Raw genomic sequence first — 64,967 nt, forward strand, 5'->3', positions numbered from 1 at the left:
AATTTCATTTCAAATTTTTTAGTTTATTAGCTTTGTATTCTTTTCAGCATGTTGAGTTATTGTTAAATTTGGAAAACTTTGACATAATAGAAACATAAAGTTTGCCAAGCAGTTCGTGCAAATTTTATGATGTTTGTTTGATTTGGTTTTTTGAGACAGGGTCTTGCTATATAACCCAGGCTAGTCAGCCTTGAACTCATGGCAGTCCATCTGCCTCAGCCTCGGAGTGTGGGATTGTAGGGGTACACCACCTGTAGAACCCAGCTAGTTCATCGGATTTCGTTGTTGGTTCCATGTTTCATTTTTGTATTTTATAGGTTTAGGGATCAAACAAGGGCCTTGCACATGCTAATTAGTACTCTCCTGGCATACTGGTTTTAAAAATACTTAATCTTGTGTACTAAGCATTGCCTTTGTGGATGCAGCACACAGAACTTAGCAGTACTTAGACAAGTCCACCTCCAGCTGAGATGGGATTCCTTACCATCCCTACCTCTAGAGCACTAGGAAACACTGGTACACGCCCTCTGTTTGTTTGTTTTTAAAAAGGGCTGGGGATAGAGCTCAGTGGCACAGCACCTGCCAGGAAAGCACAAGGTCCTGAGTTCGATTCCTGGTACCAAGAATAATTTTTTTTTTTTTGTACTGAGGATTGAACGCACAACCTCATGCTTGCCAGGCATTTACGCCACTGAGCTAAATTCTCAGCTCCAAGAAAAAAATTTATAAATTTTGTTAGTACCAGGAATTCAACTCAGGACCCCATGCTTGCCAGACAGCTTGCAGGTGCTGTGCTGCTGTGATTGGTCTCATTTAATGCTCTAATTTAAACTTCTACAGAATAGGGATAGCAGTCAGGCACAGTAGCCTACACCTGTAATCCTAGCACTCTGGGAGGCTGAGGCAGGAGGATCATAAATTCAAGCTCAGCCTGGGCAATTTAGTGACTTACCAAGATCCTGCCTCAAAACATTTTTTAAAATGGGCTGGGGTTGGAGCTCAGTGTAAAGACCTTGTGTTTAATTCCCAGTACAAATGAGAGAAAGCGAGAGAATCTTAACATTTGCAGGAGTCTCAAAGCTTGTCACAGTTCTGTGTGTGACAAAGATCTCTTTGGTTATGGTCCAAGCAGAACTGGACAGCACAGGGTAATTCAGAGGTGGCTGACACAGCGCTAACTATGCAGCGGATGGGGTGCAGGGTGCGGGGTGCGGGGAGGGTAGAGTGGAGTGCTGCCACCCTGTGTGCCTCTGAGTGCAGAAGACGACAGCTAGGCAGCCCGGCTTCCTCTGTCCGGACTGAGCTTCGCAGGTGCGGGGGTGAGGATGGCAGGGCCATCTCGATGTCACCCCACTGACCACCAGGGTGGATGTGACAACCTGGCTGGCTGAGCACCCCCTCCCCACAGAGGAGGGTACTCCGCTGAAGACACAGGAGCAGCTTGCTCCCCACTAGCCCTCCAAACACAGGCAGGGTCCAGAAGTGGGGTGCAGAGTGACTGGGAGGTACACAGAACACAAAGCCGAGTGGGAGGGGCGGCAGGGAAAGGAATGGGAGCTCTGGCTGACAGGCTCTCACTCCATGGCCCACAGCAGCAGCCCTTCCCTACCTTGACTATCTCCTGGGGTTCTTGTCTGTAAGCTGCTTACAGGAAGCGGGCTTCTCATCTAAGGCCCCTGTGTCCACAGTGACTGCAGCTAGGTTTTGAACTATGAGACCTTTAATTCTGATGGTGGATTCTGCTAGTCAGGCATGGTGGCACATGCTTGTAATTGTAATCTCAGCACTTGAGATGCTAACGTAGGCTCCCCGTTCACTGTGAGTTCAAGACCAGTCTGGGATACATAAGCTCTAGGCCAGCCTGCACTACACTACATAGGCAGGCCCTGTCATTAAAAAACAAAAAACAGGCATAGGGCTGCACACCTATAATCCCAGCACTGGGAGGCTGAGGCAGAAGGGTCACAGCCGGCTGCAGGCCAGCTTGAACTTCATAGTGAAACCCTGACCCAAAAGGACAAAACACCTAACAATTGCCAGGCACACACACACCTATAGTCCTTGCTCTCGGGAGGCCGAGACAGGTCTGCTTTGGGCTCAAGGCCAGCCTGGGCACGTAGGTACAATCTGTTTCCCTCTGTGTGTCTGTCTGTCTCTCTCGAGACGACTTCGTGGCTGAGTCCGTCCGCGCTGGGTTCTCGGCCTGGCCCACACAATCCCTCGGGCGTCTGCAGCATGCGCAGGCTGTTTCCCAGCCAGGGCCGCTAAATCCTGTCACTCTGCGGACTCCGCTTTCTGGGAAGCCGCCGGCGGCTTCAGCCTGCGGGGACGCCGACGGCACTGCGCGCCCCGTCCGCTGGGGTTCCACGTTCTCTGAGCGGTGCGGAGCCTGCGGGGTGGGAACCGCCGGAGGCCGAGCCGGGACGCCGCGGCCCGCGGGCCGGAAGCCGGACTGTGGGGCCTAACGCGGCCCGCCCGCTGGGCCAGACTCCGCCTCCGAGGCTAGACCCCGCCCCCAGAACAGCCCGGCCAGCCGAACTGACTCCGCCCCGAGGGCGGGGCCTGCAGTAGCGGGAAGTCTGGCCCCGCCCTCGCCATGGCCCCCGCGCTGCTGCTGGTGACCGCTGCCCTGGCCGCCTTCGTGCTGGCCTTTGGCACCGGAGTAGAGTTCGTGCGCTTCGCCTCCCTGCGGCCGCTCCTCGGAGGGGTCCCGCCGGCCGGCGGCCCTGGTGAGCTCCGGGCCGGAGGCACAGCCGGAGGGCGGCGCGGCGGGCGAGTGACGGGGCTCAATGCGCGGAGCTGGGCGGGAGGACGGGCGGCCGGAGGACCGAGGAAGCGCGGCCTCGGGAGCGGCCACCACCGCCTTTCCGGACGGCCCAGCACGACTTTCTGCAGTCCTCCTCCCCGGGCCTGAAGGCGGTCGGGACCGGAGGGACGAGGGATGCAGCCGTGGGAGCTGCACCGCGGGGGCGTCGAGGCTCTAAAAGCGTTAAGCGCCCGGGGGCCGGCCGGCCGGAGGGCGACAAGGCCAGCCGTCGCCTGACCAGTGCCCCCCCCTGCGCTGCCCAGATCCCCGTCAGGGGTGGCTTGATGCCCTGCAGGACCGCGCCGTCCTGGCTGCCCTGGCTTGGGACCTGGGGCTCCTCCTGCTGTTCGTGGGGCAGCACAGCCTCATGGCCACCGAAGCAGCGAAGGCGTGGACGTCCAGGCACTTTGGGGTCCTCCAGAGGTCTGTGTACGTGGCGTGCACCGCCCTGGCCCTGCAGGTATGAGAGGTCCGGACAGCCTAGGCACTGAGGCTCCGGGTTGGAGGGGCAGAACACAGAATGGAGATCGAGTGAGTTGAGCCAGTTTCCACTCTGCCACAGCACATGCCCTACTTATCAAGGGCTTTGGACTTTGTAGGCACCATCCCATGCACCTGTGTTCCCAGGACTCGGAAGGCTGAGGCAGGGGGAGTGAGAGTTCAGGGCCAGCCTGGCCTGGCTATATAGCAAGTACAAGGCCAACTGAGACTGTGTTGCAAGCCTGTGTCTCAGGAAAAAAGAAAAAAATGTGTGCTTGCCATTCCCCAAGTACCCAACTGGCACCTTTGCAACGTTGGGTTGCCCCCGAGGCCTGCCTAACTCCTTTTCAGTTCTACCCTGTGTTACAGACCACCTTCCTAGGTGTAGACAGGTTTTCATCTGCCAGTTAATCTGTCCTGCCATTGGGTGCCACTGGCCGTGCCCTCTGAGCAGCACCGCCCAGTGGGGAGATCCTTGGACAGCTCCTTGTCACTCCCCGCAGCTGTCCTTCACAGTAAAGCTGGCCAGGGTCACTGAGCAGGGCAGGCCACACCAGGCCAGGCCCCTCCAGTGGGCCTCTGCAGCCCCTTCTCTCCCCCAGCTGGTGATGCGGAACTGGGAGGCCATACCCAGAGGCCCTGCCCTGTGGGAGGCTCGGGCGGAGCCATGGGCCACCTGGGTGCCTCTGCTCTGCTTTGTTCTGCACGTCATTTCCTGGCTGCTCATCTTCAGCATCCTTCTCGTCTTTGACTATGCCGAGCTTATGGGCCTCAAACAGGTGAGGCTTCAGGTACCATCCGAGACTTCCATCCAGATTCCTTCCTCCTTCCGGGCCTTTCTGTTCCCTCGTGGCCGTTCTGTTGAGGGGGTCTCCTTGCAGCTGCCCTCAGAGGCCAGGGCCCAGGGAAGGTTTCTGGGTCCTATTTGAGAGGGCAGTGCCTGGGAAAGGAGCAGGATGGCTCAGCCAGGTGCTTGGTCCTCACCATCCTCCCTCCCTAGGTGTACTACCACGTGCTGGGCCTTGGCGAACCACTAGCCCTGAAGTCTCCTCGGGCTCTGCGGCTTTTTTCCCACCTGCGCCACCCAGTGTGTGTGGAGCTGCTAACGGTGCTATGGGCGGTGCCCACCCTGGGCACTGACCGCCTGCTCCTCGCTCTCCTCCTTACCCTGTACCTGGGCCTGGCTCACGGACTGGACCAGCAAGACCTCTGCTACCTTCGGGCTCAGCTACAAAGAAAACTCCACCTCCTGTCCCGGCCCCAGGATGGGGCAGCTGAGTGAGGTCCTAAGACTGTTTCCTCTCCTTCCCCGACTTCCAAGCCCACTGGACACCTGTAATCCCAGCTCTCTCGACAAGGAGGCTGAGACACCAGAATTGCCCTGAGCTCGGGGCCAATCTGGGCTGCAAAGCAAGACCCTGACTTTTAAAATTAAAAAAAAAAAAAAAAGAAAGAAAGAAAGAAAAAATACACTTCCCTTAAGATTTAGGCACCGGCTGTTTCTGCCCGCTGCCCAAATCCATGGGCCTGGGACTGCTCGAGATTTACTGCAGGACCCCGGACCCTTATCTCCACTCAGCCTCTCAGGCACTGACCGTCGTTCCCCCCCTGCTCTCGCGCGTGCAGTTTAGGGCGTGGACCCCTTTCCTCCCTCAAGCCTCAGGGTCCTGCTCCGAGATCCCTTTGCAGCCAGGTTAGGCCACCCGCCGTCCCCCAACCCGGTCCGGGCTCCGTCGTGGCCAAGCGGGGGTCTCCGTGAGACGTCCCTGCAGGGAAACAGAGCCTGGCTTGGCTTTCCCACGTGTGACTCGCAGGGCAGCACGGTCTGCGCGTCCCCAACCGCCCAGTCGCCCCACGCACCCCGGGAGCCAGGACGCCAACCCGGGTCGCGCTCTGCCGGCGCCCCAGCCCGGCAACAAAGGCGGGCCGGGCGGGCGGGGAGGAGGGCGACGGGGAGGGCGGGCCCGGCCCGCGACAGCTGCCGCCCGCGCCCGCGTCCCCCGAGGCCCTGAGTCACGGCCGCGCCTGGGCTGGAGGGGGGGTCCGGACGCCGGGTCGGGGCGCCGAGTCCACGCGCGTGGACGCCGAGGCCCCGCCCCCCCGCCCCATTGTCCTCCACAAAGCGGTCGCCGCCCCGGGCCCGCTCCTGTGCCTCCTGCTGCCGCCACCCGGCCGGAGCCCGGGCCGCTCCTCCTCTTCCTCCCGCTCCGGACGCTGGCCTGGCCCTGCGGGGCCCCGGAGTAAGTGGCGGGGCGCGCGGGGCGGGCGGCCCGAGCTCCTTTGTGCGGAACTGCGGGCGGGGCGGGCGGGTGGCGGCGGTGCTCGGGGCCAGAGGGGCTTCCCGTGGCCCGGCCCTGGTCTCGGTTCTGGTCCCGGTTCCTCTTCGGACCCCGGCCGTGCCCTCCCGCGAGCCGGCCCCACCCGGCGCCCAGCGCCCGCACCCCGCGCCGCCCTATCTGCTGCGCCTCCGCCCCGAATCTCCGCGCTTCCTCCCGTCAGGCCCCACCCCGCGGCGCCCGCGCTCCTCTGCACCCTCGGGTCTCCTGCCTGGTCCCGTCGCGGCCCGCGCCCTCACCCCGGCTCTCCTTCCTGTCCCTGCCCAGCTCGGGCCACCATGGCCACCGTCCCGGACTGGAAGCTGCAGCTGCTAGCCCGGCGCCGGCAGGAGGAGGCGGCCGTCCGGGGTCGGGGGAAGGCGGAGCAGGAGCGCCTGTCCCAGATGCCAGCCTGGAAGCGGGGACTCCTGGAGCGGCGCCGCGCCAAGCTCGGTCTCCCCCCAGGGGACCTGGGCCCTGGGCCTGAAAACTCGGAGCCTGGCCCTCCGGAGCCGGACGAGTCTGCCGTCCTGCTGGAGGCCATCGGGCCGGTGCACCAGAACCGATTCATCCGGCAGGAGCGGCAGCAGCAGCAGCAGCGGCATGAGGAGCTCTTGGCAGAGAGGAAGCCCTGGCCACTGGAGCCCAGAGAGTGGAGACCCAGCGCTGGGGAATCACAAGACCAGAGCCCCAAGGGAAAAGAGGCCAGAGAAGAGAGGCTGAGTCCCAGAGAGGCCAGGGACAGGAGACCAGGGACCGGGGCAGCCCGGGAGTGCAGCCCCAAACCTGTAGAATCCCAAGACTGGAGGCAGAGCCCGGGAGAGGGTGGAGACCAGAACTCCAGGATGCCTGAGGCGCAGAGGTGGAGGCTGAGCCCGGCTGATGCCCTGGAGCCCAGAGTGCAGAGTCCCAGGAGCTTCGAGGTGGCAGAGAGTAAACCGGGCCCCGGGGAGTCTGACAGCCGGAACCCGGGCCTGGCAGAGGCCTGTATGGGGCAGCCTGGCCCCGGAGCAGCCCAGGAGCAGAGCTCAGTGCAGCTGGAGGCAGTGGACTGGAGGCTGCACCCAGGAGGAGAGAGCATAGACCTCGCGGAGGAATGTAGGGGGCAAGGAGAGAGCCCCGCTCCATGGGTGCCTCCGGAGGAGATCTCGGGGTCCCCAGGAACTCCCCTGAGCAAAGACTTTCAGGACAGCGTCTGCAGAAGCCTGGGGGCGGCAAAGCAGAGGCCCGGCCCTGCGGAGGATGGAGACAGCAGCCCGAGGCCGAGCGAAGGGTGGAAGTGGACGCTGAGCTCTGGGAAGGCTCGGGAGTGGACTGCCAGGGACACAGAGGCTCCAAGTCCTAAACCAGAACTGCAGCCTCGGGTTGTGGAAGCTGGGGACAGGGAGGCAGAGGAGGAGCTGGAGGGGTTGGCCAAGGAGGAGGGGGCTCTGAGCAGGCCTCAGAGAGCCCCGCAGGGCTGCAGCTCTGTGCCCTCCCCCCTGCCACCAGAGGACGCTGGGAGCCCAGCAGGCTCCTCGGGGCAGCAGCAGGAAGAGGAAGCAGCACAGCTGCAGCCCCCACCCCCAGCCCCAGCTGCCCCCCAGCCCTCCGGGGATCCCCTGATGAGCCGCCTGTTCTATGGGGTAAAGGCAGGGCCGGGGGTGGGGGCCCCGCGCCGCAGTGGGCACACCTTCACGGTCAACCCCCGCCGGTCGATGCCCCCTGCTACCCCAGCCACCCCGGCCCCCAGTGACGCTGACGCTGCGGTCCCTGCAGCTGGAAAGAAGCGGTACCCAACTGCGGAGGAGATCTTGGTTCTGGGCGGCTACCTCCGTCTAAGCCGCAGCTGCCTCGCCAAGGGGTCCCCTGAGAGACACCACAAACAGGTAGGGCCCAGCCCGGCCAGGCTTCTCAGAGCCCGGCTCACCCGCTGTCTCTGGGCTCTGGACCTTCCTGCTTTTTATACCTCTGTCCTTGTCTTCCTCTGTCCTCTCCCCTGCCACCACCTCCCTTCCTCCTTACCACCCACACCTTCCTTCAGGGGCTGCTTGTCTGGGAGCCCCAGGACCCTGCCGCATGCACGGGGAGGGCTGTGCCCAGGCTCCCCCTTTGCTTTCCTTGGCTCCATGATCCCAAGCCCAGCTGTCCGGCAATACATGGTGACAGCCTGGTGCAAGGCAGCTTTGGAGGCGCAGGGCATGAGGCCTCCGCTTTGGGGGCGGCAGCTGTGCCTGGGGTCTCCCATCCTGAGGGAGATGGGACATCCCAGGACCAGGCCAACCAGAGGGCAGAGAAGGCTTTCTAGCCCCAAGTGGCCAGCAGAACCCTTCGACATGGCTGACCCTGGGGTCGCTGACCAGGCTGGCTGTGGTGCACCTTCTCTCGGGGGCCAAGGAGCCTCTCCTCTCCCAGCACCCACTCTCCGCCCGTTGTCCTTCCTCCTTGGACTTCCCCTCTGGGCCCAGAGCTGGTTTTCCCCTTGCTACCCACCACCCTGCCTGTACCCGCTCTTGGGGTGGGAAACAGAAGGCACAGCTGGGGTGAGGCCAAGGGTCAGAGGTGAGGGTCAGGGGTGAGACCGGGGACGTGGGGACAGTGCCTTCCCACCCTGCACCGCGCTCCTCCTCTCAAGTGTTCATGCCCTCATCTTTGGCTTTCGTGTCTTCAGCGTGGGTGGACGTGGGGACCGAGGCCCCAGAGCAGAGTCCCCTTCGCCCTTGGAAGTTTAAGCTCCTGCCTGGGACCCAAGGCCCAGGCAGGTGGGCGAGCTGGAAACATAGGGTGAGGCACTGAGGCTTGCTTCCTGTGCACTCCTGGGGCAGAGAGTGAGGGAGGCTCGAAAATGCCTAGCAGCTGGACCGTGCTGGTGACCATACCTGGGTCAGGGAGCAGGCCGGAAGCACAGTGCCCAAACAGGAAGCCGGGTGGGGGCCGGAAGGCTGGCGGCTGTGGGGGCCTGGCAGAGCCCAGCTCAGGATGTGGTGAACATTCGAGGAAGCGGCCTGACCTGGGGAGGCGGGGGCATGCTCCCTGCCGGCTCACTGAGGAAGGGTCACCTTGTCCTGTCCTTGCCCTGACCCTCGGGACCACCGAAAACAGCACTGTCCTGTGCCTCGATCCCTAGTATTCCTGCCTGCCCACGGGCCGCATCCCTGCATCAGGAGTCCAGGAGCCGCCCAGCTCAGTGCTGCCTGGGGCAGCTGTGGTTGGGCCCCGCCCCTCTCGTCCTGTGACCTTATATAGCTGGTGGCAGGAGCAAGTGAGTCACCCGCTAGTCCCCACCCCAGCCCCTGCAGGCTGTGCATTCCTGAGCAGCTGGATCAGGAGATGGGGCGATGGGGCGAGAGTCGGAGGAGAGGCTGGGGGGCCACAGAGATGCTGGGGGGGGGGACAGGGCACAGAAATGGGCTCCAGATGCATACCCGTCACGGAGCCAGAACAGTGGGTGCTGCCACTGGGCCCCAAAACCTGGTTCTCTGGAGCCTCACTGTGGTGTGGCCAGGCCTCCCCTCATGCACTGCAACAGCTGCCCAGCCCTGGTCAGCAGCACGCATGAGAACAAGGACTCCGGCACTCAGTCTGAGGGTCCCATATCCCTGGTCAGCCAACGGTGGATTAGAAATACTCCAGGAGAAAAACTACACAACCCGAGACAAGCAAATTGCAAGTTTGAGGCCAGTCTGAGCTACTGGCAAGTTCCAGACTAGCCTGGATTACAATAGTAAAGCTGTTTTTTTTCTCTTAAAAAAAACTGTGACTGCATTGAGCGTGTACAGACTTCTTGGCATTCTGCCCTAAACAACACAGCGTCACAGCCATTTGCATAGCATTTACACTGTGTCCAGTATCATAAGGAATTTAGAGTTGACTTAAAAAGTATAGGAGAGGAGGTGTGGTGGCCACAAGTGTAATCCTAATACGTGGGAGGCTGAGGCAGGAGGATCACAGCAGGTTCAAGGCCAGCCTGGACTACATAAGCAAGTTCAAGGTCAGCCTCAACTGCATGGAGAGACCCTGACTCAAAGGAAAAATAAATTTAAAAAAAGTATACAAGGGGGCTGCATAGGGTCCATGCAACATTCCACCTTTGTGTGTGGTGCTGGGGGTTAAACCTGGCCTCAGCGCTGTTTTAAACATGCTTGATAAATTGTCCAGGCTGGGCTTAACCTTGCAGTCCTCGGGTCTCGGCCTCCTGGGAGCAGCATTAGTGTAATTGGGAGGGCAGGAGGCCAAAGTCAGAGCACATGCAGGGCCTGAGCAAGGTGCTCGGCAGGGCCTTGTGGGTCCCTGCAGGAAGAGTGACCCAGGTTGGGCACAGTGGGACGGAGGCGGGAGGTCCGGGTGGGCTTTGGGACACCAGGCTGGCGGCTCTCGGCCCAGCTTGGTCCATACCAGGCCTCGGGGCCCAGCTCAGGGCTCCAGCTCCAGTAGATGACAGGGAAGTGGGCAGCCAGGCATGGCTGCTTCTCCCTAATCCCCAGAGCTGAGAGTTAATCCCGCCCCGCCCCTGCCCAGCTCCTCAGAGGGCTGAGAGGGCACCAGGGCCTGTGCGGGTCTCCTGCTTCTCCTCAGCCTCTCCCCCCTGCCCCTTCCTGCTGTGCCCGCTGCCCTACTGCACCCCTAGGGGACCTGGGCTCCTCCTTGTTCCTGTGCACTGGGGCAGAATCTTGGTCACCCAGGCCTCGAGCCCTCAGCTGGAGTGCAAGGGGACTGGGACAACGGTGTCCTAGGGAAGGAGGACTGTGCTCCCAGACAGCTCATTTCTGTTCACCTCTAGAAAACCACATGGTGCCCAAAAGTTGCTTTTTTGTTTAGCTTTGGTTTTCTGAGACAGGATCTCATTATGTAATCCAAGCTGGCCTCCAACTCTTGCCCATCCTCCTGCCTCAACCTCCCAAGTGCTAAGGATTACAGGCCTGTGCCACCACGTGGGTCCTGTGTAATTTTTTGTTTTTTGAGACAGGGTCTTACTATGCAATTCAGACTGGCCTTGAACTCACTTTGTAGCTCAGGCTGGTCTCGAACTTGCAAGGAGCCTCCTGTCTCAGCCTCCCAAGTGCTGGGATTACAGGCATGAGCTACCACACCTGTCTTGAATGATTTTAAGAGAGGAAGTGGCCTGGGAAGCAAGGCTGGATCCCAGAGCAGACTGGGAGGGGAAGGAGGCCGCGGCTGCCAAAACCCGGGGCCAGACCTCCATCCACCTGCGGCTCACTGGGCTGCTGGGTGCTGAGCTCGGTGCTGAGCGCACCTCGCTCTCGCCCTCTCTTGCAGCTCAAGATCTCCTTCAGCGAGACGGCCCTGGAGACCACGTACCAGTATCCCTCTGAGAGCTCGGTGCTGGAGGAGCTGGGCCCGGAACCCGAAGTGCCCAGCGCCTCCGCGGCCCTGCCCGACGACGAGGAGGACGAGGACGAGCCGCCGCTGCTGCCGCCCGGGCTTCGGGGCGGGCTGCGCACCAAGGCGCTGCTCGTAGGTGAGTGCGGGCCCGAGGCGCCCCCTGGTGTTGCCGCGCGCAGAGACGCGGGTCAGACCTGCAGGCGAGGAAAGTGAGGTCCCGACAGCAAAACCCCAAGGCCCCTGAGCGCGCCGGGCAGAGCCAACTGGGGGCGGCCTGCGGCTCCTCGGGCAGAGGAACCCCAGCGGCACCTGCCGCCGGCCCGGGCTCCTGGGAAGCGGAATTGGCCACGCCTGAGGCGGGGTCTGGTTTGGGATCCGCGCGCCGCGGCAGGCCCAGGACCACAAATATGTAGGAGCGCTGTGCAGCAGGCTGCCCGCCCGCCTTGGTCCTCTGCCCTCAGCCTCCCGACTGCTGGGGTTACAAGTAGTCACCGTGTCCAGCAAAAGGGAATGATTTTTGTAGAAAATCTAGTATCAAGCTGGGTGCAATGGCACATGCTTGTAATATCAGCACTCTGGAGGCTGAGGCAGGAGGATCACTAAATTGAAGGCCAGCCTGGGCTATGCCAGGAGACTCTGCTCAATAAATAAATAAGTGAAGCTGGGTGTGGTGGCGCACACCTGTAATCCTTGCACTCGGGAGGCTGAAGCAGAAGGATCGTTGCAAGTTCGAGACCAGCCTGGGCTACAAGTAAATCCGGCCTGAACTGCATAGCGAGACCTTATCTCAAAATATAAATAAAACAAATGATATAAAGTGCCTAGAGCAGAGCACGAGACAGCGGCATAGCTGTCACTGGAAGCCTGAGCTACCCAGGAGGTGGGGAGGGCGGCGGGGTCTCCTCACTGTCCCTCTCGCTCCCGCAGATGAGTCCTGCCGGCGGTGACGTCTTTGTGCGCGGGCGCTGTGCACTCCGACCTTCCTGGACGAACATGACCCTAGCCACCTACCCCGGGGCGCCCTGAGCCTGTGTGCAAGGGCTGCCCCCACCTCAAGTTTACACGGCGCCTCTGCCCTGCGAGCGCCCCACCCCACCCCACCCCCCGCTTTCCCAGTATTACTGTGCCTCAGTTTCTCCGGGCGGGAAGGCTGTGCCTCGCCGGCGCCCACGAGTGCGTTGTGATCCCCCTAGCGGCCCGTGCCTGAACTGCAGCAGCGCGGAGCCTTCCCGCCGCTCTGGACCCGGCCCGGGCTGCCTGGATTTTTTACCTTTCTGTAATAAAATGGAGCACGCTCCGGCCTTCTGCGGTTTCTCTAACAAAAAGTGTGGATGCGAGGGGCAGCTGGTGGCTGAGGGAAGGGCCAGGAACTCCCCACTGATTTAGGAGAAGTCTGGGTCCCTGAGCTCCCTGGCATCCCGGCACTCGGGAGGCCACCGCAGGAGGGTCGTTACGAGTTCAAGGCCAGCCTGAGCTGCACGGCGAGCCCTTGTCTCAAAAAAAAGGAAAAGAAAAAGGCATCTGAGGGGGTCGGGAATTTAGCTCAACGGCATAAGCACCTGCCTTGCAAGCAGTCAGTCATGAGTTCGATCCCCGGTACTGGTAAAAAGAAAAAAAAGTGTAAAAAAAAAAAAAAAAAAGAAAGAAAAAGGCGTCTGGGAGCTGCGTGTGGCTCTCATGAAGAAAGAGTGGGTACCACGTGCTGCGGAAGGGACTAAGTGTGAGGTGGGCGAGCCTGTGCCTACCCTGTGTCCTCCCGTGTCCCACCCCTGTGCCCCACAGACGAAACTGCTTCTAGAACGAAAAAGTCCACAAATGAATGGGTGAAAAAAGGCAAGGATTGGAGGCAGAGGACGCCCTGCTGCAACGGGTCTGGCAGTGTGACAAGATGGGGGGGGGGCTGAAGACCTGGGGACTCTGAGCAGCGAATTTGAAATTGGTGTACAATGCAGCACAGAAATTCGGTCTCCTGCAGAGGTTGTCCTCTGATGATAGGCAGCGCATTCTGTATTTCGTTTTTGTTTTTTGAGACAGGGTCTCACTATGCAGTTCAGGCTGGCCTTGAGCTCACTTTGTAGCCCAGACTGGTCTCAAACTTGCAACAATCCTCTGGCCTCAGCCTCCCGAGTGCAGGGATGACAGAAATGCACCACCTGCGGCTGGGGGTTTAGCTCAGCGGCATAAGCGCCTGCCTTGAAAGCAGGCAGTCGTGAGTTCAATCCCCGGTACCGATAAAAAGGAAAAAGACAAAAAAAAAAAAAAAAGAAAAAAAAGAAATGCACCACCACAGGGGCTTTGGACTTCGTATTTTTTTTTAATTTTTTTTTTTGGTCTTTTTCCTTTTTATCAGTACCGGGGATTGAACTCGCGACTGCCTGCTTGCAAGGCAGGGGCTTATAAGCCACTGAACTAAATCCCCAGCCCTGGACTTTGTATTTTTAAAGGTTAAGAACCATGGTGGGGGGGGGGACTTTAGCTCAGTGGCATAAGAACCTACCTGGCAGGCACAGGTCATGAGTTCAATCCCTGGTCCCAAAAAATAAAAACCAAACCATCCAGAAAACAAATCTTCACTCCTCAAGCATAGTCAACAGGATTTTCCTGTTGCACAGGATCTCAGTCTAGGGATGGGGGACACTGATGCTTTACTCATCAGAGCTTTTTTCATCTTTCTGTTTTTGAGATGAGTTCTCATGCTGGTGCTGGCCTTGAACTCCTGGGCTCAAGCAGTCCTCCCACCTCACCTTGTCCTCAGAGTTGCCAGGGCCACAGGCAGGGGCTGAGTTCCTGGCCAATCTCCAGACCTGTCAGGGGGATGAGCAGATGAAGACCCCTGCCTTCCTGGTTGCTTACATGAGGAAGAAGCCTTGTCTTTACCAAAACACAAACACACCAAACATTCCTCTTTGGTGGGGTCAGAAGTCCCCAGTTTACTGGCAGGGAAACTGGCAATGTCAGAGGGCTAAATGATGAGGTGTGGGTGTGAGGGAACCCGGCAGCCTCATCACTCAAGGTCCTAATCAGTCTGAGTGGAGGTACCTGGGCAGCAAGTGGGCAACATCAGGGGTCTGCAGGGGATCTGAGAAACAGAAACTGTCCACCTGCAAAGTCAGCGCTGGAACCCACCTGTGCTGTTGACCATAGTGACACTTTCATTTCCTGGTATGGCCAGTGAATCATAACGGTGCAAAGCAGGGCCACAGGTGTCAGCAAAGTAAGTACAGAGTTTATGTTGATTTACTCAGTGTTTTGAGACAGTGTCTTGCTGTATAGTTGGGCTGGCCTGAACTATGTGGCACCAGCCTGTCTCGAACTCATGGCCATTAAATTGTAGGCAGACTCTTATAGCAGAAAAAGAGTTGTGAAGATGTGTCAGCAAGAGGCATTAAGGGGTTTACTGGGCTTAAATTTAAAAGCACACACTGAAAGAAACAGGCCCTTGAGAGAGAGGCAGGTCGTGATGTGGAGCTGGGTGTACAGGTATTTGCGCCACCGCCTGTTTTTCTTTTCTTTTTTTTTACCCTAATGCGTTAAATTGCCCAGTGTGAGATCAAGCTTGTGAGCCTACTGCCTCAGCCTCCTGAGCGCGGGAATCACAGGCATGTGGCACCGCACCAGGGTGGCTTCCTTATTTATCGTGTATTCTGTCCACCGCCCCCCACCCTGGCCATATGCTTGTCTGATTTGTTCTGTGCAATAATCCTAGAGATCAGGCCAGCCCAGCGCACGCCGGAAGCTCCCTCACTTTGTGGCTCACCCTAATGAGGGCGGCAGCGAGTACCAGGGTCCCGACCCGGGGGAGGCGGCGACGGAAATGGAAAGTAGTCGTCGAGAGCGCAGAACCACTCCTGTTTGATTTGAGCCTGCTCGGCCACCGTAGCACCTAGGCCGGAAGTGAGGCAGCCCCTTCCGTGCTTCGCGCCGGTACCGGGCGGCGCTGGGCTATTGGAGACGGAGGCAGAGGTCCTGCGCCGGCTCCCTGGGGAGCTGAGGCTCCGCCCGGGCTGCAGGCCTTGGGCTGGCCCGGCGCTCGCGCGGGCGGAGCGGTCGCCGTGGCCATGGCGACGCCGGCTGCGCTGGAGCGCTGGGTGCTGGAGGAGCTGCACACCGTGCTGGGACTCAGCAAGCGGCACGTGGCCCAGTTTCTCATCGGAACCGCGCAGCGCTGCGCCTCAGCCGAGGAGTTCGTGCAGCGCCTGCGCGACACCGACACGCTGGACCTGGACGGGCCGGCGCGGGACTTCGCGCTGCGTCTGTGGAGCAAGGTGCGGGCGCGGGCAGTCCGCGACCCCGGCCCCAGCTAAGTGTTGGTTCCGAGTGGGCTGCAACGCCCACTTGCACGTTGAGCGACAGCCTCAGCCCTTTCTTTACTTTTTATGGCGAGGCCAGGTCTGTCCTAAATTGCCCAAGCTGGGTTTGAATTTACGATTCTGCCTCAACCTCCCAGACTGCTGAGATTACAGGCATCACATCTAGCATTTTTAATTTTCGTCTTCTCTTCCATCCCAGTGTTTTGTTTTTTTTTTTTTTTTTTTTTTTTTTTTTGTCTTTTTCCTTTTTTATCGGTACCGGGGATCGAACTCACCACTGCCTGCTTGCAGGGCAGGCACTTATGCCGCTGAGCTAAATCTCCAGCCCCTACAATCCTGCTGCCTCAGCTTTCCAAATGCTGGGATTACTAGCATGTGCCTCCACCCCCGGCATTGGATTTCTAAAAAGTGATATTGATGGTCCACACAGGGAGTAAGCTCTGAACAGCAAGGGTGTGAGGTATGTGAAGCTCTGTGCAGAGCAAAAGAGCTGGGAGTAGTGTGATCAGGCCGAGCAAGTGCAGTCTCTGGATTTCAGGTGGAGAATGGGGAGGGAATAAAAGTACAAAAGGTGAGCTCCTGACGGACAGGCCTGGCCACCTGTGTCCTGCCTCACGGTAAGTATGCCGAGTGCAGGGCAGCATTCAGGGGCACACACAGCCCAGCAAGGCTGCCCTGAAGTGCTGTGAGGGCCTGGGCTGTGAGGAAACCCAGTGGTAGAGCACTTGTCTGGGTTCAAAACATCCCACAAGTGCCACTGGGGTGGGGATGTTGACCTTGGATTCTGGTGTCATGTGACAGGCATGGTCGTATTGCAGAATCACCCTAGGTGCATGTCTGTAATCCCTGCGTGTCAGGAAGCTGAGGCAGAAGAGGCACTAATTTGAGACCAACATGGTCCACTTAGCAAGATTGTGTCTGAAAATAAAGTAGAAGGGCCTGCAGGTGCGTCTGGATGGTAGAGCAGGGCCTTGGCTTTTCCAAGGCCCAGAGTCCGGTCCTCAGTGTTGCCAAAAATCTTTTGCTGCTAGACAGTCCTTGCAGCACATCGTTCTTTGAGTAGCAATGGCTCAGCCCTTGGGAAGAACAGAGCTGTGAGGAAGGCTGGACTGCTGACAGCTGGATTTACTGGTGTGAGCTCTGCCAGGGCCGGCATTCTTCTTACTTGGGTTTTTGTTACTGGAGATTTCCCGGGTGTTCCACTGTTGAGCTAAATCCCTCACCAAGTTGTTGCCGGGATGGGCTCTGACTCGCCCTGACCTCCCAGCAGTCCTCTTTCCAGATGTACACTGCCCCCCTGGCCAAAGGCGGGACTTTGTGTGTCTTTTATGCTCCTTGGATCTATGGTACCTGGCAACTGTTTGTTAAATGAATGACTGAGTGCTTTAGCAACTGCCTGGCCTGCTTCAGGCTGCATGAGGGCAGGATGAGAGTGAGGATGGGGCTGGTTGCCGGTCTCACATCTCATGGTCCTGGTCCAAGGAGGAGCTCACCCTGGCTACACTTGTCCAGGGCCCTGAATTGAACCCTCAGTGTCACAAGAGCAACAGTGAACAATAGGTCCTTTGTGTGGGTGGGGCTGAGGGGCTGAGGTCACAGCCTCTGTCCTGCTGCTCAGGTTCCTCGGAAGGCAGCTGTAGAAAAGCCAGCCCGGGCAGCAGAGCGAGAGGCCCGGGCCCTGCTGGAGAAGAACCGGTCGTACCGGCTGCTGGAAGACAGTGAGGACAGCAGCGGGGAGATCGCTGGGAGGGCTGGGAGCAGCCCACAGAAGAAGCGCAGGAAGCGAAAGCATCTCCGGAAGAAACGCCAGGAGGAGGAGGAGGAAGAGGAGGTGGCTTCCGAGGGCGGGAGCAAGGCAGCGTGAGTCCCGGGACCTGGACCAGGTTGGGCTGAGCCTGGGTGATACCCACCCCCATCCCCGTCACTGTCCCTGTCCCTGTCTCTGCGGGGCTGCAGAGGGAGCAGGCAGCAGACCGAGAAGGCGCCCGAGTCAGAGGATGAGTGGGAGCGGACAGAGCGGGAGCGGCTGCAGGACCTGGAGGAGCGGGACGCCTTCGCTGAGCGGGTCCGGCAGCGGGACAAGGAGCGCACGCGAAATGTCCTGGAGCGGTCAGATAAGAAGGTTCGGGGCTTTGCTTCCCCAACCTCTCCTGTGCTGCTCGGGGGACCTCCTTCTCCTGTGCAGGGGACCCCAGGCATCAGGGCTGAAGGCAGCACTCCACTCTTGCCAAGAGGGAACACTGGGGGCACCCTTGGGACACAGGTTTTACCCCTCGGTCTCCTCCTCAGGCTTATGAGGAGGCTCAGAAGCGGCTCAAGATGGCAGAGGAGGACCAGAAAGCCATGGTGAGTGTTAGGCTGGGGAGTGTGACTGACAGCCCTGCTGCAGCCTCCCAGAGTTCTGCAAGTCCAGCCCCGCGCTGCCACACCTGGCTATTGGCCATGTCCTTTATAAAAGTCATTGGCTGGGCACAGCGGCACACACCTGTAATGTCAGCACTGCGGAGGCTCGGGTGGGAGGATCAAAAGTTCAGGGCTGACCCAGGCCACTAAGTGACTTAGTGTGGCTTAGTGCAAACTTAGTGAGTTCAATCCCAGGTACTGCCAGAAACATAGAGCCAGCCTTTCTGTTTTCCCCCTTCCTTCCAATTTGAGAAATGTAGGAAGAGCAAAGTGGTCAAATAATCGCCCTACTGGATGAGTCCTGAGGAGTGTCCAGCTGGGCCCTGTGGGAGAGGGTGCACTGGGCCACGGGACACCCTGGGGTGCTCATCCCCTACCCCACACCATCGGGGTGCCCACACTGGGAGCATTCAAGGTGCTGCCTCTCTGAGGGGCCCGGGATCTGAGCACTTCCCAACCCAGGTCCCTGAGCTGCGAAAGAAGTCTCGCCGTGAGTACCTGGCAAAGCGGGAGCGTGAGAAGCTGGAGGACCTGGAGGCTGAGCTGGCCGACGAGGAGTACCTCTTTGGTGACGTGGAGTTGAGCCGCCATGAGCGCCGGGAGCTCAGGTACAAGCGGCGGGTACGGGACCTGGCCCGGGAGTACCGGGCAGCCGGGGAACAGGAGAAGCTGGAGGCCACCAACCGCTACCACATGCCCAAGGAGACACGTGGCCAGGTGAGGGCATGGCTCCAGGGGGTGTCCTGGGTGGCAGGCGGGAGTGGCAGTGACCATGGCCAGGGTGCCCTCCCCGCAGCCATCGCGTGCCGTGGACCTGGTGGAGGAGGAGTCCGGTGCCCCCGGGGAGGAGCAGCGGCGCTGGGAGGAGGCCCGCCTGGGCGCAGCGGCTCTGAAGTTTGGGGCCCGAGATGCTGCCGCGCAGGAGCCACAGTATCAGCTGGTGCTGGAGGAGGAGGAGGCCATCGAGTTTGTGTGTGCCACACAGCTGCAGGGCGACGAGGTGCTGGGCGCCCACCCTTTGGATGGAGGGTACAGGCCGACCAGGCCCTGCCTCACAACCCCGTCCTCCTACAGGAGCCCGTGGCCCCGGCTGCTGCGGTGCAGGCGCAGCAGAAGGAGTCCATCCAGGCCGTGCGCCGCAGCCTGCCCGTGTTCCCCTTCCGGGAGGAGCTGCTGGCCGCAGTCGCACACCACCAGGTGCTCATCATCGAGGGCGAGACGGGCTCGGGGAAGACCACACAGATCCCGCAGTACCTCTTCGAGGAGGTATGGTGCTCACAGCCCCGGCTACAAGCTCAGGCTGTTATAGCTGTCACCTGCTTATGTCCTTCAGGGTGCAAGGTCCCCCAAGGAAAAGTTCCCTTCCAGGTCTGCCCTCCCTCCCTGCACAATGAAGGCCAGACAGATGCATACACAGATGGGGCACGTGTGCCCTGCGTGCCACCTCTGCCGCTTGGCTCTGCTCTCGTCTCTGTCCAGCGTGGCCTGCAGGCCAGGATGCTGCTCCATGTTTCTGGGCCTGGGCAATCTGTTCCCACTGCACCCCCCCAGCTTCTCCAGCTTCTTCCCCTGGTCAAGGTGGGGCACCAGGCGCAGTTGATGAGGACCTTTACTTCATCCTTGCACTCAGGGCTATACTGCCAAGGGCATGAAGATCGCCTGCACACAGCCACGAAGAGTGGCCGCCATGAGCGTGGCTGCCCGAGTGGCCCGGGAGATGGGTGTGAAACTGGGGAACGAGGTGCGTGGGGGGACATGGGGAGGGACCTAGCCCACCACCCGGGGCCCGTCCCACTGTATGGGCATCTTCTGACAGCGCCTGCAATCATCCACCTGTGGCTCTGAGAGCAGGTCGGCTACAGCATCCGCTTCGAGGACTGCACGTCAGAGCGCACGGTGCTGCGCTACATGACAGACGGGATGCTGCTGCGTGAGTTCCTGTCCGAGCCAGACCTGGCCAGCTACAGGTGTGTGGCCCCGGCCCCTGCTGTCCAACCATGGCTTCAGTCTCTCAGTCTGTGTCACTCAGAAGCAGCCTCTGGTCCCTGAGGGGAAAAGGGAGCCTTCTATCCTCGGCTCCCCACCTGTCTTCCAGAATTCAGAAAGCCAGGGTGGCAGCCGGCCAGGCCCTATGTGCCTTGAGCCAGCACAGGAGAGTCTCAGGCACAGCTGCTTCCCACAGGGCACAGGGGCAGTGCGCTCTGCTCTGCATGGTCCCAGAGAGCACCTTCACGGCCATGGGGATGACAGGCTCGTGGCCAGGACCTGCATGCTCCTCAGGGTGCGGGGGTCTGGAGGCGGCAGTGTTCTCTGCCGAGCCTTGGGTTCTGCCTATGATTGGCTGGCTCTCGGCATGGCCAAGCAGGGTCTGCTGAGCCAAGGCAGAACGGGGTCCCTGGGTGGGCTGTAGGGGTGGCTGGGGTTTCCCTTTTTTCTCCCAGTACTATGAAGTGAAGCCAGGCCTTCAAACAGAGCTTCATCCCTAGACACTTGTTTAATATTTGAGACAAGAGCTTATTAAATTGCCCAGACTGGCTTGGATTTGGCGATCTTCTCACCTCACCCTCCCAGGTGCTGCGAGTATAGGCTTGTGCCAGTGTGTCCAGCTAGTAGGACGCCCTGTCTCAGCTCTTGAGAAGCTGTGAACCAGAAGCTTCTGGTCCTAGAAGGCCACAGTGGACTCCCGTGGCAGATGTGATTATGTCTTGCTCGAGTCTCTGAGACCTAGCACAGCACACAGCAGTGGGTCTGCGGGGTGGGTTCCCCTGCTCTTTGTGCACCTGAGGACCTGTCTGCAGCACTGCATGCATGGGGCTGGGGTGGGATGAACTCCTGTGGGTTTGGTCACTGCCCAGAAAACCAGAGTGGAGCCAGGAAAGGCAGGGGCCTGGCACTGATCCGAGCGGGTACCAGGGAGCCTGCAGCACCTGGTACTGGCTCCAGCTTCAGGCAGGATCTGGACTGTGATCCAAGAGGTGAACCCGACCCTGCCCTGGCGTCTGGCCCGTGTCCTGCCCCTCCGCCGGGGCTAGGTAGGCACAGAGGGCCTCTGCTTGGGTCCCGGCCTTGGGAATGCCAGGCTTCTCCTCAGAGCCGCTCCCTGCCTGCTCTCCACTGGGTCTGGCGTCCAGCCTGTGGCACTGCACCTTCCTCACTGCCATTGCTGCTCCCGCCTCTGCAGCGTAGTGATGGTGGATGAGGCCCACGAGCGGACACTGCACACAGACATCCTCTTTGGGCTGATAAAGGACGTCGCTCGTTTCCGGCCTGAGCTCAAGGTGCTGGTGGCATCAGCCACGCTGGACACTGCTCGCTTCTCCACCTTCTTTGACGACGCTCCGGTCTTCCGAATTCCCGGCCGCCGGTTCCCTGTGGACATCTTCTACACCAAGGTGCCCTTCAGAGCGCAGGGCTCGTCTGCCCCCAGGAAGTGGGGCCTTTGGAGCATACCCTGAAGAGCAGACTGGAAGGGGGCCTGGGGGCAGTGGTGGAGAAATGTCCAGACAGATGGCCCTTGTCACCTATCTCTTACTGCCCCAGGCCCCTGAAGCTGACTACCTGGAGGCCTGCGTGGTGTCGGTGCTGCAGATCCATGTGACTCAGCCCCCCGGGGACATCCTAGTGTTCCTCACTGGGCAGGTGTGTGGTGTGTGGGCAACGGGTGGAGAGAGTCCTAGGGACACGGTGCCCGCCTGCAACCTCTGTGACCTGGGCCTCTGCCGTCTCCGGCCCCAACCCAGGAGGAGATCGAGGCTGCCTGTGAGATGCTCCAGGACCGCTGCCGTCGCCTGGGCTCCAAGATCCGTGAGCTCCTGGTGCTGCCCATCTATGCCAACCTGCCCTCGGACATGCAGGCCCGCATCTTCCAGCCCACGCCACCTGGGGCCCGAAAGGTGAGTTGGAGGCTGTGCCGCTTGCCCCAGGGTTTCTGTGGGTAGGTGCCTGCCGAAGCCGTGTGCGCGCATGCACACACACACACACACACACACACACACACACACACACACACACACACGGGGCAGCCAGGCCACCACCTGCCAAGCACCGAGTGGTGACTGGGAAGAAGCTCTGTGTGAGCCAGGAGGTCAGCACTGTGCAGTTCAGAGGGGGCCAGGGATGCAGAGTCGGGGCGAGTGCCAGGTGGAGGCGTGCAAGGCGCACTGCTGGCTCAAGGCCCTGACATCACAGAAGGGTCAGACCTGTGTTGGGTGTGCATGCTGGGTCCTGCATTCGCCTGCAGAGAATAGGGTGTCCTTCCGGTGCCTAGGACTGGGCGTCCCTGTGTGGGCTATGACCAGCTGGGGACAGGTGGGAGAGGCAGGGGCAGGACGCTGTTCTCAGGGTATCAGAGGAGGCCAGGCCTTTGGGGAAGGAGAGCAAGCGGCTGGGCAGGAGCTTAGCAGGAAGCCCAGGCCACCCTGCAGGGCGAGGACTCCCAAGGAGCTATGGGGAGCCCCGAGGTAGGGGGATGTGACAGCTCTACTTTGCAGGGCCCATGTGATGAGGGCCAGGAGCAGAATGGGGGACGCTGGTCAGGAGGCTGTGACAGAAGGGAGGCCTGGAGATGTATAGGAAAGTGTGGTGATGGGGAGGGGAGCAGGAACATGGACACTCTGCTGCCGTCCCTCTGGGCACCCTAGCACACTGTCACCCCCATGTCTCACCAGCCCCCTCTCCTAACCTCGTCAGCTCTAGCCAGAGCCGCCTGCCTTCCAGGTTGTTTGGCGGAGGGGGGGGGGGGGTGTCTGGGTGACCCTGAAGCCTCTCCCTCAGGTGGTTGTGGCAACAAACATCGCAGAGACATCACTCACCATCGAGGGCATCATTTACGTGCTGGACCCGGGGTTCTGCAAGCAGAAGAGCTACAACCCACGCACAGGCATGGAGTCACTCACGGTCACGCCCTGCAGCAAGGCGAGCCTGGGACCATGGGTGGGCGGGGGCCCACAGGGTCCCCACGCAGAGGCTACTTGTCCCTCGTCCCCATGCTGACCCGGCCTCAGCCAGCTACATCTTTCTCTCCAGGCCTCTGCCAACCAGCGGGCTGGCCGGGCGGGCCGCGTGGCCGCAGGGAAGTGCTTCCGCCTGTACACGGCCTGGGCCTACCAGCACGAGCTGGAGGAGACCACAGTGCCGGAGATCCAGAGGACCAGCCTGGGCAACGTCGTGCTGCTGCTCAAAAGCTTAGGTGAGTGGGGCTGGGCCTCTGGCGGCTGGCCTCACTGGCCTACTGGTCCTTCGAAGGCTCACCTGTCGCTCCCGCCCCCCAGGGATCCATGATCTAATGCACTTTGACTTCCTGGACCCCCCGCCCTACGAGACCCTGCTGCTGGCTCTGGAGCAGCTGTATGCCCTGGGAGCCCTCAACCACCTTGGGGAGCTGACCACGGTGGGCACTGGGCTGGAACCCAGGGTGGGGGCGGGGGTGGGGAGAACTGGCCTCACCAATCTCCTCTCCTCAGTCCGGGCGGAAGATGGCAGAGTTGCCAGTGGACCCCATGCTGTCTAAAATGATCCTGGCCTCAGAAAAGTAAGCCCTGCCTCCCCTTGGGCCTTGTATGTGAACTGGGCAGGCTTCCTGATGTCCTTAAGTCAGTAATGTGTACCCACCTGCATGGGCCACTTTCATTCTTTTTGCTAATAGCATACATAAAAAAGCACCCAGTAAGACAGTCATGTGTACCGCTGGTGGGTCAAGCTGCCCAGCAGTGAGACCAATGAATTAATAAAAACAGAACAAAGGAGGTTGGGGATGCAACTGGTACAAAGGCCCTGGGCTCCATCCCAGATCTACAAAAGAACTGTTGTCAGGTATGCACCTGAAACTCAGCTGCTTGGTAGGCTGATACAAGAAGATTGCAAATTCAAGGCCAGCCTGGGCAACATTTACTGTCTCAAAAAAAAAAAATAAATAATGGCTATAGGTGCAGCCCAAGGGTAAGGGGCCGGGCCCAAACCACAGTCCTCCAAAAGAAGACAAGCTGAGCATCGCCTCTTGTGGGGGCCCGATGGCACACCCAACCTGCCTGGCCAGGGAGGACTGTGTGGTGTAGGGTGTGGTAGGGGGCTATGCTGGAACTCACTTCAGGGGTTTTGGAGGACAACCTGCGCAGGAGCTAGGGCTGCCGCTCCTGGGCACAGCGGTTCTTGGGCACAGGCATTGACCCTGCCCCGGCCTCCTGTGTGATGGGCAGTCTGGACCCCACTGTCCCCACACCATCTGCTCGGGCCCACGTCACGCACTCCCCCAGGTACAGCTGTTCGGAGGAGATCCTGACCGTGGCTGCCATGCTGTCCGTCAACAACTCCATCTTCTACCGGCCCAAGGACAAAGTCGTCCACGCTGACAACGCCCGGGTCAACTTCTTCCTGCCTGGCGGAGACCACTTGGTCCTACTGAATGTATACACGCAGGTCAGTGGGTGTGACAGGTGGGGATGTGGCCCTTGGGGGACCGAGGGTCCCCGTGTCCCATGCATGCTCAGGCTCACACTGCCTCCCGTAGTGGGCCGAGAGCGGCTACTCCTCACAGTGGTGCTACGAGAACTTCGTGCAGTTCCGCTCCATGCGCCGGGCCCGGGACGTGCGTGAGCAGCTGGAGGGGCTCCTGGAGCGTGTGGAAGTGGGGCTCAGCTCCTGCCAGGGGGACTATGTGCGTGTGCGCAAGGTGAGCCCTGAGTTGGCCTACTGGGCCTCCCCAAAGCTCTCAGGCGCTGCCCCACCCCGCAAGGGCTCAGGCCCTGGGGCCGCTTCCCCAGCTTCTCCTGCCTGTCCCCAGGCCATCACTGCTGGCTACTTCTACCACACGGCTCGGCTCACACGCAGTGGCTACCGTACGGTCAAGCAGCAGCAGACAGTGTTCATCCACCCCAACTCTTCCCTCTTTGAGCAGCAGCCGCGCTGGCTGCTCTACCACGAATTAGTGCTGACCACAAAGGAGTTCATGCGCCAGGTAAGGGACAGCAGCCAGCCTGATCAAGGTCAGCTCAGAGGGCAACACTGCACATGTGCCCACCTTGCCTCCCAGGGAGGCCGGGCCTCATCCTCTGCGGGCTCACAGCCAGGGGTTGCCGCACTACGTCTCTGTGTTTAAAGCATAGGAGTTGCTGGTGGGGGGACGTCTGCTTCAGCCACCCCAACTCAGCCCAAGTCATGAAAGCCCCTGCTCCATCCCACCTTAGTCCTTGCTGCGGTGGCAGGCTGGGAACCTTGCTAACCCCTCTCGTAGGTGCTGGAGATTGAGAGCAGCTGGCTTCTGGAAGTGGCTCCCCACTATTACAAGGCCAAGGAGCTAGAAGACCCCAATGCTAAGAAAATGCCCAAAAAAATAGGCAAGACACGGGAAGAGCTGGGGTAAAGAATGGAATGGAAGCCAATAGCAGCTCCTGTGTTCTTTTGTAATTACTTTAATATCTATTAAATAGAAGTATTTTTGGAACACTGTATGGAATCTTCAGGACCCAGAGAGCACTGCAACAGAGCACTGCAGCAGGGTCCAGCTCACAGTACTTGCGGGCCAGCTCAGGCCTTGGGGCACGCGTGCAGGCTGGGTTCTGGCTCCGATAGCCCGAGCACCGCCAGGGCTCCAACCAGCAGCTTTTTCACAGGTGCGCTTGGCGAGGGCGAGGGCATCAGCTTCAGGGACAGGGGAGGAGTGAAGAGGAGAGGCCGCCGTGGGTGGGCATGCCTGTCCTGCTCCTGGCCACTGCCTCCCCACCTGGCCGAGACTCACCTTGTCCAGGTGATGGCGACAAATGAGGCCCTCGGGATTCAGATAGAAGGTGGAATAGGCATCGTAGGTCCTGGGGAAGGAAGTGAAAAGCTTGCCCAAAGCTTATCTGTTTCAAGGAGGAGTTCCCAGTGTTTGTGTCTCAGGGGCTCGCGAAGAGTCCCTGCTAGAGTGACACTCCGAGCAACCAGAACAGGGTCCAGCCCCTGCAGTTTAAACATCTGCAGGAGATTCCACAGTGACACTCTGGGGACCAGAGGTTTAAAAGCCTGCATACCTTGTCAGAAGCAAAAATTAGCAGTGTCTTGAGTCAGACGCCACCAGTGCCTAATCTACAGCAACAGAGCTCAACTTGGGGTGAAGCACCTGTGATTTGTTCAGTGTCTGAGCATCCACCCTCTACAGCCACAGGTGCACGGAGACACAGTCCAGCGCTCCCGTGCCCAGGTTACACTCTGAACCCAGACAAGACCCTGTCCTCGTGCCTCAGGGCTGAGTCAGGCCTGGGGAAGGCTACAGTGCACTGGTCACTGGTTTCTGCTCTGCAAGACCCTGCCCCCCCACCCCCACTCACCGGTACAGCTCCTCTTTGTCCCGCTTGTAGAAACGCAGGAGCAGTGTATGGATGGGCAGTCCTACCAGCCGCCACCGGGCCTGCAGTGTCCAGTTCTCTGGGTGGCGAGTCAGCTGCAGAACCTCCAGCCGCAGCTGTGCAAAGTAGTTCCAGGCCAGGAAGCGGCAGAGGGTCAACGACAGAATGTACCACGTCCGGCCCCTACGAAGGACAGAGTAGGAAAACCACAGGCTCCTGTCTGAGGAGCAGGGAAACCGAAAGGGTGTGCCCTGGCGAGCCCATCTCACTTGGTGCGGATATTGAGGATCTCGTTGATGAATTCCACGTCCAAGGAGTACAGAGAGTAGTCGTGAGAGTGCAGGAAGAGGGTGGGAAGCTGGACAGAAAAAGCCAACATCAACTCCGGGAAAGCAAAGGCGGCGCAGCTCCCGGCTCTCCCGCTGGCCCGGGCCCCCTGTACCCCTCTGGGGGGTAGGCTGCTTCAGCCCACCTTCCGCCTCCCCCTCCGTTTAAACCCCAAGGCGCACCCCTTTCCTCAGGAAAACGCTCGCGCCCGCCGCGCGCTCCCGGGGCCTCACCTCCTGCCTCAGCCTCTCGTGCATGAGCGCCAGATGCTCCTCCATGCCAGGGTCTCCCGACGGCGCGGCGGGGCAAGGGTGCGCGGCCCCGCGGGCTTGGAAAGGTATCAAGGCTCCGGGGCGGGGGCAGGGGGGTCCCTCAAAAAGGCTCCTGAGCCCATCCAGGCAGCCGCTGTGCAGCTCGGGCCCCGGACCCTCCTCCCCGCTGCCCGGCGGGATAACCAGCCAGGGTGAGGCGAGCACCTGGAGCTGGGGCAGAGGCAGCGGGGCAGCTGGGGGAAGCGGCCTAGCGGGAGGGCAGCGGACGGGGGCGCAGCGCGGGGCGGGGGGCCTGAGCCGAGGACGCGGTGGGGAAGTAGTTGCTGCGGAGTGGGGCCAAAGGGCTAGGAGCGGGAGGGTCCGCGGGGAGAGCTGGTCCTAAGGAGGCAGACGAGAAAGGAGACAGTGAGAAGCCAGGTGTCCCACGCGCGATCTCCACCCAGGCTCTGCGCTATTAGCCGCGCCCTATCGCTACGCCTAACCCTGGAGAAGGAGTGACCCGAGGGAGGGCGGATCCGTCCCCGTAGCTGACCGGGAGGACAGAGCTCCATGTGAAGCGGGTGCAGCTGGGGCAGCGCCCCCAAGCATCGCCAAGCCCCAAGACATCTCGGCTTCCAGCCCTGCGTTCAGCGAGCAGCGGGGTTCACGGTCGCCCTCACTCCGAGCCTGCTCCCCCGCTCCCCGTAGCCCAGAGGCCGAGCTAAGGGCTGCAGACCCAACCTGGCGACGCCAGCGGTGCGCAGTCCAAAGCCGTCATCGCCCTGGGCCCAGCAGGCTGCGAAGGCCTGCGAGGAACGAGGTCGCCAGAGGACGGGGCCACGTCTGCCCCGCACGCGTGTCCTCGGGCGCGGGCACCGGGCCGAGGCGGGAACCAGCGAGCGCGCCGGACCGGCCTCCGCCGCTCCGCCCTGCCCTTCAAGTCACCTCCAGACACAGGTAACCGCGACGCTTCGCGGACGCGCCTGCTGCCCGGACTACAGGCCGGGCGGGGACCTCAAGCCGCGAAGCTCCCGCCTCCGCCGCCAGCCGCCCGCAGCCTGCCGCCGACCCCGGCCCGCGCCACACGCCGCAGCGCGCAAGTGGGAGGGCGCGCGGGCGCCACTGCGCCTGCGCCCAGCGCGCCCCGCCCCGCCCCGCGCGCCGGCCCTGAGGAGGGTCTCCCCGCCCCCTGCGCCGCGCTCACCTGGGGTCGCGCCTGGTACGCGCGGAGGCAAGGCCCGAGACGCCGGGCCGCCCCCCGGCTGGGGTGGTACATGGTCTTGTGGGAGTGGAGGGCGCCACCCGAGTCTGGCCTCCGGCCTCCTTACAGGGCGAGAGCGCCCCAGAGCCGGCTTCGTGAAGGGGAAAGGAGCGAAGGGGGGGAAGGGGCTGAGGGAAAAGCGGAGATGTTGCGCGCTTGCGCACTGCGGCCTTCAGGGAAGTGGCTGAGGCGCTCGGTCCGCAGCGAGTGCGCCTGCGCCTGCCCGCCGGAGCCACCTCAAGGCGCCTGCGCAGTCGGCTAGCGGCGCGGCTAGGTAGCGCACCTGCGGCGTTAGTGCAAAAGCGGCGCAGCCCACGGGGAAAGGAGGGGCGTGTTAGAGTGAAATAACGGCCAGGTTTTTCTGTAGTTCTCGAGATAAAAATAAATACTTTTATTGCTCTGTTTAAAAAGAAAAAAATGTATAAATGACTTCCTGCTGCAAGGAATGAATGGACCCGTTGTCGCGGGTGCGACGCCCCGCAGTGAGGGAGCAGCGACACCGAGCGTGCAGGGTGGTGGGTGCGGTCACCAAGGCCTGGTGCTGCGGCGCTCCTGCAAGCTCCGGACAAACCTTGCGTCGAGCGCGTCCCCCCGCGCTGTGCAGCGCTGGGCCGGGGGAGCTGACGTCGGCTCCCCGCGGGCGCACCTGGTGAGCGAGAGTCGAAAAGTGGGCTCCGTGGCCGCCGAAGCAGGAACTGGAGTTCGGGGGCCAGTTCGAATGTAGAGGACTCAGGCCGGAGCCATCGGCCCTAAACCCCCCAGGCCGGCAGAGTGCCGTGGCCGTGGGGGGCTGTGGGCGCGAGGAGTCGGGATGCAGAAGACCCAGTGAGTGGGGCAGGGACCGAGCCTCACCCGCTCTCGGTTTCTCGCGTTCCCTGACCCGATTCCTGTTGGTCTTCGGAGACCGCGACATCGCGTGGGCGGCTGGAGCCCGTGGTGGGCGAGGAGGGGCGGTGCTCATTCGCGCCGGGGGCAGAGGGGGTCGGACCCCTGTGGCGGCTGTAGCAGCGGCTTTGAGCCAGCAGCTCTGGGGGCGTCCCCCTGCGAGAGAGATGGAGAGGGGCACTCTGAGCCAGCAGTGGAAAAAGAAGAGCGCGGAAGGGAAGGGGCACTGTTATGCCAGGGGTGGTCACTTTATGCCCCAGGAGTCTCTGTGATGGTCCTAATGTATTGCTTTTATTTATTTTTTTTGTTCCTGGAGTTGTACTCACCATCTCGCTCTTCTCTGGCAGGTTCTTGTGTCACTGAACTAAATTTCCAGCCTGTATTGCTTTATTTTTGCTCGCTGGGGCAATGTGTTAAATATAGAGCTAAGTGAGATTAAAATCATGCCATAAAAACAGCCTCTGATACGGGCAAGAGTTTGATGGAGCATCAGCTGCTTAGGTATGAGCTACGTGGACCAAAGGGAAGTAGGAGTAACGGGCCAAATGCTGGAGAAGACAGCCCAGGAGTGAGTGTCAGCCTCTGGGGCGCAAAGGGGACGGTGCATCCTGTGTGTGCGTGCGCGCGCTTGTGTGTGCGTGCGCGCAGGAACGCATAAGAGAGACAGACAGGTGTCATGTCAGGAAACCAGAGCACAGGTTGGGGATGGGGGGACGGCAGGGAGGCCCCAAGATGCCGGTGAGTGACACCCCAAGGCCGCTGGGGAAGAGCTGGAGGCTCCCAGTGCAGGCAGGGCCTGCAGGGAACCCAAATAAGAGCGGAGAGAGAACCAACAATAAGGATGAGCCCCATAGACACCAGTGCCTGGGTGGCCCTGAGGCTCCAGCAAGGAAGATCTCAGGCCTCGGAAGTGAGGCACAGTGAAAGCCCAGGAAATAAGGACCAACACACTCGGGTAACACAAATGAGACTGACACCTTATGTTTTTTTGTGGTTCTTTTGTTCACTGAAAATGTCAATTTAGAAAACACAGAAAAGTTCACTTTATTTGGACAACATTGAGAGGAAGGAGGAAAGGGAGGCACAGGTGGGGACAGAGGGAGAGCCCGCTCCCAAGGACACTGGGTGTGGGGCGCCTGGGCTGGCACTGGGTGGCTCCAGCCGTGGAGGAACAGAGGGCACAGCAGGGCGAGCTTGCTCCCTGCCCCACTCCCACAGCTCACCAGACAGGATGCACACAGCCACCAAGGAGGGACAGGTGCCAGGGCGCCTGGGATCCAACAGAAGACACCTGGAGACATGGCTGAGTGACCCAAGTATTTGCTGGGCTCCACTGCTGGAACCCAGACTCCTTTAGAGTCTGGAGAAGGCAGAAGTGGTGACGTCAGTGGATCTCCCCAGAGACCCCAGAGCCACGGGAGTGAAGTGTGGGGCTCCTTGATGCACACCACAGAGAGGACTAAGAGTGTGGTCACACGGAGTGGATCCCATGGGGAGCTACTGAATCCCTATCCAGGTATCGGCAGCAGAGAACAGGACCCCAAGACAGGACTCAGAATGGGTCCCCACAAGGAGGCTGCACCCTCTGATGGCTAGGCTGAGGGTGAGCATGCCTGGGCTGCTCCCACCGGCTGAGTACAGGGCCGGCACAGGCGCAGCAACATATCTGAGCCAAGGTGCGGGGGAGGCAGCAGGATCAGGCCCAATGGACCACAACACAGCTACCCCCAAAGGGCAGAGGAACCCCCACCGGCGCCCATGGGTTCCACTAGGCTTGGAAGATGCAAGGGGGCAGGGTCTGAGCGCTTGGGGCTTCAGGGTGGCCTCAGTATCGGCTTTCTTCAGAGCGGGGAAGGGAGCTGAGGATGTTACAGACAGGAAGAAGGGAGAGGAAACATGGGGCAGAGAGAAAAACAGGAGTCAGAGCTGAAGAGGAAGCCAGGTGAGAAACAAAGAAGGTGCCTACCTGCTGCCTGCGGGGATGGGGTCCTGGCCCAGGAGGCAAGATTCTGGGGCCCTGAGACCCACCTGCAGGAGCACTGTGGGTCCCCATCAAGTGTCAAACTGAGGTTTCCCCTCCTGCCAGCACTGCAAGCTCTTTCCTGCCTTACATGCAGTTCTCACCCAGGGAGGGAACTAAGCCACATTTAAAGCCTTGTCCTTGTACCAAAAATAAACAAATAAATAAATAAAATAAAAAATAAAGCCCTGTCCTGCTCTTGTCTCTACCAAACCACTTCCACAAATACATGTCAGTGTACTTCTCTTGAAAGGCTTTGAGACCGTCTCTGTTACTGTTCCACATCTCTGACAAATTCAAATTACTCTTTGCCACTTCTAACCCTTTTAGGAGAATGGGTAATGAGGGCTGAATTCGCCTTTGCACTGAGCTGCACGCCCCCAGCCTTTGTAAGAAATTATTCTAGAATTTTCAGGCAGGATCCTGTCAAGCTGCCCAGGTTGCGCTCCACTCTGTAGAAGACCAGGATGACAGGCGGCCCCCAGCCCTGCGCCCCTGGACAGTCCTGCCCGTTACCTGGTCCTGCGGCGTTGTGCGGGGCTGCCCCCGGGGTCGGTGGCCAGCAGCAGGCGGGCAGTCGGGTGTGGGGGGCAGAGGCGCAGAGAGCGCAATAGCTCCTGCTCGGGCACAAAGGGGCGCAGAGGGCCCCGCTCTGGTGAGCTCCCTAGGCTGCTGGAGCGCGGTGGTGGGTGCGCTGTGGGGGTGGCGCGGCGTGGGGCCCTGTTTAGGGGCCATGGGGGCTCCACAGCCACCTTCAGAACTGGGGAACAGGAGGGGAATAGCAAAACAGGAAGAAGGAATGTGTCACAGTGGCACAGCAATATCCTCGGGGTCCCCAGCCTTGCCCCCTGCCCCCTGCCCACCACCCTGCCGCTTACATTCGCGGTCACTGGAGGAGTATGGCTTGATGTCGCCCTCGGCCCTCTTGGGTGGCAGCTTCCGTGCTGGCGCTGGTGGCAGGGGACACAGGTGGGAGGCATCAGGTGGCGAACTTTATGCCCCTCCTTGCTGCTACCCTGACTCTGCTCCCTGACACATGGCTCCTCAAGGGGACCTGGGTCCCAGGAGCACGCTGGGGACAGGTAGGGGTCAGGTCTTGCCTCAGGGAGAAAGATGGGGCAGATGGGGCAGGAGTAGCTCTTACTGTCCTGAGGGAGCCGAGGTGGCGCCGGCACTGGTGCGGGTTGGAGCGTGCACCCAAATGAGTCAGGCCCAAGCCTCGGGTGCCAGGGAGCTGCTCTGGGGGTGGGAGGGTTGGACCTCTGTTTCTGTGCCAGCGTACAGACAGCATGGTGGCGTTAGGGCGTCTTTGGAGGAGAAAATGCGGGTGTCTGGGCCGAGGCCTGACCATACTCTGTTCCCCGTGCCCTGGTGGGGCTCTGCTGTGCGTGGTGTCGTATGTGGCCCTGGGTCCCCATCCTCATGGCCAAGTGCCCACAGTTGGCGGGTGGCAGAGGAGCCAGGGCTGGCTGCTGTGCTGTGGGGGAGCTCCTTCCCCTGCTGAGCCGGGGCACTAGGGGCTGGGCTTCTGCAAACTGTTTGCTGCCCTAATGCACCAGAAACATGGGATATTTCTTCTAGACCTAGAACCTGACTCTGGGCTGGAGGCCGAGGCAGTCTACACCTTCCCTGGCAATCTGCATGGGGGCTTTGGCCTCCACATGGATCTGACCTTGGAGCAGGGACTTGCTGCTGTCAGCTGCCTGCAAGCTTGGAAAGTACTGCTCAGAGCTTGTGCTTAGTATTCGTGAGGGGCCGGGTTCAATCCCTGGCACCAACACTGGGGTAAGTCTAGACCGCACTGAGCTCCCGAGAGAGGACAAGGCAGAGGGCACAGGCCAGGCCGGCTGCAGGTGCTGCCCCGGACCACTGCCTTCCCGCCCACCCGGGCCAGGGTTACCAGTGGGTGTGGGCTCCGCGGCGGTGGTGCGGGAGAGTCGTGAGGCCCTCAGGGAGGGAGCAGGGGGCCCTGTGAGAAAGGAAGCGGGTGCCCCTAAGTGGGGGTCTGGGGCGCCAGCCCTGTGTGTCCCTCACCCCAGCTGCAGGGCCGCAGGGACTTACGGTGCTGATGCGCGAAGAAGCCTTCAAAGATCACAAAGTTGTTCACCTGGAAGCAGCAGCACAGGGGACAGTGTTGACCACTGGTCCGCTAATTATGGGGAGGGAGAGAGCCCCGAGACAGGCTGCTCAAAACCAGTCCCCAACAAGACGCTCCTCAAATTGAGGGGCAATTGCCAGGGACCTCAAAGAGCCAAACGATCTTGAAAAAGGATAAAACTGGAGGAATCGCAGCCCCTGATCTCAAAACTTACCTCTCAGAAACCAGGAAAGACTGAGCTCTGGGACCACTGCGCGGCAGTGTGAAGTGGCACAGGCGGCACAGGGACAGAGGCAGCGGTCAGCAGAGTCAGCAGCTCAGGAGCAAACTCCGCCTGCACCACGATCTCCCCAGGAGCGCCCAAAGCACAGCCCTCCTGGGGCCCCACACAAGACACCAATGTGAACCTTCACCTCAAGCCACAGACCAGTGCTCAGAAGGATCAAAACCTTAATGTAAAATCTCAAACTGTGAGACTTTTAGGAGTTGGGAAGATCTCTGTGGCCTTACATAGGCAGTGGTTCCCTTTTCTGTCTTTTCCGAGATGAACTCATTCTCCTGCCTCAGCCTCCTGAGTACTAGGATTATAGGTGTACACCAGCCACACCCAGCTAGTTTCTTTTTTCCCAGTACTGGAGATGAAACAGGGCCTTGCACATGCTTGGTACACACTACCCTTGACTACATCTTCTGTCCCAAGCAACAGTTTCTTAAATGACACCAAAAGCAAAGTAATAGAAAAAAAAGAGATACATTGAATTTCATCAAAATTAAAAGAACTTTTATGCTTCAAACACATTAGTAGGGAAAAGTCACACAGCTATTAGGGAGGTCCAGGGGGAAGGACTGCAGTCCAAGGCCAGCCTGGGCAATTTAGCAAGACCCTGTCTCAAGACTGAGAGAGGAAAAGGCCCACGGAAGGCTGTGGCAGGAAGACCACGAGTTCTGGATGGGGCTGTGACTCGGGGCAAAGGCTCTGGGTCCAGCTGCTAATACCAAAAAAGCAAAACAGAACCCCATAGAATAAAATGTTCATAAACTGTATACTAATAAGGGTGTTATAGCTATAGTAGTAATATATATGTGTGTGCATGTATGTAATTCACTGTTACAATTTAAATATGGATAGCACAACTTAAAAATGGGCAAAACACAAATATGTCTATAAACAAGATCCAAAGAGGATATACAAATGGCTGATCAGCAGATTAAAAGTTGCTAAAAATGTTCAGTATCATTAGTCATCAGAGAATGTAAGTCAACACTATAAAAGCTACCACCTCAGCCATGAAAAGGCCACTGCCTAAACGGGGCGTAGTTCGCCAGCGATGGCAGGAAGATGGGGAGCTGCGGGCTGTGAGGGAACGGGCACAGCTACTGTAGAGCAGACAACTGGCTCATCAGTTCTGTGAAAAGCTAAACCATCGCCACTGTACCCAGCAGTCCCACTCGTACTGTGTCCTCAAGAAGCCTGAACAAAATGTCTCACCACAACCTTATACGTGAACGTTAACTGACTTAGTGTAACAGCTAACAAGTGCAAACAATCAGGCATCCATCAGCCAATAAACTGATAAAAGGTCCACCTAACAGAGTACTGGTCAGAGCCAGGCATGAGGGTGCACGCCCATAACCCTAGCACTCGGGAGGCCGAGGCAAGAGGATCATTGTGAGTTCAAGAGCAGCCTGGACTGCAAAGTGAGTTCAAGGCCAGCCTGGACTGCATAGTGAGACCCTGTCTCAAAAAGACAAAAAAAAAAAAAAAAAAATCTGAAGTAGTATTCAGTCATAAAAAGGAACAGAGTGCTGCTATATGCTGCAGCATGGATACACTCTCAGAACATTGCGCTAAGTGTGGGGCATCAAGGCCCCATACAGTACGATACTACCTCCAGGAAACAGCCAAGATTAGAAGTCCAAATCCCAGCAGATCCGTGCTTGACTGAAGCTGGACAAGGGCAAATGAGGCACCTGCTGCTCTTGGGTGTTTTTTTTTTTTTTAGCCTACAGCACCCGGTATTCCCAGGAGGTCTCCCATCCAAGTACTAACCAGGCCCGACCCTGCTTAGCTTCCGAGTGCTCTTGGGTTTTTGACACAGTTTTGCTATGCAGCTCAAGCTGGCCCCAAACTCAAGGGAATCCTGCTGCCTAAGCCTCCCACGTACTGGGATGACAGACATATGCCACCATGCCTAGCCTCACAGCATCAAAGTTTCTCTGTATACATTCTTTTTTTTTTTTTTTTTTCCTGTTTGTTTTGTTTTGTTTGTTTCCAAGACAGTATCCTACTGTGCAGCCCAGGCTGGCCTCAAACTTGCCAGTATGCCTGTAATTAACTTTCTAAGCAGTAGTGTCTGACCCAGATTCCTTCCTCAGCATCTCCTTGTGGTTTTTGCTGATCCTGCCTTCTGGTCATTCCTTCCCCATCTTCATTAAAAAGTCCCCAAGGCGGGGCTGGGGATTTAACTCAGCGGCATAAGCACGTGCCTTGCAAGCAGGCAATCGTGAGTTCAATCCCTGGTACCGATAAAAAAATTTTTTTTTAAAAAGTCCCCAAGAGTCCTTAGACTGTATCGTAGTCTTCACTCTGAGCATCCTGTGTTGCTGCTTCAATAACCTGTAGACACTCAGATCTCTCTGCGAAATCATTTCCCCGGGGAACGCCACTGTCTCCCTGCTTCTCCTGCTGCATGTTCTACACTCCCAAGCCACGATGTCTTACTACAGGTAACAAGATCACAGCCAAAGTGCTCATTTGTCACTCAGAGGCAACACCACAGGAAGACGTCTCAACAGGAAGACGTCAGGCCCCAAGTCTGCTCCTCCCTTCTTTGATTCCCTCCAAGCTCTCAGCTCAGCTCACCCTCCCTCACACTGCTCTTTAGCTGGGCCCACCACCTGGCCACCTTTGCAGTGGCCTCTTTCTGTCTGGATGCTGTCCTCTCTTTTGGTGCTGAGAATTAAACGCAGGCCTCATCGACTCCAGCCAAGTGCTCTGCCACTGAGCTACACACCAGCCAAGGCATTTACTTTCCATAAACTGGAGCAACAATACATTTTAAGAGAGCCCATTTCAACTGCAACCCGCCCTCTCATCTCCCCAGCTCAGCACTCCCACACCTTCTTACTTGCTTTCATTTTCTAGGGCTCTTACCATGGACCATAGCATATAGCATATTGTCTATATCCCTCCTCCCCTAGCTAGAATACAAGGCCTGCAAGGGGCAACTTTTGACTTTCACTGAGTAAAGTATTCTCAGCGTCCACAACAACCATGTCAGGTGCTCACTAAGTATCAGCTGAATGGACGTATGGCATTAATAACACATCACTGTACTTACAAATGAGATCACCTTCTCCATGCTAATCAAAGCTCCTTGAGGACAGGGACTATATAGGATCATAAACCTTCAGTGAAGATGGCCAACTGGGTAATGGGAAGTGTTAAATCAAGGAGTCGTGCTGGGGGTGGAAATGAGATGTAAGGAAAAACCCATGATAGTGAAAGGGCTGCACACTAGCAATGGCACCATGAGAAAAAGAAATGGCTCAGCTGCACTCCAGGGAATAAGGCGCTCTTGGGAAGCACCTTTGTTTCCCCCATGGGGATCTCCCTGCTTCTGACCTGTGGGACTGTGGTCTCCAGGTTGTAGTGCTTATTCAAGAACTTCAGCAGCTTCTGTGAGGGCCGGTCAATGGCCAGCTGGTGTGGTTCAACCCGTTCCTTCTGCAGGGAACAGGAGAGCCGGGGTAGGAGGTGATCTGGGGAGAGCATGCCAACAGAAGGTCGGGAGCCTGGGAAGGAGAGGAGGGGGCCATGGGAAGGCTGTGGGGTGGGGGCGCGGCTCAGGGTGAAGGATCTTTGTTTTGGATGAATTGAGACAGCCAGGAGTACCTGCAGCATGTACTGGAAGAGTTCTCGCCCATGGCCATGGCGCTGCAGCGACTCGTGTATGTAGAAGTCCAGGATACACAGCGGTTCTACCTCATTGTGAGCCTCACGGTCATCCTAAGGGATAAAGAACAACAAATATCTTCAGAGATCCAGGCATCTCTGTCACCTCTCAATCTCCAGCGCACATGTGCTGTGGAACCAAGGCATTCAGTGCACCAGCTTCCAGTAACACTCACCAGTACAAAGAGTTTCTTGTATCCAACTTTGAGGAAACCAACAATAGCGCCTTTCCCAGCCCTGTAGGATGAGGACAACAATGAACAAGCCAGTGGCAGCTGTCTGGAGGAAGTGGGGTCAGAGAAGGGGACAGGGTGGAGGGAGCAAGGAGTTAAAAATGGGTCAGAGATGTCTCTGGCACTCACGGTCGGGCGGAAGTGTCTTTGAGCACATAGATCACATGGCGGTTACTCTGCATCCTGGATGCACTGGTGATTGGAGCAGGAAGATGCTGGGCCTGTGGAGAAGATGAAGAGGCAGACTTTCCCCAAACCCTTTCCAAAGGACCCAGGCTTCCCTTACCCAAAACTCTGCACAACTGCCCTCTCACTCCATCTGGACTCCCGGTACCTTAGCAGAAGCCTTGCCCAGTTCATCAACAATGGTCATAATTTGCTGCTGCAGATCAACGCTGTGGAGAGAAGAGACAGTCAGATCCTCGCCAAAGGGGAGGATCCCAGAAGCCAGGGCCACAACTCCAGCCACGTTCGAGCTTCCGGCCTTCCTGACTTTGCCTGGGTGTTTTCCAACCCGATGTCCCACAGCGCCGTTTTGGAACCCAGACTTGTCACACCTCACCAAGCGGGCCACTCCTTCCACCCTTGAGGTTATTAAGGGGAGCAGGGGTTGGGGGTCGCAAGTCAGCTGTGGCCTGTGGTTGAGACCGCATCGGGCTAAGGGGTGAGAAGTCACATATCCAAGCACTGAGCAATGCCACCAGGTTTAGGGTCGCTGGGCCAGGCCAGAATCAAAAGGAGTGGCCGCCAGAAAGAAGGGGGCGTGGTGCCCGGCCCGGGTTTGGCGAGGAACTGGGGAAGGGCCACGGGGCGGGATCGAGATGTCACCGGGCTGGCGTTGTGGTTCCGGGTCGGCGGGCCGGAGGCCGAAGGTGCTGGTCCAGCACCGTGATCCGCTCCGGGAGCAGCGCGTCCACATCGAAAGGGAACTCCATGGCCCATTGTGCGGGCCCGCCCCGCCCTCGCGACGTCACTTCCGCCGGCAGCCCCGCCCCCTTCCCAGGCTCCGCCAGCGTTGTCAGAAGGCCCGGTGTGGCCTCGCCGTTGACCCCACGGGGCGGGGCGCTTGGTCGGATCTTCGCGCGCACCGGACCCTCAGGGAGCAGGGACTAGGCAGAGAGCGCCCCGAAGGCCACCGCGACACAATGGCTGAAGACACTCCCCCACTTCCGGTGCTGGTGCCAGGCTGGGCTCTGGAGCCAGAGTGCAGCCTGGACGGCACAGCAGGGCCTGGTCGCAGGAAAACCAGGCGCACACGCACTAAACCCCAGCACTGTGAGGCCAAGGCAGAAGGACCCAGGTCCAAGGGCAGCCTGGCTACTCAGATCCTAAAGCCTAAAAAAAAATAAGGGCTGGGGATGTGGTCGTGAAGGATCTTGGTTCAATCCTCAGTAAACAAAGTGGGCGGTAGTGCCCACCTGTAATCCCAGCACTCGGGAGGCTGAGACAGGAGGATCACTGGGAATTCGACACTAGCCTGAACTACATAGCAAGACCCTTGCTGGGGGTGGGGGGGAGTGGGCTGCAGGATTTAGCTCAGCAGTATAAGCACCTGCCTGGCAAGCTCGAGGTCGTGAGTTCAGTCCCCTGTACAAAAAAAAAGAAAAACCTTGTGTTTTGGTTTTTGACACAGGGTCTTGCTCTGTAGTTCAGGCTGGCCTTGAATTTAGAGATCCTCCAGTCTCAGCCTCAACCTCCCAGTGCCAGGATTATAAGCGTGCACCATCAGGCTTGGCATAAATAATGCAGAGCAACCACCACTCATCAGCCCTGCCCTCAAAAGCTTTCATCCCAAACCCAGATCAAAGCAAGCCAGAGATGGGAGACACTTTATTGTGGAAAGGGAGTGGGGTAAAGTCTTTATCAGGTGTTGAGCACATCCTTCCACAAGGTGCACATGCGATGGCTGCAAGCAGAGCCACCCACCCTCAGCCTGCTGCAGGCCTCCCTACACATGTCCCAGTCCTACACATCGCTGGGGAGACTCTGCTCCTTGGGGGCGGCAGAGGGCTCCTTGGGCATGCATGCTGGTGGGGGGCCACTCTCTTCCCGGAGGTGGCCCTGGTAGAGGCGGCGAAGTCGGGACAGTTCTCGTTCTGGCGGCTGCTTCCAGCTGTACCAGGGATACCAAGGGTCACCTGAGAGCAGGGTGGGGGCCGGCGGGGTGGCACTCACGGCTCCATGGCACGTCTTGAAATCGAGGTCCCGCGGCTCCACTTCGGGAATATGGTAGCTGAGGAACCCTGAGAGCCAGGGATGAGGGGGTCAGTGAGGAGAAGAGCACGAGGCACAAGGACCCCACAGGATACCCTGCAAGGAAGGGACTCAGCCCCTAGTGCCTTCCCTCAGGTCACACAGGGCAGCAGAGCAGCTGGCCAGCCCATGCCAGTGGCCTGCCAGGGTCCCCAGCAAAGCTGTACCATGGCCACAGCCAGGATCACACAGGGATATTCCAGGGGACTTTCCAGGGCATTGGGACAGGCAGTTGTGAACTACTGAGGACAGGAAAGGACGGAATAAAAACAGGCCAGAAACAGACCCAGCAGAGGGGACAGAGAAGTGCAGAGAAGTGCTGGAACAAACAGGTGCTGTCTTCTCAGGGAGGCAGACTCATGCACGAGGACCCCACACCAGGCACAGCCCCCGGTGCCTGGCAAGGCTGCCCTCCTTCTCACTCACCATGGTCCCTGGCTTTCTGGATAGCCTGGGTCAGCTTCTTGTGCTGCTTCATACAGACCCCTGCAGAGAAAACAAACAGGCACCATGGCTAAGGCACACAGAAGCAGGGGCAGCCACTTCCACGTGATGGCAGGGCTGGACCTGGGGGCCCAGGTTTCCTATGACCCCTTCATGGGCTCAATCACCTCCCCTGCCCAGAGAGAAGAGCCCCACTCTGCAAGCCAGGATGAAGGCCTGGGGCATCAACTGCTACGGAGAAACCATCTAATTAAATGCTTTAAGAAGAGGTATCGAGGGGCTAGGGATTTAGCTCAGCGGCATAAGCACCTGCCTTGCAAGCAGGCGGTCGTGAGTTCAATCCCCGGTACCGATAAAAATGAAAAAGACAAAAAAAAAAAAAAGAAGAGGCAGCGAGGCACAAGCCTGTACTCCCAACACTAAGGACAGCCAGGGATTTAGCTTAGTGGCTCAAGTGCTGGCCTGGTAAGCACAAGATCATGAGTCTGATTCCTAGTACCAAAAAAACAAACAAAAAAGAGAATTTTAACCAACACTAAAGATGCTGAGGCAGAAAGACAGCCATGACTTTGAAGCCAGCCTGTGTTACGCAGACTCTCAAAACAAAAGTGTGTGTGAGGGAGACACCATCACAGGCAGTGCTGGGTTTATTGGGACAGTCCCGGAGATGGGTCTGGTAAGGAAGAAACAGCTTCCGACCGGGGCAGGCGATCTGAGATCAGCTGTGGCTGTTCCTTCAGCGAGCCACGGCACCAGGAGGCACACAGACCACCCTGTCTCCCTGGTGAGAGCTCCCAGGGAGCTCAGATTCTTCTTCTCAAGTTTATCTTACTGAAGAGCAGGTGTCGGCCAAATTTTTCTGCAGTGGCCCTATTCAGGCTCTGGAGGCGCTACAGAACCCTAACCCTGCTGCCCAGGAGCAGGTGTGGACAGTGAAAGGACAGCTGTTCTGTTTTGTGAGACAGACTCTTGTTATGTAGTCCCAGCTATCCTTGAACTGTGTTCACAGGTACCTAGGACTACCCTTGACTACCCTCAAACTCATGGCCACCCTCCTGCGTCAGCCTCTCAAGTGCTGGGATCACAGTGTGCGCCACAGGTACTCTATGTACCTTAGAAGAACTCCACTGCCCCTGCTCACGGATGTGTTGGTCTGTATCTTTTTCCCACATGGAATAGCTTTCCCATGAGTATCTCCCCTAAGATTTCCAAAAGATTCAACCACACTTTGCATGCTGCCGACCAAATACTGGAGTTTGGTGACTGGAACAGGGAGTGTCGGGGTGACAGGGACCTGGTCGCACCTGTGTACGGGGCGTGGAAGATGATGCCAGTGTGGGCGCAGACGAACTGTTCCAAGAGCTTCACATTCTGCAGAGAGAACAGTGCAGCAATGTGGGGAGAGCTGGGCTGGCAGCCAGGGCAGCCAGAGCAGCCAGATCCCGGGTCAGATCCACCGGTCCTGCCTCCCCCGCACCCCATCCCATCCAGTCTGCCCCAGACCCGCACCTCCTCCACAGCCTGGTCAGCTGTCACCCTTGCACGTATGTGTCCTATACTTCAGTACCGGGCCAGGTACTGAGTCACACAAGGTGTGTGTGTGACTAAAACACTGTCACACACTGAACAAATCACATACTGACTAAACTGAGCAGTTTCACAGTCGTCCTGCTCACAGATGTGCTTGTCGTTATCTTTTTCCCACAAGCCTGATTCGACCAACTCTCAAATGTCAAATAAGGCACAGGAAGGAGGGCCAAGGACACAGAGGGCAGCACGGTGGCAGGACCAACCCTGCCGCTCCCTTTGCGAGCTCTCTTGGTTATGTCCCCCGTTCCACTCCCTCGTAACCCACTACACGAAGCTGAACCAGTAAGCATCTCTGGGTGACCTTGTCAGAAGGGCGTCAGGGCAGCAGATGCCATTGCCCCGCTAGATGCACAAAGACCCCCAATTCCCTCAATGCCCACCACAGCTTTTGCCACTCTCACTGCCAGCTCAGAAAGCATGAATCCTTTGTGTAATGCACGCTCAATTCAAGGAGCAAGCCTTGTGCTCCTCACTGTGTGAAAGAAGTTTTTAAAAGTCCCTTAGATTTTACACGAAGCTTCCTGGCTCTCATCTCCAGCCTCAGAACCCAGCACAGCCAGATGTGACCAGCAAATAAAGGAAGTCACAGGAAGACAGCAAACCCAGCAGACAGAACAATGATACAAGAAAAAACTAGGGGGAAAAGTAGACCAATACACTTCTGAGGTTATAACAGAAGGTAACCTTTTTCTTCCATTAGAAACAGTTTTGGTTGGGTGTAATAGTGCACTTGGGAGGCTGAGGCAGGAGGACTGCTATGAGTGCAAGCCCAACCTGGACTACAAAGTGGGTTTAAGGCCAGCCTGAGCAGCATAGCAAATCCCTGTCTCAAGATATAAATAAAACAATACAAAACAATAAAATAAAATGGGCATTTTTTAAAAACATGCCAACCATATAGCTTACAGAGATGGGATAAACCTTTTCTTTTTTTTTGTTTTTTTTTTTGTTTTTGTTTTAGTGAAATCTGTAATTGAAGGCAAAGGGCCAGAGAGAAAATAATGTTTAATATTTCCAAAAACATTCACTACAAAATGCGCTGTAGACATGCCAAGGTGTGAGGAAGTCTGGGTGCCTACAGCAAAGATGCTCCAAACCCTTATTTTGGGTAAGATTCTCCTTACCCTAAAGTCCACATGCAACTTGTGATCCCGGCAGATGGGACAAGGATTCCCAGCAACTTTATTCTTACGCTGTAGAAATGAGAAACCAGAAGGTGGAGATGTTCTAAGCCTTGTCCAAGTGAATCTGCTCCTCTCCCGATGGCCTCTCCCCATGCCACAGGCCATGCTCTCGACTCACAATGCACGTCTGCCGAGTCCGCTGTGGGGGGATCCTGCCTTTGTGGTTGCGGCGGTAGTCAGCCCAGACGGGGCGAGAACCATAGCGACTCTGGTATTCTGAAACAAAAGGCCAGACAAGTTGAGGGGCAAGCATCCATGTCCATCACCTCAGGCCCCACCTGACTCCCTCCCCGTTCAGGGCTACCTTCTGAGTCCAGGTATTTCCAGGGTTCATTCTCATAAGGGGAAACAGGAGCTGGGGGCAAAGAATCTTTTCCAGAAGAGGCTTCAGTGCAAAAAGTCTGGAGGGAAAACTATAAAGGATGGGAAAAATAAGACAGGGAGTTCACAGGATTCAACTGTGGTTTGTTGTTGTTGTAGTTTTGGTACCAGGGATCAAACTCCCGACCTCACACTTGCCAAGCACGACTCAATTGTTCTGCTTATATTTTAGGCCTAAGAGAAATGCATGTCTACTGTGTTAACATAATTTAGCAGCAACAGATATAGAAGGTAGTATTTTCATCGAGGTTAAAGTGACATAAATCAACAATCACACTCCCTATCCCCAACTGGATCCAAAAACAAGAGGCTAATGTTTAGTTGTTTCGTTTTGTTTTTTTGAGATAGGGTCTCACTATGTATTTCATGCTAGCCTTGAATTCATTATGTGGCCCAGGATGGCCTCCAACTCATGGTGATCGTCCTGCCCCTGCTCCCAAGTGTTGCGATTACAGGCATGTGCTATCACACCCAGTTTAAGAGGCTCATGTAAAGGAATAATGAGAGGTGACTGGGAAGCACCTAACAATTTAAAAACCTAGCGCAGAAGGACACTTTTGTGAGTCCTGTGGAAGAAGAAAGAGAACGTGTTTAGTCTCTTGAAAGTAAGACGTACGGTGGGGAGGGGTAAACAGAGGCAGGTGAGCACCCAGCTCGATCGAATCCTAAGTCATTGACTTCCCCAGTTTTACAAGCTGGACGGCAACATACCGCGCAGCAAAACAAAGGAGTCACAACGCCAGCTTTCAAGCTCCCAGGCCGGTCTTTAACTCTATAGTGACCTCTGTTACCACGCTCAAGTCCCACTTCAGGGAGTGGCGCCTCGTCCCACTGCCACTATCGCACCCTGCCCCACCAAGAATCTGTCCTACCCTGCTCTACCAAGAATCTCCAGGGTGGTGAGTAGAATCTCAGTTCAAAGGGCAGAACTAAGTTCTCCGAATGCTCTAATCAGAAACAGGTTTAAAGGTAAAGCTGAGAAACTAGTTTCTAGGTCCTAAGAATGCATCGTGGCTTTACAGCAAGACTACAAGAAACGAGGGGCTTTCAGTTCCAGGACGCTCCAGGCCATCGCGAATTCTGACACTCCCTGACAGCTGCTTTTGTGAGTGACCCAATGGATAATGCCTCCATCTAGTCACTTCGCCTAGTTACTCCTGAAATAGCATTTCGGAGACAGGATAACACCAGCAGGCTTTTAGGATCAGATCAGCCGCGCAGTAGCGGCCAGAGGGTGGTGTGTTGCCTACACGGCTGAGGCACAAGCACGCGGGAAGGGCATTAAATGAAAATTTAAAGAAAGTATAACTAGGTCGAGATTTTTACAGAACGCCTTCCGAAAGGAGTTACCTGAACTCCATTGATACCTCTGAAGGGCGAAAGGGTAGGATATCGCTTGAGCAGCGTGTGCAATATAGAGGCCGCCATCTTTACGTACGGGGTTTTGCGCATGCTCCAGAAACCCGACTCCTGTAGCGTACAGGCGCCCGCAGTGCGGAAGGCGGCCGCGCGTTTGCGTCAGAGCGTAAGCGTCAAAGGGAGGGGTTGTGGGCCGAAGCTAATTTAAACTGCGTCACAATCCAATTGGGCTCAAAAATTGTCATTACCCTGCAGCACTCACTATAACTCTTAGGTTCGATACTTATTATTTGCTTTAGAAGCATTTTAAAGGCGTTTTTTAAGCGGGCTCCTCTCACTGCGCATGCGCCCGATGGTTTCTACCAATCCAGGGTGAGAAACGTTCATAGGGCGGAAGTGGTGGAAGGAGAGGAAAAGGAGGTGCTAAGGGTGTGGTCTCGCGTACGCGTCGCTCGGATCAAGAAGGAGGCGGAAACGGGGGCCAGGGAAGGGGCTGCCTGAAAGTTAACCAATCCGTTGGCGAGTCGTCCTTCGCGTTGACCAATAAAGTCACGCCTCGCGCACAATATCTCGCGACAAGGGCGCTTTGTCAGTACGTTTGGGCGCGTCGGGCGGTGTCCGGGTATAAAAGACTCCGCCCGATCCAGGAGCCGCCATTCTGGAGTTCGTTTAGAGGTAAGTTTATGGGGCGTCTGCTTTATAGAAGCCGGTGGTTTTTATCTTTTGATTTTTTTTTTTTTTTTTGAGTAGGGCATTGTGCTGGGAAGCGGGATAGGATTGGGTCTGTTTGGGAGCCGCGGCTTGTCCAAAGCGGCTGTATTCGGGATGGAGCACTGGGCTGTATTTTGGGATGAAAAAGATGGTAGCGTGGACTGTTGGAAAAACCACCCTTATTGATTGTATCTTTCTCCTTTGTGTTCCTTTTACCCCAGGTTTGAATTTTCTTGGAGAAAGACAGGCCAGCCACGAGGAAAACAGAAACGAGCCTCATCAACATCTAAGCCCTTGAAAGGATCCAGAGGGGGGAAAGGGAAAACCGCAGCCACCAGCCCAACAACCACTTGTGTCTTCTGCCCCTGCCCACCTATTTGCCCACCCCACCAGCCCACGCTGCTTGGGACTTGAGATCTGTGGCCGAAGGACCGTCACCACATACTTCAAAAATAATCAACCACCCTCCCTTCCCAAACCCAACCCAATTTCACTCATTCAGCGTTTACTTTTTTGCATCCACTCAGAATTTTTTTCTACGACCCCCCTCCCTAAATGGAGTCGGGTGGGGGGAAATGAATACTGAGTCGGCCTTTATTTTTCAAGAGACTTTTTGATCCAATGAGGCCCCCTAAGTAATCGAGTTTTGGGTCCTGGTTGGTTGTTTTATTTTTTTCCTCCAAATTTTGCCCCCTCCCCCCCTGAGCCCGAGGTGCTGACGTCGCAAAAAAATTGGATAGTAAGTGTCGAATTTTCAAAAACCAGCCTTGCAACAAGAAATCAACGTTTCCCGTTGTGAAACCAAAAATAATGGGAGGAAGAAATAAGACCATAGAACAAATGTAGAGCTGGAGAAGGACCAATCCGGTCACTTGATCTCCATTAAAAGGGCCTTTAGGTCTGAGCAGTCTTGTTTTCTCTCCCCTACCACCTACCTCTTCCCTGCTCTGCAGCAGGCAAGGAGAGGGTGCAGGGAGGGCCAGCAAGTGAGAATATTGATGGTTAACCCTTGGTAATCCAGGCAATTTCCAGACTGCCAAAGCATGTGTTTGCTTTTTATAAGGAGGAATGATTACGTTCCTCTGGGTAGCAGCAGTCTTCAAAAGGGTTAATGAGCTCACATACAAAAGATGGTGGATCTTGTGGCCCAGAAGTCCCACTTCTTTGTGTGTGAGACAAGCAGGGCGCCTTTCAATTTGCCAGATTAATAAGCAATCTGTACATAAAGATTGCAGGGTAAGGAGATGGGCAGAGAAAAATAGCTGGCTATGGCTTTAAATGATTGTTAAGTCCTCTCAGTTTTAATGTAATTTGCTTGGGGTATATTGTATGTTAAAAGTAGGTGGCAATCTAAGAATAAAGATTGCAAGACAATTTAGCACAAAATAGTATCAATACATAACAATCGGGAGGTAAATGTTTTGTAATTGTTGCAGATTGCATAGGTTATTTAAAAGCAAAGTGATATAACAATTTTTAACTTGATACTTTTTTGATTGCGGGATAAAGCTAAAATAGAGGGTGGAAAGGGTGGGAAATGTGGAATCCAGGAATATAATTTTAAAAGCCATTTAGTGAAATTGAATGCTAGCTTTCTAAAGGATTTGTGTCGTTAAAAGGAATTTTTTCTTCCCTGCTTCAATATGGCGACTTTCCTTGTCCTTTTGTCTTCCAAGCGGCGTTGCAGGTTGTGTCGACCCGTTTTTCTCTTGTCCTCCCATCTCAACCCTATTTGTTGAGAGGGGGCCAAATCCTCCCCCCTTCTCTGTATAGGGAGGGTGGGGTGGTCGATGGTAGCAATTGAACTTCAGTTGCAATTCATTTCTTCCCCGTAAAAAATTGTTCTTTGAAATAATTTTAACTGCTTTTATTTTCATTACGCTAATTCAAAATAAGTCAAAGATTATTTAGCGTGGGGGCGGCCTTCGCTTTTTTTCCTCTTTTTTTAACTGAAGACTGTTTTGTAGTGCGATTGCAGCTCTGGCAGAGCCTTGCCGGTCGCTTTTGGAGTTGTCTTCGGCTACAAAATGGCCTCCTCCTTTGTTGTCTTCTCCCTCTGCCATCTTGAGCTTGGGCCGCCCCAGCCCTGGTGGAGGGGAGGAGCCGCGTGGATCGGTGATGTAATCAGCTGCTCCACCCTCGGGACTCCACCCCTCCGCTCTGCTGGTCTCGCCTCCTGTGTGCTCTGCAGTTAGGGAGAACCCCCCCCCCACTTTGATGTAATCTTTAAAAAGCCTTTCTCTTAAAGGGATAAAGCTCGAGGGAGTCACGTTCCCTGGGTGACCCTCGCCTCGAGTGGCTCTAGTTTCTATGTTTTAACAGCCAGTCTGTTACCTTTTATTTTAACCCTCCTCCACCCATCACCACAGCTTTGGAAGTGTACCCACTTCTGTTGCCCAGGGCTGAAGCCAGGCACACCTCAACTGTACCTTCAGTCTGCGGGGCTCCCAGAGGGGCTGTGTGTGCGCGCGTGTGTTGTAGGAGATTGAAAGGGTTGTCACGTTATTGACAATCAGGGCCTAATGACACAGCTGTGGCATTGTTGCTTGGGACCTAGGCCTCAGCCTCCTGCTTTGATTGCTATGTGTTGAGAATCTAGAGGGGAGGGTACTTTGAGAACTTCTAAGTCGCCCTGACTCCCCACTCTGTTTTTGGGGTAAACTCTTGTGTCCAGTGCTTTATTACGTTCTCCAGTGCTTAGTTCCTGTATGTTGGTACTAGGATGAGAAGTGAATCTTTAGGAAAGGAGGCGGCAGTTGTAAACGCAAGGCAGGGGGAATCAAGCTACGGTTTCTGGTAAGCAAAACATTTCTGGTATTACATTTCACGACCTTCATTTCTTTTCCCCAAAGAGCCACCTTTTTTGAATTTCTTTTTCCCTACTGAAGAACACCGTGCCCTCCTTGGTGCTCTGCCTGTGCGGTGCTGTGGCTGGGTGCATGCTGAAAGCCATGCCCTGTCTGAGGGTGGTGCTGGGTGTCGGTTCTTTGCTTACCTTTCTTCCCCCAGCTTAATCTTACCAGACTCCATGTACTTCTCTCACTTTTTAAGGTCCTGTATTGAAGCTTGGAGTTTCCAGTAACCGTTTTGTACGGCTGTCCCAGGGTGACTTGGAGACTAGGGCTGATTTTCTCCTGGGTACAGATTCTCAAACTGTAACTGCTGTGTTGGGTGGGTGGGACTTTTCCACATGTCTATTGACCACAAATTTTGTGTGTGTGTGTGTGTGTGTGTGTGTGTGTGTGTGTTTTTAATCAGTTTCCCCTGTGCCTCTGCAGCTTATCTTCCTTTGGAGCTGAACATCCTACCTGCTGGGGTTCCTGGCCTCTAGTGAGCAGGAACTGATTAATAAAGAGAAGCTTCCTTAAATGTGGGAGATAGGAAGCAAAGTCTGGTTAGGGAAACCAGATCTACCAGAGAACCTGACCTCTGTAGTCTGGCCATAATGACTTTTTTTTTTTTTCTTAGACAGTCTTGCTGTATATTTTAGAGTGGCTGTGAGCTCACTGTATAGCCTTGGCCGCAGCAACCCCCCTGCCTCGGCCTTCTTAAGTGCTGGGATTATATAGGTGTTGCCATCCTACTGGGCCAGAATTACATTCTGGAACCTTCTCCATGTATGGCAATGGTGTATGTGATTTCGCATCTTTATTGAAAACCAGATAAGCTTTTGAGGTGGTCACATAGCAGATTTTTTGTTCGGCAAGCCTCCCTATGTATTTCAGGCCTTGGCCTCCCTAGTGCTGACATTACAGGCATGTGCCACTGAGCTCACCTTCATATCAGAATTTCAAAATGACTTCTGAGGGTTAGATACTTGTCACTTGAGAGGAAATCTGAGTCCCTGAATCACCTGAGAGACATAATGCAGTACACCATTGAATCAGGAAATTCCTGAACACTGAGAAGCCAAGCAGCTTCATTCCCAGAAGTGCTAAGGCCTTGAGAGTACAATAGCTATGAGACTCCTTTGCCTTTGGTAGGAAGTGGTTGTGATCAGCTCTTTAAAGGGCTTTGGCTAGCGCAGAATTTTTTCCTGAGCCAGGTCTCCTGTTTCATTGCTGGGTGTGGAATAATTTGGGCTGAGGTTAATTAGCCCTCAGTGGAGTTCAGGGTGAAGGTAGGAGGAGGACAAGGTCTCCAGTAAGGCTGGGAATGAAGCCCAGCTTGGCCTGTAGCCTTGCAAGAGGCCTTGTTCTCAGCAGCCGGAGGTAGCCAGGGTTCTGTTCTTTCCCCCGTAGGTAGTGCTGCTGCTGCTGCTGCTTCTGTTTCTGTTTAGAACACATCCTGGATCCTTTGTGGCTCCAGAGGGCTTCCCAGAGCTTGGATTCCGGGCTCTAGGACACTGGATCCCTGTCTTTGCCTTCCTTGGTCCCCTCAAAGGCTGCCTCGGGGCCTCTCCTGGGAATACTGTGCTCTGCATTTCTTTTCACTTGAGTACCTGGGAACTTCTTTGAGAATATGCTAACTAGGAGACTGCTCTGTGATGCTTAGGGCTCTTCATTAAATGAGGGAAGGAGAGGCCACTGTGAGAAAGTCCACTTGAAACTATATCACGTAAGATAATTTCTGTTAGATTTCCAAAACAGTCCTGGGAATGAAGTTTTTGTTCTGTTTTGTCTCCTAGCTTCCTGACTCTTGTGCCTGTCTTTCCAGCTTCTCTGTACAATGGGGATTGCAGAGTGGCTGGCTCCCATTTCCAGCAGAGGGCAGTGGATGCAGCTTGGTACTGATTGGTCCATTGTCCTTGGAAGAATGGCTTTCTGTCTCCCTCTGCAGTGAGCAAGCGGGAAAATGCTCCAAGCTGATGTTTATTCAGCCTGGATTTGAATCAGCCCAAGTTGGCTAAGTTCAAGGGGGCCCTAGTTTGAAATGTTTAATTCATGGATTTTTACCAATGGTACATATTTTGGTTTGGAATCTCACTTATAGGTGTGTGCATGTTTGTGTAGACATTTTAAAAGATTCTTGGTTACTTTTGATATGTACCATGACTTTACAACTATTTGTTGCTTTTCCAGCTTTCAACACATGGGAAGTCTGTTATATCTTTATATAGTTTTCTGTATATCACTGTAAAGGGTCTCACTATGTGGGAAGAATTTCCTTCTCCCAAAGCCTGTCTGTGTGGTGACTACTGTACATCAGTGGGTCTGGCTCACAAGTTTCTGATCTTTTTGGTATTCTATTGAATGTTCTTCAGTCTCAGGTGCCACTTGTCCTTGTGGCGGCTCTGGGGTGGCAGTGACAGCGTAGTAGGCTGGATTTGCTTGCCCCATAGCATTTCTGCCTCTGCTGTTTGCCTCAGTCATTAAGACAATACACTTAGAAATTGACCTGTTGCGTGGAGGGTTTTTTGTTTTGGCTCAAAAATATAAGTAATTTGGGGCTGGGGATTTAGCTCAGTGGCATAAGCACCTGCCTTGCAAGCAGGTGGTCGTGAGTTCGATCCCCGGTACCGATAAAAATGAAAAAGACAAAATATATATATATATATATATATGTAATTTGAATTCTATCATTTTTCAGTATTCTCTTTGGATGTTTTTCTCTGGCCTCAGGTTCCACTTGTCTTTGTGGAGGTTGAAGGTTCTGTCCTGCACAGGCTATAGTTGTCTTGGTGAAATGCTGATTTTTCTCTCCACTGGGGTTGCATCTGTGGCCTCTGCTTGGTGCAATCCAAATGTGGACATTGTTGCGTGGCTTCCTCCGTCAGTTCTCAGAAGCCACTGTGGATAAGGGAGTGTGGAGAAAATGCCCATCAAAGCCGTCCTGAGCCTAACTCACCACTCTAGAATTTTGGTTCTGGTCTAAAGCATTGCTTCACGCTTCTGTTCCTTCCATGAAAAAGTCCAGCTTTTGATGAACTTTTCCGGCCCAGTCCAGAGCAGCTGTTTAGAAACTATAGCACTTGACCAATCTTGAGTTTTTTCCTGCTATTCCTTGAGTTTTAGATTTAGGCTTTTTTGGCAGAATCAGGAGGTTACTTCTAAGTAGAGGGTCAGGTTTTGTTTTTGAAGCCACAAACTTTTAACTGAACAATAAAACATATGTAGTATTTGATCAGGGAGTAACATTATTCAGGGCTTAGGAGGACCTATTTTATTTACTTTATATCCTTTTTACCCATTATCTGGGTGCTTTCCCCAAATCCTCTGCAACAGGGATTCTCTTTTTTTTTTTTTTTTTTTTGTCTTTTTCCTTTTAATTGGTACCAGGGATCGAACTCAAGACTGCCTGCTTGTAAGGCAGGTGCTTATGCCGCTGAGCTAAATCCCCAGCCCCGGGATTCTCTTTTCAAGGTTATTTTCCTTGCTGTCACCTGTCACTTCTGCAGACACATCTGTCACTTGTGATTTGGACACAGGGCTTGGATAAAGAGAAGCTGACTCTTATGACACATTTAGCCCCCGCACCTAAGATGGATGCGGTTTTTATCACCTAGACTTCTTTCCAGGCAGATCTGTCAGCAGTGAAGGAAAGTGGCTTACCAATAAGCAAGAGCCGTGCAGGTTGAATATCTTCTTACAGGAACTTAAGTTTAGCTGTGGTGGTGTCTGGCAGAGCCAGCTGTCCTGGGAGGGCAGCAGGAGGGAGGCCACCCTGCCTGCCACTCTTAGTTCCTTGGCATTCAGTCCTGTTTGCCTCATGCGTCATGGGCCAGGCCTGTTTCCTCAGTAGTGATGGTCTGTAAGTAGAACCAGGTTCTTATTTATCTAGAAAATAGTATAATTGAGTGAAATAGCTGACTACAGTTAATTAAAAATAGAATTAGGGCAGTGTTTTGTCAAATACGGTGATGGGATTTATTAGGGGACATACTGGGACTGCCTTTCCTCCCATTCATTCTGTGGATATATTTTGTTCTTAGAAACCAGGATCATGGGTTCTGGTCCCATAGACCCCAAAGAGCTGCTCAAAGGGCTGGACAGCTTTCTAAACCGAGATGGGGAAGTCAAGAGTGCGGACGGGATTTCCAAGATCTTCAGGTGAGCCTGGGTCTGGGTCCAGATTTGCTGTAAGTAGAGGACTCTGCGTTTTCTGTGTGGCCGCAGCTGGGGCAGAGGTGTTCCTCCTAGAAGAGGGAAGGGAGAGTGAGGAAAGAGCAAAGGGCTCAAAGCCCGGATCCAGGAGTGAGTGCCGGAAGTGGGCTGGGCATCCACCACCCCGGGAGTCTCACTGAAACAGCACAGCCTGCTGATAGATTCTGGTTCTGTGCTGAGTCATACACCACCCGCTGGAAGTGGTCTGTCCTGGGGAGCCTCCAGGCTGGCTCACGAAGGCTCTGGAGGGACTGGGGTGCTGGCGAGCCCTGGCATGGGCTCCAGAGGCCGAGTCCCCGTGTTCCGGCACTCCCCAGACGCCTGTGCCCTACATCCTGAGGTTTCCAGCGTCTCTGAAGCTACCCCAGCCTCTCCTCTCGGAGAGCTCAGCCCCCTCTCTGGGACTGTGCGGGTGCGGGTGACTCCCTCTGACTCTGCCTCTGCTCTGCAGTCTGATGAAGGAAGCACGGAAGATGGTGAGTCGCTGCACATACTTGAACATCCTGCTGCAGACTCGGTCATCTGAAATACTGATCAAGTAAGCAGGGGTTGCCGGCTGTAGGCACAGACGTGGTGGGGGTTCCTGGGTCACTGGTGGGGACCATGCTATGGGAGAAGACTTTAGAAGTTCTGCTCCTGACTCCTCCAGGTTTATTGACGTGGGAGGCTACAAGCTACTTAACAACTGGCTGACCTATTCCAAGACCACCAACAACATTCCCCTCCTGCAGCAGATCCTGGTGACCCTCCAGCACCTGCCACTCACGGTGGACCACCTCAAGCAGGTACCTCAGGGTCTCCCAGTCTCCCAGGGTTACCCAACCCTCAAAACACTCTGGGATATAAGACCCTCTGGGGAGTGAATTTGGAATGAGACGATGCAGTTTGGATTATTTCGTTTAATAGGTGTGTAGCTTGGGGTACCTTACATAGCTTAGCCTCAGTGTTTTCACCTGTAACATGGGAATAATTATACCTACCAAAAGGGGTCACCTCCCGAGGTTGTGTGGAGGGCTCACCACCATCCCTTCCTGACATTGACTTTTCTGCTGCTCCTCTTTTGTAGAACAACACAGCCAAGCTGGTGAAGCAGCTGAGCAAGTCGAGTGAGGATGAAGGTAGGACCATCCCCAGATGGGCTGATGGGCTTTTGCTGTCACTTGTCTCTCGCTCCCCTCTCAGACTGCCCTTCACTCCTGCCTTCCTCTCTACCTCACCTTGCTTTTTTCTTTCTTTTAAAAACTATAGTTCTAGGGGCTGGGGATTTAGCTCAGCGGCATAAGCACCTGCCTTGCAAGCAGGCGGTCGTGAGTTCGATTCCTGGTACCAATAAAAATGAAAAAGACAAAAAAAAAAAAAAAAAAACTATAGTTCTAGGGGCCGGGGATTTAGCTTAGTGTCATAAGCACCTGTCTTTCAAGTGCAAGGTTTGAGGTTGTGAGTTCGATCCCCAGTACCAATTAAAAAAGACAATTATAGTTCTAGCCAGGTGTGGTAGCACATGCCTATAATCGAGTGCTTGGGAGGCTGAGGCAGGAGGATCCCATGAGTTCTTAGCCAGCCTAGGTTTCAGCAGTGAACCTTGCGTCAAAAAGACAGATGAATAAACAAAATAAGAAAGCCTGCTACTTATTACTAAATCATTTTGATGCTTGTCCCCTTTTCTCTCCCCACAGAGCTGCGGAAGCTGGCCTCCGTCCTCGTCAGCGACTGGATGGCCGTCATCCGCTCCCAGAGCAGCGCGCAGCCTGCAGGTGAGCTGGGGTCCTTCCTGTGCATAGCTACGCCGCGTGTGGCTTTTGGGTTCCTTCACCTACTTCCCCCACACACAGCATCTCCCTCCCAACTGCGGTCCTTTCCTGCAACAGAGAAAGATAGGAAGAAGCGCAGAGAAGAGGGGAAAAGCCGCAGCGTGCCCCCGGAGCGCCCCCCAGCCGAGGTGAAGCCCGAGGCCCGGGCTGAGGAGGTGCCTGAGAAGAAGCGGGAGAAGCCCAAGTCATTGCGCACCACGGCGCCCAGCCACGCCAAGTTTCGCTCCACTGGTGAGGCTCAAACAGCCCTGGGCACAGCCAGGTGTGGGGCTGGGGTAGTGGGGCTGGTGCCGAGGCTGAGCTCCGGGTCCCCTGTCCCCAGGGCTGGAACTGGAGACACCGTCACTGGTGCCCGTGAAGAAGAGTGCCAGCACTGTGGTGGTCTCAGACAAGTACAACCTCAAGCCCATCCCCCTGAAGCGCCAGAGGTGTGACCTGGGGCCGCCTTGGGGGGCGGGGGGTCAGGGCCACCGAGTGGGTGCTGCTGACCACTGTCCCCTCTGCAGTGCTGCAGCGACGCCTGGAGATGCAGCCCCCCCTGCAGAGAAGAAGTACAAGCCCCTCAACACAACCCCCAACACCACCAAGGAGATCAAAGTGAAGATCATTCCGCCACAGCGTGAGTGCAGGCGGGGTCCCAGCACAGGCGGGGTGTCACTTGTGTCTGCTGTCCCTGGCATGGCTTTGTCTTCTTGGGGCTCCTTGGTCCCTGGCCCACCACAGCTCCCCTTGTGCAGGATTACTTAGGAGGGGAGGTCAGGTGGGTCCCGCCCAAAGCAGAACGGCTTGGTAGCACGGAGACAGGGACATGTGGGCCCCCGCCTTGGTCTCACTGCCCCCGTCTCCCCATAGCTATGGAGGGCCTGGGCTTCCTGGACGCACTCAACTCAGCTCCTGTCCCAGGCATCAAAATTAAAAAGAAGAAGAAGGTGCTGTCACCCACTGCTGCCAAGGTACAGCCCTGAGGAGTGGGGCTCTGTGGGGTGCAGGGTTGGGAGAGGGGCCACTGCTCTTGGTGGGTGCAGTAGGAGCTGGGTTCAGATACCACCCCGAGAGCCACCTGGCCGACTATCAAGCGCAATCACCTCGTCCCCTTCCGTCACAGCCCAGCCCCTTTGAAGGGAAGCCAAGTGCAGAGCCAAGCACAACCAAGCCAGCGTCCCCAGAGCCAGCCCCAGCCTCTGAGGCCATGGACGTGGACCGGCCTGGCACCCCGGTGCCCCCTGTGGAGGTCCCAGAGCTCATGGACACAGGTAACCCGCGGGCCAGCTGGGGCTGGGACTGGGGCCAGGGCCAGCCAGGGCCCGAGGTGACACCCCTGCTGCTTGTAGCCACGTTGGAGCCAGGAGCCCTGGATGCCCGGCCAGCAGAGAGCCCCGGGGAGCCTGGGCCGCTGACGCGGAAAGGCCGGAAGCGGAAGACAGTGACGTGGCCCGAGGAGGCCCGGCTGCGGGAGTACTTCTACTTCGAGTTGGATGAGACGGAGCGTGGTGAGGAGCGCAGCCCAGCGGGCAGGGTGGGCAGGGTGCACCGGGTGCCTGGGATCTGGGCTCACTTCTCGCCCTCTCCTCAGTGAATGTAAATAAGATCAAGGACTTCGGGGAGGCAGCCAAGCGAGAAATCCTGTCGGACCGGCACGCGTTTGAGACGGCCCGGCGCCTGAGCCACGACAGCATGGAAGAAAAGGTGCCCTGGGTGTCCCCAAGGCCACTGCTGCTGCCTGCACCACTCGTCACCCCCGGCAGCAACAGCCAGGAGCGCCACGTACAGGCTGAGCGGGAGAAGGGCATCCTGCAGGAGCTGTTCCTCAACAAGGAGAGGTGGGCACTGGGGGTCTGGGTGGGAGAGCCAAGGGCAGGGTTCGGACCCAGAGCCTAACCAGCCCGTCACTTCCTCCCCTGCAGCCCGCACGAGCCCGACCCCGAGCCCTACGAGCCCGTGCCCCCCAAGCTCATCCCTCTGGACGAGGTGAGTTGGCCTTGGGGCCTGGTGGTACACTGGTGGTGGGTGCTGTGGTCGGGTCCCTGCCTCTTTTCCAGTGGTTTCATCTGTCCCCTCCCTCCCTTGTGCCAGGAATGTGCCATGGATGAGGCCCCCTATGCTGAGGCCCTGGAGCCCGGTGGCCCAGGCGGCTCCCCTGATGGTGCGGCTGGCTCCAAGCTGCCTCCAGTGCTGGCCAACCTCATGGGGAGCATGGGCGCTGGGAAGAGCCCGCAGGGCCCGGGCGGGGGTGGCATCAACGTGCAGGAGATCCTCACCTCCATCATGGGCAGCCCAGGCAGCCACCCCCCGGAGGAGCTGCTGAAGCAGCCAGACTACTCAGACAAGCTCAAGCAGATGCTGGGTGAGCTTCCCGCCCTCCCTCCAAAGGTGAGGGGGCCCTGCCTTCTTCCTGTTGGGGTCCCCTTGCTGATCATTCATCCTCTTTTGTGAACAGTGCCACATGGACTTCTGGGTCCTGGACCCATTGCCAACGGGTTCCCACCTGGAGGCCCCGGAGCCCCCAAGGGGATGCAGCACTTCCCCCCTGGGCCGGGGGGACCCATGCCAGGTAGGTCAGGTGGGGGCTTGAGGGTCCTAGGGGGCGGGAGGCTCAGAGAGGTCAGGCCGGGAATGGTAGTGGGCACACTGGCAGCTGACGTGTCTCCTTTCGTCTCTGTCCACTACAGGTCCCCATGGAGGCCCTGGTGGACCAGTGGGTCCACGTCTCCTGGGTCCCCCACCACCTCCCCGTGGGGGTGACCCCTTCTGGGATGGGCCAGGGGATCCCATGCGGGGCGGCCCAATGCGAGGGGGTCCAGGCCCTGGTCCCGGACCATACCATCGTGGCCGAGGTGGCCGAGGAGGAAATGAGCCCCCTCCACCACCCCCTCCATTCCGAGGGGCCCGAGGAGGACGGTCTGGAGCAGGACCGCCAAATGGACGAGGCGGCCCCGGTGGAGGCATGGTTGGAGGTGCTGGGCATCGGCCCCACGAAGGCCCCAGTGGGGGCATGAGCAGCGGCAGTGGACACCGGCCCCACGATGGCCCCGGTGGGGGCATGGGCAGTGGCAGTGGACACCGCCCCCATGATGGCCCCAACGGGGGCATGGGCAGTGGCAGTGGACATCGGTCCCATGAAGGCCCTGGTGGAGGAATGGGCAGTGGACATCGGCCCCACGAAAGCCCTGGAGGTGGCATGGGTGGTGGCAGTGGACATCGGCCCCATGAAGGCCCTGGCAGTAGCATGGGTGGCAGTGGACATCGGCCCCATGAAGGCCCTGGACACGGGGGACCCCATAGCCACAGGCCACATGATGTTCCTGGTCACCGAGGCCATGACCACCGAGGGCCACCTCATGAGCACCGTGGCCATGATGGCCCTGGCCACGGGGGAGGGAGCCACCGAGGACATGATGGAGGCCACAGTCACGGAGGAGGTGAGGGGCTGCCAGTTCCCATGGGGCTTAGTGTTTCCCTGAGTCCAGTGGCGGGTGGGGGTCCCTGGGGCTGCTGCTTTGACTGACTGCCATGTCCTGTCCCCACAGACATGTCCAATCGCCCCGTCTGCCGGCATTTCATGATGAAGGGCAACTGCCGCTACGAGAACAACTGTGCCTTCTACCACCCCGGGGTCAACGGGCCACCCCTGCCCTAGGGCCAGCAGCCCCGCTGCAGCCTGCTCCTCCCCAGTTATGGCTTCTGTGAGGCCCATGTCCCCTTTCCCAGCTGAGAGGAGCTGGCCCCAGGCTCAACCCATGCGGTCCGGTCCCACCCGTCTCGGGTGTGTGTCCGTGTACATACCCCTTCGGCCCAGGGCCGGGCTGCCGGCCTGGACTGTGGACCCTGATGAGGAGGCCCTGCCGGCTCCGCCTGCGTCCTGGCCCTTGGTGCAGCCCCACTGCCCAGAGCCCAGGGCCACCTGGCTGCGCCTGCTCTCCCATCTGTGGGCCTCACACAGACTCCATGGGGGACCCACTGTCCTGGGAGGGCACCTCGCCCCACTGCCCTGTGCCCACGGTCGAACCTGTACCCGTCCGCCTTTGAGTCTGCTGGGTTTGATGATGGCAGATTCCTTTCTGCATGGTGAGCACTTGGGGCTACCCCACCTCTGACCATCCTGGAGACTTCACAGGACACTTGGGGACCCACTTCCCGCCGAGGGTCACACTACACGCCCCTGGGCCTCAGCAGGTTGCCCCTGCCCATCGGCATCGGTTGTTTTCTATGAAAACAGTGAATTGGTTGGGTTTTGTGCAGGGTCTTGGGTTAGAGCCACAATGGATTTGAGGATGGATATTTTCTTTTTCTTTTGGTTTTGTATATTTTGTACATTAATAAACAGTGCAAAAAGAAGCAGCTTATTTAACCCCCTGCGTGTTTGTCCTTCTTTCCCGGAAGCCACCACCTGCTGCCGGGATAGACCTCCCCAGAGGTCCAAGCCGGTGCCACCTCGGCCAGACACCACCGTCTTCCCTAGGGGATATCCAGAGCCACAGAAGTAACAACGACGCCTTGGCTCACAACTTGGTTCTACACAAACAGGGTGAGAACCGGGTCCTACGTCCCCGTGAGTTCCCTGGCATCAATGGAAGCAATGAGGCCTGGCACCGCCTGGCTCCCACCCTGCCTCGGCCTCTCTGTGGGCGATGGGGCCCAAGCGCCCAAGTAGGCGGGGTTTGAACTTGTGGCCTCTGACCTCAGCCTGAGTAGAACCCAGACTCTCTGCACCCGGACTTCGCAGGCCCACACCCGGTCGGTAGCCTCTGCAGCTTGGTCTGCAGCTCGGCTCAAGGCCGTCTGAGAAAAGCAAAGGGAGCCAGAGCCGGGTGCAGCTGAGGGTGGACACCTAGGTTTAATCCCCAGGAGCGCTTGTGATGTGCAAGCGCCCACACACATGCACACGCACACCTACATGCACACGCATGCGCCAGGCAGCAGGTCCCCGGACTGCGTACCCACGTGGCGTGGGTTCGACCAAGCTGGGCCCATGGAGTGGACTGGGGGCGGAGGACAGCGTGGTGGGGAAGCCCAGCGCAGCCTCGGAGAAGCAGGCGAAGTTGCGTGTGACTTGGGGAGTTTGAGCGAAGGAAGGGAGGGAAACCCTGTCTGCTGGTCCCAAAGAGCGGCCCTGCGAGGGCGGGGTCTCCCGCTGCCAGACGCAGGAACGCAGTTTAAGGCCTGGATGCCGGGATGAAAGACCCGGGACGTGGGCGGGTTTTTTGTTTTGTTTTGTTTTGTTGACGTGGGCGGTTTTGAAGACCAGAACACGTAGGGAGAGGACCCACTTTGGGAAGCGAGGGTGTTCGCACGCTGCTGCCCAGGCTGGCCTCGAACTCATGACCTTCCTGCCTCAGCCTCCACCTGCGGGGTTCCAGGGGTTTGTGGTGGCACCTGGTGAGCTCTCCAAGCCTCCAGGGCAGAAGGGCATCCCACCTTGCCAGGACCAGGTGGAGAAGGAGAGGGGGCTGTGGGGTGTGGATGCTTTGGGCACCGGGGAGTTCACTCTGCCTGGGGAGGGCATCGTGCGTCACTGAACAGCCTGTGAGACTGCGTGGGTGTGGGCCCCACAGCAGCTGGGGCTCCCGTTCAGCAGCACTCGGGGCCAGATCCTGAGAATCCAGGCTCCCAGAAGGGCCCATGGGTGGCCGCTGAGCTACACAGAAAGCCCGAGGCTCGCCTCACACGCCCTGGTGGTTGGTTCAGCCGCTGCCCTGCCCACACGGGCTGCGCCAGCTCGGTCCCGAGGGCTGCGGCCGCGCCGCTGTTTCCGCCTGGAAAGCCGGCTCAGGTCCATCCAGATCAGCGCTGGGACAGGAGGGCCAGAGGGGACATCCGGGGATGAGTTTGGGAGGACACCAACACCGACAGGCTCAGCTGAAAGACAGAACAAACCTGCCCCAACCCGAGCGGCACACTTCTCATTTGGTTAGGGGTTCCCCCAAAAACCTTTAAGGAAAGCTTCACATTTTCCCTATTTGATTTTCTTTTTTTGATACCGGGGATCGAACTCACAACCTAAAGCTTGCCAGGCAGGTGTTTATGCCACTGAGCTAAATCCCCAGCACATTTTTCCTAGTTTTAAAATGAGCTCAACAACCGGACGTGTTGTGCACACCTATAATGTCAGCACTTGGGAGGCCGAGGCAAGAGGATCACCTCAAGTTCAAGATCAATTTGAACTAGTGAGAACCTGGGTCAAAAAAAATTTTTTTTCCTTTTTTCAAGGGGTGAACTAAGCACCTCATCCAGTTCTCCAACACTCACTGCTTCCCCACCTCCTCCTGTGCTTTTGGGCATCTTTCTGTCCCACTTCAGTCTCTTCCCTGCTTGCCCACTGGCCTACGGTGCCCTTTCTGCAGTGGAGCCCCTTGGGCCTCCAGGCCTGAGTCAGCATTCGGGGTCTCTCATCCCTTCTGCTCTCAGTGGCCTGAAGGTGAAAACTCACAAAATCTGACAAGGCCCAGCACTGATAACACTGACCAGTCCTTACCGAAGACCCCTGCTTGCTGGAGACTGTGTTTTTTCCCCTCCTCTTCAAGTAAAAACAACTTAGTCTACTGTTTTCCCCAGTGCTGGAGATGGACCCCAGAGGCTTTCCACTGAGAGGCATGCATCCCCAGCCCTTTTCATTTTCTGTTTTGAGACAAAGCTACTAAATTGCTCTGACTGGGCTGGGGCTGTGACCCTCCTGCATCAGCCTTCTGGTGTGCTGGGATTACATTGTGCAGCACCATACCTGACTCTAGGAAATGAGCTCTACAAGGAGCCAAGTCCCCACGTCAGCCACAGGGCCTAGAAACAGAGAAACTGAGCCTGGAGACATCATGAGAAAAGGCTGCATTTTCTGAAGTTCGAATCTGACAAGCTGCCTACAAGTGGGAAACCGACTCTGAACTCAGGAAGGAGGCTTGCACTGGGTTTTTAGGTCTCTAGCGAATGTTTGGGGTTAGTTTATTTTTTGTCTTTTTTTTTTTTTTTTTTTTTTTTTGAGACAGGGTCTCTCTATGCAGTTCAGGCTGGCCTTGACCTCATTTTGTAGCCCAGACTGTCTCAAACTTGCAACAATCCTCCTGCCTCAACCTCCTCCTAAGTGCCAGGATTACAAGTGTGTATCATCACACCCAGCTTTTTTTGTCCTAGTTTGAATATGAAAATTGTCATTTCACATATATATTTTTTTTTAAATTTTATTTTTTATTTTTTGGTACCAGGGATCAAACTCACGACCTTGTGCTTACCAGGCAAGTGTTTGACCTACTGAGTGAAATCCTTGGCCCCTATTTTTATTTATTTTGGTTTTTTGAGACAGGATTTCAATATACAGTTCAGTCTGGCCTTGAACTTGCAGCAATCCTCCTGCCTCAACCTCCTGGAGTGTTGGGTTTACCAACGTGCAGCACCGCACCCAGCCTACATACTCATGTATGCACTGAAATCTCAGGTAAAGAATGAAGGAAGCAGCGGATGTGGTAGCACACACCTCTATGCCAGCCCTTGGGAGGCTGAGGCAAGAGGAGCTCTGTGAGTTCCCGGCCAGCCAGGGCTACACACTGAGTTCAAAGCTAGCCTGAAGGGCAGGAATTCAGCTCAGCAAATAAATACCTGCCTGGCAAGCTCAAGTCCTGAGTTAGATCCCAGTACCAAAAAAAAAAAAAATTACTGTCTGTGATGATATGAACAGCTATTTTAAAGAAAACCAGACACCATAAAGCTAGTGCTGATTTAGTATCTTGTTTTGAAGTCCCATCAAATTGTTGTTCTTCTGTCTCCATTGCTTTTGCCATGTTGTGTCTTATTGGATTTTATTATATATGATAGTATAAACAAATTTTTTTATATAGGCAAAGAGATAATATAGAAACCATTGTTTGTTTTCTGTTAGCTGGTTCTGAATACCTTGTAATACTTTCATCCTCTTGAATGGTTTCACACTGTCTTGATATGCTTGATGCTATAGTATACGAAGTATACTCAAATATTTCAAGAAAAGAGACACTATGGTAACTACTATTAAGTCGGGTTATCTTGTGGTAAAACACTATGTTGTTTAAATTGTTCTGTTCTGACCTGTATTGTTATTATGCTGTTATGTCCTCTTTTATCTCATTCTCCCCTTTTTAAAAAATTTATTTTATTATTATTTTTTTCATGTCTTTTTTTTTTTTTTTTTTTTTTTTGTCTTTTTCCTCTTTATTGCTACGGACTGGGGATTGAACTCACGACTGCTTGCTTGCAAGGCAGGTGCTTATGCCGCTGAGCTAAATCCCCAGTCCCATTATTTTTTAATTAAGGGAAAAAATTCTTTAAAAATTAGCAGGATATATTATAGTAACTTTTTTGATTTCCTATTAACTCGATTTGAAGCCCCGTATTGCTCTCACCATCTTGTTTTGAGTGATTTTACTCTATTCTGTTCTGTTTGATATTATCAATTTTGAGGGTACAGGCAACTACTCTGAAGGCAATAAGATTAACTATGATGCCTACCCTGGTTTAACTATTATCTTCTTTTGAAGTTCAGTAATGTCTCCAATGTTTAGGTTTTATTGGTTTTGTTCTGTACTGTTATGTTCAATTTTATTATACCTGATGGGATAGGCAATTCTTTTTAAGGTAGCAAGGGGCATTATGGTAACCATTGCTGATTACCTGGTACTCTGTTTTTCCATCATGTATTATGTCCATCCTTTGTTTTGACCGACTCTGCTTTGTTTTGTCACATTTGATTTTATTCTCTTAATAAGAACTGTGAGAGTAATAAAACCCAAAATGTTTAAATGTTATTGAAAAAAAGAGAGGAAAAGAAAGTGCTCTAATGGAGCATAACTGCAAGTGTGTAAGATAGATGACCATATTACTAAGTTTTTGTTGGATCATTGAACACAACTGTTTGCAGTTTCACTGTTTGAATGTCCACTTTGTATGCTTAATTTTGTAACTTGATCAACTATTTCTAAGATGACAATATGTAATTTATTAACTAGTGATTTCTTACTGTTTATTTTTTTTGAAATTCTGTATTACTTGTACCCTTTTACTGTTTTGTTTTCTCTTTAAATAAAAAATAAAATAAAATCCCCCCCCCAAAAAAAAACCCCACAAAAACAAAACAAAAAAAAAAATTGAAGGAACCTACTAAAAAATGGTAGTAGCTTGATTCCAGGAATGGGTTTGGGAGTACTGCTTCACTCTCAGCTTTATTAGAGTCTAAGAAATACTGGGGTTAGGTCTGCTCTAAATTTCTTACAGAATTCAGCATGAATCTCTCAGGGCCTGAGTTTTTCTTTGTTGGTAGAACCAAAGTCCTACTTTATTAAATGAATTATTTTATATCATATGAACATCAATATAATTACAATTGTAAAAAAATTTTTTTAACAAGGATGGACCGATTTTCAGATTTCCAAATCAAGTGTCAACTGTACATTTACACAGAATTGTCTTTGTGTGAAGCCCAAAAGAGAACAGCATAAGAGTGTGTGTATCTGTGGCCCTTTATTTTGGCTAACAGTTTGTGCCGCTGCAGGTTTGGTACCTAAGTCTGAGACAGTCAAGAGCCAAAGGTGTTGTGAATTCATGTGGGAACGTTGTTCTGCTTCACACATCAGCCGATTTGATGGGGTAAGAGCTTGGAGTGCTTGCTTTCCAGTGCTGCCTGAAGGTCTTAGGGCTGGCATCTGTGTCCTACAGATGGTGCAGGTATATGGTGGTGCGGTGGACGGACAACTGGTTGGCAACTTGTGACACCCAGCTGGACTGGATCAGTGTGGTGCTGGGCATACGAGGCCCAGCTGGGGCCTGTTGCCAACAGCATAAAAGGAAAACTAGAGGGCATGAGAGGAAGATGGCGCTTGCTGCTGATTTTGCTGCTGATTCTTCTGGAGAAGCTGTCACGCTGCCTTGCTGATGTGAACTCAGCAGTTCGCACTGTTAGGGGCGCTCCAGACCTCACTGTGTTGAGGATGGCTGTAGTTCTCTTTGGGGAGCTCGCTTCCTGGCTGCAGTGCAGAGCGCCCAGGCTGCTGGTGCAATCCTTCATCACTGGCCTTGGGGCCTTCTGACAGAGATCCTTGTTACAGACTTACATGAATCCTTGTTGTGGGCTTTGGGCCTCCGGCTGGACTCATGGAGGACACTGCTGTGGGGCCCAGCCCTCAGCTGGATTCTTTGGGCCTTTCACGTGTGGACAGGTCTCCCGCACTCCTCGGCATTTGATGCTTTGCGTGAATATGGTCATCTTATAAACTGTGTGTCCTGCATTAAATCCATTCCCTTGTAAAGCTGGACTACAGCTCTGGCAGCTGCCCTTTGATTACGACCTTGTTCCTCCTTTTGTCCAGCCTGCTTTCTGGCATTTTTCTCCTGAGGCTGAGTCTTTTTTTTTTGTCTTTTTCATTTTTATCGGTATCGGGGATCGAACTCATAACTGCCTGCTTGCAAGGCAGGCGCTTATGCCACCGAGCTAAATCCCCAGCCCCGAGGCTGAATCTTGTGCTGCCCAAGAACCCTGGCTCCCTGCAGCGGTCTCCACCCGCCCCGCTGGCAGATCTTGTTGGTGGGTTTTTAATTACAGCTTCACTTTCATGGATTGATACTGATTTACTCAGGATTTTTGTATCTTCTTGTTTCAGCCTTGGTAATGCATAGGTATCTAGGAATCTGTTCATTTGTTTTGTTTTCCATCCTATTAGCATACAGGTTCTCAACGTAGGTATAGATGATCTAGATCTCTGCAGGGTCCACTGCAATTTCACTCTTCATTCCTAAATGCATGGATTTCAGTCTTTTTTTGGTAAAGCTGGCTAAGATTCTATTCAATGGAGTTGAATAGAAATGATGCGCAAACTGATGAATTGTTGGATAATGTCCAAAGTAAACAATAGCTACCTGGGAGTGGGAAGCAGGGAGAACGTTCACTGTCAAGTAATAAGGATCTGTAAAGAGCCACATGCTGTGCACCAGAGCATCCCAGGAACTGGCCAGACCCTCTCATCTAGGCTGACTGCTCACTGAGGTGAGGGCACCCTACATGCAAGGGCTGCCAAGTTGTTTGCCCAGGGCTGAGGATTCAGCCCAGCGCCTTAAGATCATGCCTGGCCAGCAGGAGGCTGAGGAGTTTGATCCCCAGTACCAAAAAAAAAAAGTTGTTGGGGCTGGGGATTTAGCTCAGTGGCATAAGCGCCTGCCTTGCAAGCAGGCAGTCATGAGTTCGATCCCCGATA

The 64,967-nt window shown here is 55.9% G+C and overlaps 7 protein-coding genes across 14 annotated transcripts; 4 read left to right on the forward strand and 3 right to left on the reverse strand.

Moving 5' to 3' along the window:
* Positions 1-2,578: 2,578 nt before the first annotated feature.
* Positions 2,579-4,709, forward strand: Nrm (nurim). The gene is made up of 4 exons (XM_063239264.1): positions 2,579-2,729; positions 3,070-3,266; positions 3,889-4,065; positions 4,287-4,709. Exons 1-4 carry the CDS (start codon positions 2,597-2,599, stop codon positions 4,566-4,568), a joined length of 789 nt encoding a protein of 262 aa, XP_063095334.1. The 5' UTR covers positions 2,579-2,596; the 3' UTR covers positions 4,569-4,709.
* A 659-nt stretch (positions 4,710-5,368) lies between these two features.
* Positions 5,369-12,224, forward strand: Ppp1r18 (protein phosphatase 1 regulatory subunit 18). Its single transcript, XM_003461000.5, has 4 exons — positions 5,369-5,526; positions 5,890-7,469; positions 10,858-11,059; positions 11,851-12,224. Exons 2-4 carry the CDS (start codon positions 5,901-5,903, stop codon positions 11,868-11,870), a joined length of 1,791 nt encoding a protein of 596 aa, XP_003461048.2. The 5' UTR covers positions 5,369-5,526; positions 5,890-5,900; the 3' UTR covers positions 11,871-12,224.
* Positions 12,225-14,831: 2,607 nt separating this feature from the next.
* Dhx16 (DEAH-box helicase 16) lies at positions 14,832-25,074 on the forward strand. 2 transcript variants are annotated; one of them, XM_003461001.5, is made up of 20 exons: positions 14,832-15,188; positions 16,852-17,093; positions 17,190-17,355; positions 17,523-17,579; positions 18,099-18,353; positions 18,433-18,636; positions 18,711-18,902; positions 19,267-19,377; positions 19,488-19,603; positions 20,818-21,028; positions 21,177-21,275; positions 21,377-21,529; positions 22,410-22,550; positions 22,662-22,824; positions 22,907-23,025; positions 23,099-23,166; positions 23,888-24,050; positions 24,142-24,303; positions 24,415-24,588; positions 24,865-25,074. In XM_003461001.5, exons 1-20 carry the CDS (start codon positions 14,982-14,984, stop codon positions 24,991-24,993), a joined length of 3,132 nt encoding a protein of 1,043 aa, XP_003461049.2. In that variant the 5' UTR covers positions 14,832-14,981; the 3' UTR covers positions 24,994-25,074. The 2 variants fall into 2 exon arrangements, with proteins under 2 accessions (XP_003461049.2, XP_063095335.1); XM_063239265.1 differs by lacking the exons at positions 14,832-15,188; positions 16,852-17,093; positions 17,190-17,355; ... (2 more) ...; positions 18,433-18,636; positions 18,711-18,902 and having other exon boundaries at positions 19,453-19,603.
* CUNH6orf136 (chromosome unknown C6orf136 homolog) lies at positions 25,027-27,990 on the reverse strand. Its single transcript, XM_003461002.5, has 6 exons — positions 27,740-27,990; positions 26,518-26,934; positions 26,227-26,315; positions 25,940-26,140; positions 25,369-25,438; positions 25,027-25,271 (listed from the first exon to the last, which is right to left on the reverse strand). Exons 1-6 carry the CDS (start codon positions 27,809-27,811, stop codon positions 25,158-25,160), a joined length of 963 nt encoding a protein of 320 aa, XP_003461050.1. The 5' UTR covers positions 27,812-27,990; the 3' UTR covers positions 25,027-25,157.
* A 162-nt stretch (positions 27,991-28,152) lies between these two features.
* Positions 28,153-38,079, reverse strand: Atat1 (alpha tubulin acetyltransferase 1). 5 transcript variants are annotated; one of them, XM_004999306.4, is made up of 12 exons: positions 37,816-38,068; positions 37,322-37,382; positions 37,117-37,208; positions 36,931-36,991; positions 36,695-36,808; positions 36,425-36,526; positions 32,763-32,808; positions 32,602-32,670; positions 31,580-31,651; positions 31,218-31,461; positions 28,649-28,837; positions 28,153-28,442 (listed from the first exon to the last, which is right to left on the reverse strand). In XM_004999306.4, exons 1-12 carry the CDS (start codon positions 37,920-37,922, stop codon positions 28,322-28,324), a joined length of 1,278 nt encoding a protein of 425 aa, XP_004999363.2. In that variant the 5' UTR covers positions 37,923-38,068; the 3' UTR covers positions 28,153-28,321. The 5 variants fall into 5 exon arrangements, with proteins under 5 accessions (XP_004999363.2, XP_013002626.2, XP_013002621.2 ...); XM_013147172.3 differs by lacking the exon at positions 37,816-38,068 and adding an exon at positions 37,545-37,809; XM_013147167.3 differs by lacking the exon at positions 32,602-32,670 and having other exon boundaries at positions 37,816-38,079.
* A 723-nt stretch (positions 38,080-38,802) lies between these two features.
* Positions 38,803-44,359, reverse strand: Mrps18b (mitochondrial ribosomal protein S18B). The gene is made up of 7 exons (XM_003461013.5): positions 44,190-44,359; positions 42,763-42,871; positions 42,577-42,674; positions 42,399-42,467; positions 40,989-41,055; positions 39,667-39,726; positions 38,803-39,230 (listed from the first exon to the last, which is right to left on the reverse strand). The coding sequence occupies exons 1-7, from the start codon at positions 44,289-44,291 to the stop codon at positions 38,953-38,955; spliced, it is 783 nt and encodes a 260-aa protein (XP_003461061.3). The 5' UTR covers positions 44,292-44,359; the 3' UTR covers positions 38,803-38,952.
* Positions 44,360-44,681: 322 nt separating this feature from the next.
* Ppp1r10 (protein phosphatase 1 regulatory subunit 10) lies at positions 44,682-58,111 on the forward strand. Of its 3 annotated transcripts, XM_023562887.2 has the most exons (19): positions 44,682-44,873; positions 45,131-45,648; positions 51,781-51,898; positions 52,404-52,490; positions 52,602-52,737; positions 53,019-53,070; positions 53,629-53,706; positions 53,785-53,994; positions 54,086-54,191; positions 54,270-54,382; positions 54,616-54,716; positions 54,869-55,016; positions 55,095-55,253; positions 55,337-55,583; positions 55,668-55,731; positions 55,837-56,107; positions 56,201-56,314; positions 56,433-57,182; positions 57,291-58,111. In XM_023562887.2, the coding sequence occupies exons 3-19, from the start codon at positions 51,792-51,794 to the stop codon at positions 57,398-57,400; spliced, it is 2,853 nt and encodes a 950-aa protein (XP_023418655.1). In that variant the 5' UTR covers positions 44,682-44,873; positions 45,131-45,648; positions 51,781-51,791; the 3' UTR covers positions 57,401-58,111. The 3 variants fall into 3 exon arrangements, with proteins under 3 accessions (XP_023418655.1, XP_063095336.1, XP_004999364.1); XM_063239266.1 differs by lacking the exon at positions 44,682-44,873 and having other exon boundaries at positions 44,899-45,648; XM_004999307.4 differs by lacking the exon at positions 44,682-44,873 and having other exon boundaries at positions 44,900-45,648; positions 53,821-53,994.
* The last annotated feature ends 6,856 nt before the right edge of the window (positions 58,112-64,967 follow it).

Source organism: Cavia porcellus, unplaced genomic scaffold (assembly GCF_034190915.1).
Source record: "Cavia porcellus strain 051 isolate PalLab524CR breed Dunkin Hartley unplaced genomic scaffold, mCavPor4.1 scaffold_28, whole genome shotgun sequence".
In the NCBI taxonomy this organism is placed as follows: domain Eukaryota; kingdom Metazoa; phylum Chordata; class Mammalia; order Rodentia; family Caviidae; genus Cavia; species Cavia porcellus.

Coding starts and splice junctions, on each gene's coding strand:
- Nrm (XM_063239264.1), top strand. CDS start 2,597: ATGGCCCCCGCGCTGCTGCTGGTGACCGCTGCCCTGGCCGCCTTCGTG. Junction 2,730..3,069: donor CCCGCCGGCCGGCGGCCCTG/GTGAGCTCCGGG, acceptor TGCGCTGCCCAG/ATCCCCGTCAGGGGTGGCTT. Junction 4,066..4,286: donor AGCTTATGGGCCTCAAACAG/GTGAGGCTTCAG, acceptor CTCCCTCCCTAG/GTGTACTACCACGTGCTGGG.
- Ppp1r18 (XM_003461000.5), top strand. CDS start 5,901: ATGGCCACCGTCCCGGACTGGAAGCTGCAGCTGCTAGCCCGGCGCCGG. Junction 7,470..10,857: donor CTGAGAGACACCACAAACAG/GTAGGGCCCAGC, acceptor CCTCTCTTGCAG/CTCAAGATCTCCTTCAGCGA. Junction 11,060..11,850: donor CACCAAGGCGCTGCTCGTAG/GTGAGTGCGGGC, acceptor TCGCTCCCGCAG/ATGAGTCCTGCCGGCGGTGA.
- Dhx16 (XM_003461001.5), top strand. CDS start 14,982: ATGGCGACGCCGGCTGCGCTGGAGCGCTGGGTGCTGGAGGAGCTGCAC. Junction 17,356..17,522: donor TGGAGCGGTCAGATAAGAAG/GTTCGGGGCTTT, acceptor TCTCCTCCTCAG/GCTTATGAGGAGGCTCAGAA. Junction 23,026..23,098: donor ACCTTGGGGAGCTGACCACG/GTGGGCACTGGG, acceptor TCCTCTCCTCAG/TCCGGGCGGAAGATGGCAGA.
- CUNH6orf136 (XM_003461002.5), bottom strand. CDS start 27,811: ATGTACCACCCCAGCCGGGGGGCGGCCCGGCGTCTCGGGCCTTGCCTC. Junction 26,935..27,739: donor CGTACCAGGCGCGACCCCAG/GTGAGCGCGGCG, acceptor CTGCCTCCTTAG/GACCAGCTCTCCCCGCGGAC. Junction 25,272..25,368: donor GTCGCCATCACCTGGACAAG/GTGAGTCTCGGC, acceptor CTGTCCCTGAAG/CTGATGCCCTCGCCCTCGCC.
- Atat1 (XM_004999306.4), bottom strand. CDS start 37,922: ATGGAGTTCCCTTTCGATGTGGACGCGCTGCTCCCGGAGCGGATCACG. Junction 36,992..37,116: donor AAAGACACTTCCGCCCGACC/GTGAGTGCCAGA, acceptor CTCATCCTACAG/GGCTGGGAAAGGCGCTATTG. Junction 32,671..32,762: donor CTTCTTCGCGCATCAGCACC/GTAAGTCCCTGC, acceptor CCTTTCTCACAG/GGCCCCCTGCTCCCTCCCTG.
- Mrps18b (XM_003461013.5), bottom strand. CDS start 44,291: ATGCGCAAAACCCCGTACGTAAAGATGGCGGCCTCTATATTGCACACG. Junction 41,056..42,398: donor AGTTGCATGTGGACTTTAGG/GTAAGGAGAATC, acceptor TTCTCTCTGCAG/AATGTGAAGCTCTTGGAACA. Junction 39,231..39,666: donor CCAGAAAGCCAGGGACCATG/GTGAGTGAGAAG, acceptor CCTGGCTCTCAG/GGTTCCTCAGCTACCATATT.
- Ppp1r10 (XM_023562887.2), top strand. CDS start 51,792: ATGGGTTCTGGTCCCATAGACCCCAAAGAGCTGCTCAAAGGGCTGGAC. Junction 53,071..53,628: donor CAAGTCGAGTGAGGATGAAG/GTAGGACCATCC, acceptor CTCTCCCCACAG/AGCTGCGGAAGCTGGCCTCC. Junction 54,192..54,269: donor ATCCCCCTGAAGCGCCAGAG/GTGTGACCTGGG, acceptor TCCCCTCTGCAG/TGCTGCAGCGACGCCTGGAG.